Below are 72,089 nucleotides of genomic sequence, written 5' to 3' on the forward strand. Positions count from 1 at the left end.
TTTTACAAGCGAAGCGGCCCGGGCAACTAACGTATCTGGTAAAAAAAAATCATACACGTCACCGGGCCAGGAATAGAAAATGGGTTGCCATCAGTATGTGGTGGTACGGTGGAAGTCACGGACTTGAAACTAGTGGGACCTTTAGTTCTGCTTTCCAATTATAAGAAAAGCGATAATGGAGAGCACGATACCACTGGAAGACTAAAACGAGGCTGAATAAAAAGGAACAAGATGGTTTCCACCTTAAAGTTTGGTTCCAGTAAGACGAAGTCGGTATAGAAACAGTCAGGCAGCGGGGTATTACACGCTGCTCTTAAAAGCCGAGGACTCTTTCTTGGATTTGCCAGAAGGGCTCTGAAAGGCTTCATTCCTTTTTTGGTTGTTTTGAAATACCAGCTACAAGAAGCTGTACACTTGGCCTCTAGCCCTTTGAGCTTGTTTTTGCTCAAGGCAGCTACTAGAGGAGTGTGGGCCAGACAAGTCCTGTTATGGTTCAGTTGGGACCTTCCAACAGTGTTTGAAGTTGGGTTTAGAGATCAGTACATCAGTGAAAGTAAAAATTTCGGGACATTCTTTGCTTCAACCACTAATTGTCTGTAATACTGCGATACTCTTGATTGTAACTGTAGCATTTCCAAAATTTCGGGACTTAGATATTCTTTGCTTCAACCACTAATTGTCTGTAATACTGCGATACTCTTGATTGTAACTGTAGCATTTCCAAAATTTCAGGACTAACAGATATTCTTTGCTTCAACCACTAATTGTCTGTAATACTGTGGTACTCTTGATTGTAGCATTTCCAAGTCTTAGTTAAACTTATTAAAAAGAATTAAGAAGTCTTTAAAACACGCCCATCCAGCATGTGGCCTAATGGCCAAGGTATTGTCCCCCTAAGCCAAGGGTTGTGGGTTCGAGGCCCACCTGGAGTGGACTGACGTTTCAGCGCTTAGAACAGTGCTTGGCACAAAGTAAGCGCTTAACAAATGCCATTATCTTCTAGACCGTGAGCCCACTGTTGGGTAGGGACCGTCTCTATATGTTGCCAACTTGTACTTCCCAAGCGCTTAGTCCAGTGCTCTGCACACAGTAAGCGCTCAATAAATACGATTGAATGAATGAATTAAAAAGAGTACATTATTGTTTTTATTTCTACGTATGCTTAGGCACCGAAAACAGGAATAAAAAGATATTTGAAAAACCAGGGGTTAGTACAAATTATTTCTCTCCCCCCACCCCCCTAAAAAAGGAGGGGGGGGGGAACCAGTTTTCCTGAGCATCAAAAATTGGTTTCCAAATGACCAGGAAGAGAAAATTGTTGTAAAGTTCCTAGCTATTAAAGTTTAGAAATAGCCTTTTGGTGGTATATTAATAGATTTTTTTAATACTCCATGCTGAAGTTTTTACAGTAGCATTACTGTGCCTTTTTAATCTTTATATTATCATCCATATTTAATATTTACATATCATGTCCTAGGTGAATATCTGAGCACAACTACCAAGTCGGTCCCTTAGTAACAAACTTCGAAATAAGAGAGATATTCTTTGTTGGGGAGGGGGAGGGAAAGGTGGCTAGTCTCCCCTATTAACTGGTAAGGTCTTTGAGGGCAGGGACCATCTCTTTTTTTCTCCTACTGTATAGTCCCCAAGCGCCTAGTCCAATGCTCTGTACAGAAATACTGGGGGTCAGTGATGATCATCAGTATTCTCCATCCCCCATCTTACCTCCTTCCCTTCCCCACAGCACCTGTATATATGTATATATGGTTGTACATATTTATTACTCTATTTATTTGTTTTACTTGTACATATCTATCCTATTCATTTTATTTTGTTGGTATGTTTGGTTTTGTTCTCTGTCTCCCCCTTTTAGACTGTGAGCCCACTGTTGGGTAGGGACTGTCTCTATGTGTTGCCAATTTGTACTTCCCAAGCGCTTAGTACAGTGCTCTGCACATAGTAAGCGCTCAATAAATACGATTGATGATGATGATGATGATGGAGTGCCCTCTGTGAGCAGAGTGCTGTACTAGGTTCTACAAGAAAAGTAGAAAACTTAAAATCATATCTCCTCTAAGCTTGACGACTCTTCCCCCACCTATTCACCTTCCCTTCTGTCACCTACGAACTTGGATCTGTAACCCTTAATTACTTTGACACACCCCATTCATTCAATTGTATTTATTGAGCGCTTACTGTGTGCAAAGCACTGTACTAAGCGCTTACCCCATACAGCACTTCTATACATCTGCTACTTCCCCTGGCTGCAACTGATTTTAACGTCCGTCTTCCCCTACAAGATGGTAAACTCCCTGAGGGCAGGGATGTCTCCTAACTCTCTGGTACTGTACCCTCCCAAGAATTCAGTCCGGTGCCCTGAATGCTCAATCATCAATCATCATCATCAATCGTATTTATGGAGCGCTTACTATGTGCAGAGCACTGTACTAAGTGCTTGGGAAGTACAAATTGGCAACAAATAGAGACAGTCCCTACCTGACAGTGGGCTCACAGTCTAAAAGGGGGAGACAGAGAACAAAACCAAACATACTAACAAAATAAAATAAATAGAATAGATATGTACAAATAAAATAAATAAATAGAGTAAAAAATATGTAAGCATTCAATAAGCGCTCAATAAATACCATCGATTGAATGAAGACATGGATCCTGCCTTCTAGGAGCTAGGTATTAGTTGGGAAAATGTCTCCTGGAGGCAGTGACTTTTTCCTGAGGATGATTTAGGAGGGAGGCTACAGAAGTGGATGGACCCGTTCGCTTTTATAAGGGTCTGCTTCATGAAGGAAGTGAAATATTGAGAAAACGGAGGCTGTTAAAGGATGGCCGTTTCAAGAGAGGAGAATACCATGGGAGAAGGTGTATTGTCAGATATGGCAGCAGAGGAAGGAATGAGAGAAGGTCGGCTTGACAAGAGCAAAGAAGCTAAGACACAGAGATCTGATTCATTCATTCATTCATTCAATCGTATTTATTGAGCGCTTACTGTGTGTGGAGCACTGTACTAAGCGCTTGGGAAGTACAAGCTGGCAACATCTAGAGACGGTCCCTACCCAACAGCAGGCTCACAGCCTTGAAGGGGGAGACAGACGACAAAGCAAAACATATTAACAAAATAAATAGAATAAATATGTACAAGTAAAATAGAGTAATAAATATGTACAAACATATATACATATACACAGGTGCTGTGGGGAGGGGAAGGAGGGGGAGAGGAAGGAGGGGGCTCAGTCTGGGAAGGCCTCCTGGAGGAGGTGAGCTGCCAAGTGGGCTCCCGCCCCTCCGGCCCGTGCCCCCTGTTTCATTCATTCAGTTGCATTTCTCGAGGGCTTACTGGGTGCAGAGCACTGTACTAAGCGCTTGGGAAGTCCAAGTTGGCAACATCTAGAGACGGTCCCTACCCAACAGCGGGCTCATTCATTCATTCAATCGTATTTATTGAGCGCTTACTGTGTGCGGAGCACTGTACTAAGCGCTTGGAAAGTACAAGTTGGCAACATATAGAGACGGTCCCTACCCAACAGCGGGCTCACAGTCTAGAAGGGGGAGACAGACCACAAAACAAAACACATTAACAAAATAAAATAAATGGAATAGTAAATATGTACAAGTAGAATAAACAGAGTAAAAAATCTGTATTCATTCATTCATGTATCTGGTAGCTCAGTGGAAAGAGCCCGGGCTTTGGAGTCAGAGGTCATGGGTTCGAATCCCGACCCTACCAATTGTCAGCTGTGTGACTTTCGGCAAGTCACTTCTCTGAAGTGCCAACTTGTACTTCCCAAGCGCTTAGTACAGTGCTCTGCACACAGTAAGCGCTCAGTAAATACGATTGATAGTTGGGGGGGGGGGCAGGTGGCGGGGTGGGGGTTGGGTGGCCCCTTGATACCAAGCCTAGACAACTTCAAAGTGAGGTTCATGAGAAACTAGAGTTTTCAAGATGCATCGTGGTTTAGTGGAAAGAGCTCCTAGGAGTTGGAGGACCTGGGTTCTAATTCCACCTTTGCCAGTTGCCGACTGTGTTACCTTCGGCAAGTCATTTACTTTCTCTGTGCCTGTTTCCTCACCTGTAAAATGGGGGTTAAATACCTGTTTTTCCTCCTACTTAGACTGAGAGTCCTCATGTGAGACAGGGACTTTGTCGACCTGACTATTTTGTATCCGCCCCAGAGCTTAGTACAGTGCTTGGCACGTCGGTCACTCTGTACAGATACAATTACTATTATCATTATTATGTGATCTTTGCAAACGGGAGAAAGATGAAGACAACTATCAAACTCGAGGTGGAATGGGTATTGACTGGCTCCAAATGACCACACATTCGACTCAAAATATGACATTTCAGGCAAATAGAAAACACATTTTATTACTATCATTATTATGGTATTTTGTTAGGTGCTTACTATGCCTCAAGCACTATTCTAAGTACTGGGGCTCACAGTCTAAACAGGAAGGAGAACAGACTAATTGAATCTCCATTTTACAGATGAGGGATACTGAGGCCCGGAGAAGTGGGATGACTTGCCCAAGGTCACGCAGCAAGCAACTGGAAGAAGGAGGATTAGAACCCAGATCCTCTGACTAACAGGCCACAGCTCTTCCCACTAGGCTCCACTGCTCCTCCTCATATTTCCTATCCATACTTGCAGCGTAAGGCCTGGGGGCAAGACGTCTGTAGACGATGAAAACCATCTGGTGAAAGAACACCTCCCCGGCGGGCAACACGGGTATCTGTCAGTGGTATTTATTGAGCGCTTTCTGTGTGCAGGTCACTGTACTAAACACTTGGGAGAGTACAACATAACAAAGTTGCTAGACGTGTTCCCTGCCCACGAGGAGCTGACAGTCTAGAGGGGGAGACGGACACTAATAGAAATAAATTAGGGATGTTTGTAGAAGTTTTGTGGGGCTGTGGGAGGGGTGAAGGGAGCCAATCCTAATAATAATAATAATGACGCTTACTATATATCAATAATAACACAACAATAATATTATATTATAATATTAATATCGTATGATAATATTATTAATATTAACAATTAATATTATTATAATATAATATTATATATGATAATATAACATATAATATAATATATAATATAATATAATATAAATAATAATATTAAGCGCTTACTATGTGCAAAGCACTGTTCTAAGCACTGGGGAGGTTACAAGGTGATCAGGTTGTCCCAAGTGGGGCTCACAGTCTTAATCCCCATTTTACAGATGAGGTAACAGGCACAGAGAAGTTAAGTGACTTGCCCAAAGTCACACAGCTGACAAGCGGCAGAGCCGGAATTTGAACCCATGACCTCTGAATCCAAAGCCCGCGCTCTTTCCACTGAGCGGAGCTGAGGGCGTAGGGGAAATGAGAGCCTAGTTGGGGCATTAACTATATATAATGATGATGGCATTTGTTAAGCGCTTATTATGTGCTAAGCACTGTTCTAAGTGCTGGGGTAGACACAGGCTAACCAGGTTGTCCCAAGTGGGGCTCACAGTCTTAATTCCCATTTTACAGATGAGGGAACAGAGAAGTTAAGCAGCTTGCCCAAGGTCACACAGCAGACAAGTGGCAAAGCTGGCATTAGAACCCGCGGCTTCTGACTTCCAAGTCCGTGCTCTTGCCGCTGCGCCAAGCCGCTTCTCTATCAATCAGTGGTATTTATTGGGTGTTTACTAGGTGCAGAGCACTGTTCTAAGCGCCTGGGAGGGTATTCAATCGTATTTACTGAGCGCTTACTGTGTGCGGAGCACTGCACTAAGCGCCTGGGAAAGTCCAATACAGCAAAATAAAGAGTGACAATCCCTGCCCTCACCGAGCTCACAGTGTACAGTACAAAACGAGAGAATGAGACGACACGTTCCCTGCCACTTTGTGCTGGGCGAAAACAGGCCACGGAGCCTGTGGGAAGAAAGGGGGGGGGGGGGGTGTAGAAGTAGCCCGGCCTAGTGGATAGAGCACGGGCCTGGGTTCTAATCCCACCTCCGCCATTCGTCTGCTGTGTGACCTTGAGCAGGTCGTTTCACTTCTCTGGGCCTCAGTTCCCACATGTGGAAAATGGGGATGGAGACTGCAAGCCCCAAGTGGGACGACCTGACTACCTTGTATCTCCAGCTCTCAGAACGGTGCTTCTTTCATTCATTCAGTTGTATTTATTGAGCACTTACTGTGGGCACAGCACTGTACTAAGCGCTTGGAAAGTACAATTCGGCAACAGATAGAGACAATCCCTACCCACCAACGGGTTCACAGTCTAGTGCTTGCCTCCTCCAGGAGGCCTTCCCGGACTGAGCCCCCCCTTTTCCTCTGCTCCTCCTCTTCTCCCCATCACCCCCTCCCCACCCCACAGCACTTGTGTATATATGTACGTATTTATCGTTCTATTAATTTTATTAATAATGTGTACATATCTATAATTCTATTTATCTATTTTAATGGTATTGATGCCTGTCTACTCGTTTTGTTTTGTTGTCTGTCTCCCCCTTCTAGACTGTGAGCCCGTTGTTGGGTGGGGATTGTCTTTATCTGTGGCCGAACTGTACTCACCAAATGCTTAGCACAGTGCTCCGCCCACTGTAAGCGCTCAATAAATACGGTTGAATGAATGAATATTATCATTAGAGAAGCAGCGTGGCTCAGTGGAAAGAGCACAGGCTTGGGAGTCAGAAGTCGTGGGTTCTAATTCCGACTCCGCCACTTCTCAGCTGTGTGACCTTGGGCAAGTCGCTTCACTTCTGTGCTTAGCCCAGTGCTCCGCATACAGTAAGCACTCAATAATAATAATAATAATCATTATTATCATTGCCCTCCCTCCGCACATCCGGCAAGCTAGCTCTCTTCCTCCCTTCAAGGCCCTACTGAGAGGTCACCTCCTCCAGGAGGCCCTCCCAGACTGAGCCCCCTCCTTCCTCTCCCCCTGCCTTACCTCCTTCCCCTCCCCACAGCACCTATATATATATGTTTGTACGAATTTATTACTCTATTTTATTTGTGCATATTTATTCTACTTATTTTATTTTGTTAACATGTTTTGTTCTCTGTCTCCCCGTTCTAGACTGTGAGCCCACTGTTGGGTAGGGACCGTCTCTATATGTTGCCAACTTGTACTTCCCAAGCGCTTAGTAATAATAACGATGTCATTTATTAAGCGCTTACTATGTGCAAAGCACTGTTCTAAGCACTGGGGAGGTTACAAGGTGATCAGGATGTCCCAAAGGGGGCTCACAGTCTTCATCCCCATTTTACAGATGAGGAAACCGAGGCACGGAGAAGGGAAGTGACTTGCCCAAAGTCACCCAGCTGACAATTGGCAGAGCTGGGATTCGAACCCATGACCTCTGACTCCAAAGCCCGGGCTCTTTCCACTGAGCCGTGCTCTGCACACAGTAAGCGCTCAATAAATACGAATGAATGAATAATGATGGCATTTGTTAGGCGCTTACTATGTGCCAAGCGCTGTTCTAAGCGCTGGGGGGGATACGAGGTGATCAGGTTGTCCCACGTGCGGCTCACAGTCTTCACCCCCATTTTCAATCAATCAATCAATCAATCGTATTTATTGAGCACTTACTGTGTGCAGAGCACTGGACTAAGTGCTTGGGAAGTACAAATTGGCAACATATAGAGACAGTCCCTACCCAACAGTGGGCTCACAGTCTAGAAGGGGGAGACAGAGAACAGAACCAAACATTCTAACAAAATAAAATAAATAGAATAGATATGTACAAGTAAAATAAATAAATAGAGTAATAAATATGTACAAACATATTAGCGCGGAGGAGAAGCAGCGTGGCTCAGTGGAAAGAGCCTGGGCTTTGGAGTCAGAGGTCATGGGTTCAAATCCCAGCTCTGCCAGTTGTCAGCTGTGTGACTTTGGGCAAGTCCCTTCACTTCTCCGGGCCTCAGTTCCCTCATCTGTAAAATGGGGATGAAGCCTGTGAGCCCCCCGTGGGACAACCTGATCACCTTGTATCCCCCCAGCACTTAGAACAGTGCTTTGCACGTAGTAAGTGCTTAATAAATGCCATTATTATTATTATTATTATATACATATATACAGGTGCTGTGAGGAAGGGACAGTCCCCACCCAACAGTGGGCTCACAGTCTAAAAGGGGGGAGATGAGGTAGCTGAGGTCCAGGGAAGTGACGAGACTTGCCCAGAGTCACCCAGCTGACAAGTGGCGGGGGCGGGATTCGAACCCATGATCTCTGGACTCCCAAGCCCGGGCTGCCCACGTCATCCCCCGGGCCTGGAATGCCCTCCCTCTGCCCATCCGCCAAGCTAGCTCTCTTCCTCCCTTCAAGGCCCTGCTGAGCGCTCACCTCCTCCAGGAGGCCTTCCCAGCCTGAGCCCCTTCCTTCCTCTCCCCCTCGTCCCCCTCTCCATCCCCATCTTACCTCCTTCCCTTCCCCACAGCACCTGTATATATGTATCTATGTTTGTACATATTTCTTACTCTATTTATTTTACTTGTACATATCTATTCTATTTATTTTATTTTGTTAGTATGTTTGGTTTTGTTCTCTGTCTCCCCCTTTTAGACTGTGAGCCCACTGTTGGGTAGGGACTGTCTCTATAGGTTGCCAATTTGTACTTCCCAAGCGCTTAGTCCAGTGCTCTGCACATAGTAAGTGCTCAATAAATACGATTGATGATGATGATATTTATTTATTTTACTTGTACATATCTATTCTATTTATTTTATTTTGTTAGTATGTTTGGTTTTGTTCTCTGTCTCCCCCTTTTAGACTGTGAGCCCACTGTTGGGTAGGGACTGTCTCTATAGGTTGCCAATTTGTACTTCCCAAGCGCTTAGTCCAGTGCTCTGCACATAGTAAGCGCTCAATAAATACGATTGATGATGATGATATTTATTTATTTTACTTGTACATATCTATTCTATTTATTTTATTTTGTTAGTATGTTTGGTTTTGTTCTCTGTCTCCCCCTTCTAGACTGTGAGCCCACTATTGGGTAGGGACTGTCTCTATAGGTTGCCAATTTGTACTTCCCAAGCGCTTAGTCCAGTGCTCCGCACATAGTAAGCGCTCAATAAATACGATTGATGATGATGATATTTATTTATTTTACTTGTACATATCTATTCTATTTATTTTATTTTGTTAGTATGTTTGGTTCTGTTCTCTGTCTCCCCCCTTTTAGACTGTGAGCCCACTGTTGGGTAGGGACTGTCTCTCTATGTTGCCAATTTGTACTTCCCAAGCGCTTAGTCCAGTGCTCTGCACATAGTCAGCGCTCAATAAATACGATTGATGATGATGATATTTATTTATTTTACTTCTACATATCTATTCTATTTATTTTATTTTGTTAGTATGTTTGGTTTTGTTCTCTGTCTCCCCCTTTTAGACTGTGAGCCCACTGTTGGGTAGGGACCGCCTCTATATGTTGCCAATTTGTACTTCCCAAGCGCTTAGTCCAGTGCTCTGCACATAGTCAGCGCTCAATAAGTACGATTGATGATGATGATATTTATTAATTTTACTTGTACATATCTATTCTATTTACTTTATTTTGTTAGTATGTTTGGTTTTGTTCTCTGTCTCCCCCCTTTTAGACTGTGAGCCCACTGTTGGGTAGGGACTGTCTCTATATGTTGCCAACTTGTACTTCCCAAGCGCTTAGTCCAGTGCTCTGCACATAGTCAGCGCTCAATAAATACGATTGATGATGATGATATTTATTTATTTTACTTGTACATATCTATTCTATTTATTTTATTTTGTTAGTATGTTTGGTTTTGTTCTCTGTCTCCCCCTTTTAGACTGTGAGCCCACTGTTGGGTAGGGACTGTCTCTATATGTTGCCAACTTGTTCTTCCCAAGCGCTTAGTCCAGTGCTCTGCACATAGTCAGCGCTCAATAAATACGATTGATGATGATGATATTTATTTATTTTACTTGTACCTATCTATTCTATTTATTTTATTTTGTTAGTATGTTTGGTCTTGTTCTCTGTCTCCCCCTTTTAGACTGTGAGCCCACTGTTGGGTAGGGACTGTCTCTATATGTTGCCAATTTGTACTTCCCAAGCGCTTAGTACAGTGCTCTGCACATAGTAAGCGCCCAATAAATACGATTGATGATGATGATATTTATTTATTTTACTTGTACATATCTATTCTATTTTATTTTGTTAGTATGTTTGGTTCTGTTCTCTGTCTCCCCCCTTTTAGACCGTGAGCCCACTGTTGGGTAGGGACTGAACGAGTTGTCTACACGCGCTGCCTAGAATTCCTCAACAACAACTCTCTCCTCGACCCCCTCCAGTCTGGCTTCCGTCCCCTTCATTCCACGGAAACTGCGCTCTCAAAGGTCACCAATGACCTCCTGCTTGCCAAATCCAACGGCTCATACTCTGTCCTAATCCTCCTCGACCTCTCAGCTGCCTTTGACACTGTGGACCACCCCCTTCTCCTCAACACGTTATCTGACCTTGGCTTCACAGACTCTGTCCTCTCCTGGTTCTCCTCTTATCTCTCCGGTCGTTCTTTCTCAGTCTCTTTTGCAGGCTCCTCCTCCCCCTCCCATCCTCTTACTGTGGGAGTTCCCCAAGGTTCAGTGCTTGGTCCCCTTCTGTTCTCAATCTACACTCACTCCCTTGGTGACCTCATTCGCTCCCACGGCTTCAACTATCACCTCTACGCTGATGACACCCAGATCTACATCTCTGCCCCTGCTCTCTCCCCCTCCCTCCAGGCTCGCATCTCCTCCTGCCTTCAGGACATCTCCATCTGGATGTCCGCCCGCCACCTAAAGCTCAACATGTCGAAGACTGAGCTCCTTGTCTTCCCTCCCAAACCTTGTCCTCTCCCTGACTTTCCCATCTCTGTTGACGGCACTACCATCCTTCCCGTCTCACAAGCCCGCAACCTTGGTGTCATCCTCGACTCCGCTCTCTCATTCACCCCTCACATCCAAGCCGTCACCAAAACCTGCCGGTCTCAGCTCCGCAACATTGCCAAGTTCCGCCCTTTCCTCTCCATCCAAACCGCTACCCTGCTAATTCAAGCTCTCATCCTATCCCGTCTGGACTACTGCACTAGCCTTCTCTCTGATCTCCCATCCTCGTGTCTCTCTCCACTTCAATCCATACTTCATGCTGCTGCCCGGATTATCTTTGTCCAGAAACGCTCTGGACATATCACTCCCCTCCTCAAAAACCTCCAATGGCTACCGATCAATCTGCGCATCAGGCAGAAACTCCTCACCCTGGGCTTCAAGGCTGTCCATCACCTCGTCCCCTCCTACCTCACCTCCCTTCTCTCCTTCTACTGCCCAGCCCGCACCCTCCGCTCCTCCACCACTAATCTCCTCACTGTACCTCGCTCTCGCCTGTCCCGCCATCGACCCCCGGCCCACGTCATCCCCCGGGCCTGGAATGCCCTCCCTCTGCCCATCCGCCAAGCTAGCTCTCTTCCTCCCTTCAAGGCCCTGCTGAGAGCTCACCTCCTCCAGGAGGCCTTCCCAGATTGAGCCCCTTCTTTCCTCTCCCCCTCGTCCCCCTCTCCATCCCCCCGCCTTACCGCCTTCCCCTCCCCACAGCACCTGTATATATGTATATATGGTTGTACATATTTATTACTCTGTTTATTTATTTATTTATTTATTTTACTTGTACATTTCTATCCTACTTATTTTATTTTGTTGGTATGTTTGGTTCTGTTCTCTGTCTCCCCCTTTTAGACTGTGAGCCCACTATCGGGTAGGGACTGTCTCTATGTGATGCCAATTTGTACTTCCCAAGCGCTTAGTACAGTGCTCTGCACATAGTAAGCGCTCAATAAATACGATTGATTGATTGATTGATTGACTGTCTCTATATGTTGCCAATTTGTACTTCCCAAGCGCTTAGTCCAGTGCTCTGCACACAGTAAGCGCTCAATAAATGCAGACGAGCCACGCTGCTTCTCTGTAAGCGCCCAATAAATCCGACTGAATGAACCATCATCATCATCAATCGTATTTCTTGAGCGCTGACTATGTGCAGAGCACGCTTGGGAAGTCCAAGTTGGCAACGTCTAGACAGTCCCTACCCAACAGTGGGCTCACGGTCTAAAAGGGGGAGACGGAGAACAAAACCAAACATACTAACAAAATAAATAGAATAGATATGTACAAATAAAATAAATCAATCAATAAATAAATAAATGCAGATGATGATGCGGGGGTCCCCGCTTGGCTAGTGAGGCCTACCTGGAGCGGGCCCAAGTCCTGCTGCTGCTGCCCATGCGGCCCCAGGCCGACGGGGAGATTCTCGGAGCCACGGCTAACGTCCCCCCCTCCGGCCGCCGCCATTCCCTGCAGGCCGCCCGGGGGCGCCCGAGGCCCCCCTCCACGCCGGAACATGGCCGCTCCCCTCGCCCCCCCCCCCCCCCCCCCCCAAAGCCTCATGGGAAATGTAGTCCTTCCTCGCCACGCCGGCCTTCCGCCCGGCCTAAAAGCACTTTCAATCATCATCAATCGTATTTATTGAGCGCTTACTGTGTGCAGAGCACTGTACTAAGCGCTTGGGAAGTACAAGATAGAGACAGTCCCTACCCAACAGTGGGCTCACAGTCTAAACAATCAGTCAATCGTATTTATGGAGCGCTTACTGTGTGCAGAGCACTGGACTAAGCGCTTGGGAAGGACAAGTTGGCCACAGAATTTATTTATTTATAAATTTATTTATTTATTTTACTTGTACATCATCATCAATCGTATTTATTGAGCACTTACTGTGTGCAGAGCACTGGACTAAGCGCTTGGGAAGTACAAATTGGCAACATATAGAGACAGTCCCTACCCAACAGTGGGCTCACAGTCTAAACAATCAATCAGTCAATCGTATTTATGGAGCGCTTACTGTGTGCGGAGCACTGGACTAAGCGCTTGGGAAGGACAAGTTGGCCACAGAATTTACTTATTTATAAATTTATTTATTTATTTATTTTACTTGTACATCATCATCAATCGTATTTATTGAGCGCTTACTATGTGCAGAGCACTGTAACTAAGCGCTTGGGAAGTACAAATTGGCAACATATAGAGACAGTCCCTACCCAACAGTGGGCTCACAGTCTAAACAATGAATCAATCAGTCAATCAGTCAGTCAATCGTATTTATGGAGCACTTACTGTGTGCAGAGCACTGGACTAAGCACTTGGGAAGGACAAGTTGGCGACAGAATTTATTCATTTATAAATTTGTTTATTTATTTATTTTACTTATACATCATCAATCGTATTTATGCAGCGCTTACAGTGTGCAGAGCACTGGACTAAGCGCTTGGGAAGGACAAGTTGGCCACAGAATTTATTTATTTATAAATTTGTTTATTTATTTATTTTACTTGTACATCATCATCAATCGTATTTATTGAGCGCTTACTATGTGCAGAGCACTGTACTAAGCGCTTGGAAAGTACAAGTTGGCAACATATAGAGACAGTCCCTACCCAACAGTGGGCTCACAGTCTAAACAATCAATCAATCAATCGTATTTATGGAGCGCTTACTGTGTGCAGAGCACTGGACTAAGCGCTTGGGAAGGACAAGTTGGCGACAGAATTTATTTATTTATAAATGTATTTATTTATTTTACTTGTACATCATCATCAATCGTATTTATTGAGCGCTTACTATGTGCGGAGCACTGGACTAAGCGCTTGGGAAGTACAAATTGGCAACATATGGAGACAGTCCCTACCCAACAGTGGGCTCACAGTCTAAACAATCAATCAATCAGTCAATCGTATTTATGGAGCGCTTACTGTGTGCAGAGCACTGGACTAAGCGCTTGGGAAGGACAAGTTGGCCACAGAATTTACTTATTTATAAATTTATTTATTTATTTATTTAACTTGTACATCATCATCAATCGTATTTATTGAGCACTTACTATGTGCGGAGCACTGGACTAAGCGCTTGGGAAGTACAAATTGGCGACATATAGAGACAGTCCCTACCCAACAGTGGGCTCCCAGTCTAAACAATCAATCAATCAATCAGTCAATCGTATTTATGGAGCGCTTACTGTGTGCAGAGCACTGGACTAAGCGCTTGGGAAGGACAAGTTGGCGACAGAATTTATTTATTTATAAATTTGTTTATTTATTTATTTTACTTGTACATCATCATCAATCGTATTTATGGAGCGCTTACTATGTGCAGAGCACTGGACTAAGCATTTGGGAAGTACAAATTGGCAACATATAGAGACAGTCCCTACCCAACAGTGGGCTCACAGTCTAGAAGGGGGAGACGGAGAACAAAACCAAACATACGAACAAAATAAAATAAATAGAATGGATATGGACGAGGAAAATAAATAAATAAATAAATAGAGTGGTAAATATGTACAAACAATCCCGGCTCCGCCACATGTCTGCTGTGTGACCTTGGGCAAGTCGCTTCACTTCTCTGAGCCTCAGTTACCGCATCTGGAAAATGGGGATTAAGACTGTGAGCCCCCCGTGGGGCAACCTGATCACTTTGTATCCCCCTCCAGCGCTTAGAACAGTGCTTTGCACATAGTAAGCGCTTAACAAATGCCAACATTATTATTATTGTTATATGGAGACAGTCCCTACCCAACACTTTCACGTGGGGGGGCGAGTTTCTGAAGGGTATTTCATTCACTCGTATTTACTGAGCGCTTACTGTGTGCAAAGCCCTGGACTGAGCACTTGGAAAGTCCAATTCGGCGACAGGGAGAGACAGTCCCTACCCAGAAGCAGCGTGGCTCAGTGGAAAGAGCCCGGGCTTTGGAGTCAGAGATCATGGGTTCAAATCCCGGCTCCTCCAACTGTCAGCTGTGTGACTTTGGGCAAGTCACTTCACTTCTCTGGGCCTCAGTTACCTCATCTGTAAAATGGGGATTAAAACTGTGAGCCCCCCGTGGGACAACTTGATCACCTTGTAACCTCCCCCAGCGTTTAGAACAGTGCTATGCACATAGTAAGCGCTTAACAAATGCCATCATCATCAACAACGGGCTGTTAAGCGCTCGCTACGGGCCGGGCAATCAATCAATCGTATTTACTGAGCGCTTACTGTGTGCAGAGCACTGTACTGAGCGCTTGGGAAGTACAGGTTGGCAACATAGAGAGACGGTCCCTACCCAACAGTGGGATCACAGTCTAGAAGGGGGAGACAGAGAACAAATCAATCAATCAATCGTATTTATTGAGCGCTTACTGTGTGCAGAGCACTGTACTAAGCGCTTGGGAAGTACAGGTTGGCAACATAGAGAGACGGTCCCTACCCAACAGTGGGCTCACAGTCTAGAAGGGGGCAAAACCAAACATATTAACAAAATAAAATTAATAGAATAGATATGTACAAGTAGAATAAATAAATAGAGTAATAAATACAAACAAACATATATACATATATACAGGTGCTGTGGGAAAGGGAAGGAGGTAAGGCGGAGGGGGACGAGGAGGAGAGGAAGGAAGGGGCTCAGTCTGGGAAGGCCTCCTGGAGGAGGTGAGCTCTCAGTAGGGCCTTGAAGGGGGGAAGAGAGCTAGCTTGGCGGATGGGCAGAGGGAGGGCATTCCAGGCCAGGGGGATGATGTGGGCACTGGACTAAGCGCTGGGGTAGATATAAACTGATCAGGTGGGACCCTAAATTGCGGAAGCAGTGTAGCTGAGTGGAAAGAGCACGGGTTTGGGGGTCAGAGATTGTAATAATAATAATAATAACCTTGGTATTTAAGCACAAGTACAGTACCAAGCACTGTTCTAAGCGCTGGGGTAGATACAAGGTAATCAGGTTGTCCCACATGGGGCTCACAGTCTTCATCCCCATTTTTACAGGTGAGGTAACTGAGGCCCAGAGAAGTTAAGTGACTTGCCCAAGGTCACACAGCCGACAAGTGGCAGAGCTGGGATTAGAACCCATGACCTCTGACTCCCAAGCCCCGGCTCTTTCCACCGAGCCACGCTGCTTCTTAGTAAACTGATCAGGTGGGACCCTAAATTGCGGAAGCAGGTGGCTGAGTGGAAAGAGCACGGGTTTAGGAGTCAGAGATCGTGGGTTCTAATAATACTAATAATTTTGGTATTTGTTAAGTGCTTACTATGTGCCAAGCACTGTTCTAAGCGCTGGGGGAGATACAAGGTCATCAGGTTGTCCCATGGGGGGCTCACAGCCTTAAACCCCCATTTTACAGATGAGGTAACTGAGGCCCAGAGAAGTTAAGTGACCTGCCCCAAGTCACACAGCTGATAGGTGGCGGAGCTGGGATTAGAACCCATGACCTCTGACTCGCAAGCATGTGCTCTTTCCACTGAGCCACACCGCTTCTCTAATCTCTAATCCCGGCTCTGTCGCTCGTCAGCCGTGTGACTTTGGACAAGTCACTTAACTTCTCTGGGCCTCAGTTACCTCATCTGGAAAATGGGGATTAAGACTGTGAGTGCCACGTGGGACAGAGACTGAGTCCGACCTGACTATCTTGTATCTACCCTAGTGCTTTGAACAGTGCTTGGCACATAAAAAGCGCTTAACAAGTACCATTATTATTGTTTAGTCACCCCCGGGTTGATTTCTCTTTAGTGCATGACTCCAACCATCTACAGCTCAGCCATATTGTCGAAGGAGTTGCTCCACTGCATCATTAAAATGTCTCTTTTGGTCTCCTGAATTTGGGGTAAAACCCTTCACTTCTCTGGGCCTCAGTTACCTCAACCGTAAAATGGGGATTCAGACTGTGAGCCCCACGTGGGACAACCTGATTACCTTGTATCTACCCCAGCGCTTAGTACAGGGCTTGGCACATAGTAAGCGCTTTACAAATACCATCATCATTATTATTACTATTAATCCCTGTTTTACAGATGAGGGAACTGAGTCACAGAGAAGTGAAAGGTTTTACCCCAAATTCACTCATCATTCATATCTATTAAGTGTTTATTGTGTGCAGAGCACTGTACTAAGCACTTGGGAAAGTGCAATACAACAAGAGACAGTGACGATCCCTGTCCAATCCCACAGCAGACGCGGCAGAGCCGGGAATAGAAGCAGCGTGGCCTTATGGATAGAGCATAGAGTGGGAGTCGGAATCGGAATTATATAGCTATAATTCTATTTGTTCTGACGATTTTTTTCATTCATTCATTCATTCAATCGTATTTATTGAGCGCTTACTGTGTGCAGAGCACTGTACTAAGCGCTTGGGAAGTACAAGTTGGCAACATATAGAGACGGTCCCTACCCAACAGCGGGCTCACGGTCTAGAAGGGGGAGACGGACAACAGAACAAAACATATTAACAAAATAAAATAAATAAAATAAATATGTACAAATTAAATAAATAAATAGAGTAATAAATACGTACAAACATATATACAGGTGCTGTGGGGAGGGAAAGGAGGTAAGATGAGGGGATGGGGAGGGGGAGGAGGGGGAGAGGAAGGAAGGGGCTCAGTCTGGGAAGGCCTCCTCAACCTCTCAGCTGCCTTCGACACTGTGGACCACCCCCTTCTCCTCAACACGCTATCTGACCTTGGCTTCACTCCGTCCTCTCCTGGTTCTCCTCTTATCTCTCCGGTTGTTCTTTCTCAGTTTCTTTTACAGGCTCCTCCTCCCCCTCCCATCCCCTTACTGTGGGGGTTCCTCAAGGTTCAGTGCTTGGTCCCCTTCTGTTCTCAATCTACACTCACTCCCTTGGTGACCTCATTCGCTCCCACGGCTTCAACTATCATCTCTACGCTGATGACACCCAGATCTACATCTCTGCCCCTGCTCTCTCCCCCTCTCTCCAGGCTCGCATCTCCTCCTGCCTTCAGGACATCGCCATCTGGATGTCTGCCCGCCACCTAAAGCTCAACATGTCCAAGACTGAACTCCTTGTCTTCCCTCCCAAACCTTGTCCTCTCCCTGACTTTCCCATCTCTGTTGACAGCACTACCATCCTTCCCGTCTCACAAGCCTGCAACCTTGGTGTCATCCTCGACTCCGCTCTCTCATTCACCCCTCACATCCAAGCCGTCACCAAAACCTGCCGGTCTCAGCTCCGCAACATTGCCAAGATCCGCCCTTTCCTCTCCATCCATACCGCTACCCTGCTCGTTCAAACTCTCATCCTATCCCGTCTGGACTACTGCATCAGCCTTCTCTCTGATCTCCCATCCTCGTGTCTCTCTCCACTTCAATCCATACTTCATGCTGCTGCCCGGATTATCTTTGTCCAGAAACACTCTGGGCATATCACTCCCCTCCTCAAAAATCTCCAGTGGCTACCAATCAATCTGCGCATCAGGCAGAAACTCTTCACCCTGGGCTTCAAGGCTGTCCATCACCTCGCCCCCTCCTACCTCACCTCCCTTCTCTCCTTCTCCAGCCCAGCCCGCACCCTCCGTTCCTCCACCGCTAATCTCTTCACCGTACCTCGTTCTCGCCTGTCCCGCCATCGACCCCCAGCCCACGTCATCCCCCGGGCCTGGAATGCCCTCCCTCTGCCCATCCGCCAAGCTAGCTCTCTTCCTCCCTTCAAGGCCCTGCTGAGAGCTCACCTCTTCCAGGAGGCCTTCCCAGACTGAGCCCCTTCCTTCCTCTCCCCCTCGTCCCCCCTCCATCCCTCCATCTTACCTCCTTCCCTTCCCCACAGCACCTGTATATATGTATATATGTTTGTACATATTTATTACTCTATTTATTTATTTATTTTACTTGTACATATCTATTCTATTTATTTTATTTTGTTAGTATGTTTGGTTTTGTTCTCTGTCTCCCCCTTCTAGACTGTGAGCCCACTGTTGGGTAGGGACCGTCTCTATATGTTGCCAATTTGTACTTCCCAAGCGCTTAGTACAGTGCTCTGCACATAGTCAGTGCTCAATAAATATGATTGATGATGACGATGATGAGGTGAGCTCTCAGTAGGGCTTTGAAGGGAGGAAGAGAGCTAGCTTGGCGGATGTGGGGAGGGAGGGCATTCCAGGCCAGGGGGATGACGTGGGCCGGGGGTCGACGGCGGGACAGGTGGGAACAAGGCACGGTGAGGAGATTAGCGGCAGAGGAGCGGAGGGTGCGGGCTGGGCTGTAGGAGAGAATGGAGGTGAGGGAGGAGGGGGCGAGGAGATGGACAGCCTTGAAGCCGAGGGTGAGGAGTTTTTGCCTGATGTGTAGGTTTTGACACCTGTCTACATGTTTTGTTTTGTTGTCTGTCTCCCCCTTCTAGGCTGTGAGCCAGTCGATGGGTAGGGACCGTCTCTATTTGTTGCCGAATTATACTTCCCAAGAGCTTAGTACAGTGCTCTGCAAACAGTAAGCACTCAATAAATACGATTGAACGAATGAATGAAAAGTCAGTGTGGTACACAGTCAGTGTTCAATAAATACCACTGATGGGCTCCTCACTCTCTTCCAACTCCCACATTCACCCTGTCGCTTCTGCCACCGCAACCTGCCCTTTTTCCTCCAAGCAGGTTGCAGAACTTGTCATCCTCCAACTTGACCGGAATAGCCTTTTGCTGATCTCCCCATCTCCAGTCTCTTCCCTCTCCAGTCCATACTTCCCTCGGCGGCTCGGATCGTATTTCCAAAGCACCGTTCTGCAATCAATCAGTCAATCAGTCAATCGGATTTATTGAGCGCTTACTGTGTGCAGAGCACTGCACTAGGCGCTTGGGAAGTACAAGTTGGCAACATATAGAGACGGTCCCTACCCAACAGGGGGCTCACAGTCTAGAAGGGGGAGACAGAGAACGAAACAAAACATATTAACAAAATAAAATTAGTAGAATAAATATGTACAATAAATAAAGTAGTAAATACGTGCAAACATATATACAGGTGCTGTGGGGAAGGGAAGGAGGTAAGGCAGGGGGGATGGAGAACGGGAGGAGGGGGAGAGGGAGAGACATCTTCCCCCTCCTCAAAAATCTCCTAGGAGCTCCTAGGAATTCGCTCCAAGGCACTCTCTCCCTCTTTCTTATCCACTCTCCTCTCCCCCTCCACCCCAGCTCACGTTCTTCGTTCCTCTCAAGCTGACCTACTCACTGTGCCTCCTCCTCTCTCGCCTCGCTGACCTCTTGCTCACGCCCATCCTCCCCCGCTCGGGTCTTCCTCCTCCTCCATATCCAACAGACCACAGCGGCGCGAGGAGCAGCATGACCTAGTGGAAAGAGCACGGGCCCAGGAGTCAGAGGACCTGGGTTCCAATCCCGGCTTCGCCACTTGTCTGCCGTGTGACCTCAGGTAAGTCACTTCACATCTCTGGGCCTCAGTTCCCTCATCTGGAAAATGGGGATTTAAGACTGTGGGCCCGATGTGGGACAGGGACTGTGTCCAACCGAATTTGCTTGGATCCTCCCACAGTGCTTAGTAGAATGCCTGGCACAGAGTAAGTGTGTACCAAGTACCATTATCATCATTATTATTATTATCATCAATCAATCAATCAATCAATCGTATTTATTGAGCGCTTACTATGTGCAGAGCACTGGACTAAGCGCTTGGGAAGTACAAATTGGCAACATATAGAGACAGTCCCTACCCAACAGTGGGCTCACAGTCTAAAAGGGGGAGACGGAGAACAAAACCAGACATACTAACAAAATAAAATAAATAGGATAGATATGTACAAGCAAAATAAATAAATAAATAGAGTAATAAATATGTACAAACATATATACATATTTACAGGTGCTGTGGGGAAGGGAAGGCGGTAAGATGGGGGGGATGGAGAGGGGGACGAGGGGGGATGAGGGGAGCTCATCATCATCATTATTGTCTGGAGTGGAAGCTGCTGAAGTAGGTAACCCCTGGCTAATTTCCCAATAGACCCTTTAAGCCCTACCCTATAGCAGCACATTTTTGTGGGACTCAGGGGCGGCACTGTTTTGGGAAAAACAATCGAAAACCTAAGAACTTTATATACAGATTACAAAGTTCCTGGATGTAGTTTTTTTAAATTTTTTTGAAAATGCAATTTGTGCCTTGCCAACTCCGCAAGCATATTTCGCACAACAGTAGCCACTGTGGCCAGATTCTTTGAACGACTGCAGCCGCTTGCAATTGAGTTCACCCCAGAAACAGTCAATCCTATTTATTGAGCATTTACTGTGTGCAGAGCACTCTACTAAGCGCTTGGGAGAGTACAGTGTAACGATAAACAGACACATTCCCTGTCCACAATGGGCTTACAGTCTAGAGGGGGATACGGATGTTAATATAAATGAATACATTGCATAAATAATATAATATAAATAAATAAGTGCATTTGTGTATATGAGAGAATGTTGTGTTTTAAAAAAAAGCACTAAAGCGTTTAGGGCTCCTGGCAGTAAAATGCCAAATCTACCTCTAATGGCAAATCTATTTGAAGCTCCATGCTTGGTATTTTGGCTGCTGTGGCTTAAAATAGAGGTCTTGCAGATTGAAGATACTTTCCAGGACTCAGTGAGGCCAGATTTGTTGTTATTTCCGCTCTGGGATGGCATTACTGCCGGGGCTGCAGGCCAGGAGTTTGGCTTGGTGTAATGTCTCCCCCTCTCCCTGTTTTCCATAAATCCATGGCAGGCAACGTTGTTTTCAAATGGTATTCCTTAAGCATTTACTATGTGCGGGGCACTCTTCTAAGCGCTGGGTGTAGATGCAAGATAATCAGGTTAGACACAATCCCTGTCTCACACGGGGCTTGCAGTCTTAATCCCCATTTCGCAGATGAGCGAATTGAGGCAGAGAGAAGTTAAGTGACTGGCCCAAGGTCACCCAGCGGACGAGTGGCAAAGCTGGGATTAGAACCCAAGTCCTCTGGCCCCGAGACCTGTGTTCTGTCCACTAGGACATGCTACTTCTCGATCGAAATTAGTCCCCCCAGAGAGTACCTGCCCATCACCAAACCTCAAGAACAGCTCTTGACCTGTCTCCAGCCTCCGCCCCCATCTCCACCTGGCCTCCTTCAGTCCATACTCCGTGCTGCTGCCCAGAAGCAGCGTGGCTCGGTGGAAAGAGCCCGGGGGTCATGGGTTCTAATCCCGGCTCTGCCGCTTGTCTGCTGAGTGACCTTGGGCCAGTCACTTCACTTCTCTGTGCCTCAGTTCCCTCATCTGTAAAATAGGGATGAAGACTGGGAGCCCCACTTGGGACAACCCGATTACCTTGGTTCTACCCCAGTGCTTAGAACAGTGCTTGGCACATGGTAAGCGCTTAACAAATAGCAACGTTATTATTATTTGATCACCTTGTAACCTCCCCAGTGCTTAGAACAGTGCTTTGCACCTAGTAAGCGCTTAATAAATGCCCTTATTATTATGATTATTATTATTATTATCATTCTTCTGATGCGTCAAGAACCGCATGGGGTAGTAGATAGAGCACGGGCCTGGGGGTCAGAAGGTCATGGGTCCCAATCCCGGCTCTGCCACTTGTCTGCTGTGTGACCTTGGGCAAGTCACTTCACTTCTCTGGGCCTCAGTTACCTCATCTGTAAAATGGGGATTAAGACTGTGAGCCCCACGTGGGATAACCTGATTACCTTGTACCTAGAAGCAGCGTGGCTCACTGGAAAGAGCACAAGCTTGGGAGTCAGAGGTCATGGGTTCTAATCCGGGCTCTGCCACTTGTCAGCTGTGTGACTTTGGGCAAGTCACTTAACTTCTCTGTGCCTCAATTCCCTCATCTGGAAAATGGGGATTAAGACTGTAAACCCCATGTGGGACAACCTGATCACCTTGTATCCCCCCCAGCGCTTAGAACACATAGTAAGTGCTTAACAAATGCCATCATTATTATTATTGTTATCAATCAATCAATCAATCGTATTTATTGAGCGCTTACTGCGTGCAGAGCACTGTACTAAGCGCTTGGGAAGTACAAGCTGACAACATCTAGAGACAGTCCCTACCCAACAGTGGGCTCACAGTCTAGAAGGGGGTGACAGAGAACAAAACCAAACATACTAACAAAATAAAATAAATAGAATAGGTAGGTACAAGTAAAATAAATAAATAGAGTAATAAATATGTACAAACATATATACAGATGCTGTGGGGAAGGGAAGGAGGTAAGATGGGGGATGGAGAGGGGGACGAGGGGGAGAGGAAGGAAAGGGCTCAATCTGGGAAGGCCTCCTGGAGGAGGTGAGCTCTCAGCAGGGCCTTGAAGGGAGGAAGAGAGCTAGCTTGGCGGATGGGCAGAGGGAGGACATTCAAGGCCCGGGGGAGGACGTGGGCCGGGGGTCGATGGCGGGACAGGAGGGCTGAGTAGGTGCGAATGAGGTTGTCGTTAATGTAACTTGGTGCTAACAAGGGCCTTTTTCCCGGGGTGGGGGGCGAGTCATTCGGGACCGGACCGGGAAGGGGGGTTGGGGGGCACTAGAAGGAAGGTCGCTTAAGTCGGGGGGTGGGGGGTGGAAGCAGGGGGCGTCTATGGCGGCGCTCGGAGGAAGAGGAGCCTTCAGGGAGCAGCGAGGGCCACGCGGTGTGATGGCGGGCGGGCGGGCGGGCCTCAAGGGAACGGAGTCTCGGGCGTCTATGGCGGCGCTCTGAGGAGAGGAGCCTTCCTGGAGCAGCGGGGGCCATGCGATGTGAGGGTGGGCGGGCGCGCCTCTCTTATCCCAGTGCTTAGAATAGTGCTTGACACATAGTAAGCGTTTAAAAAATACCATCATTTTTATTATTATTCTCTGGGCCTCAGTTACCTCCTGAGAGCTCACCTCCTCCAGGAGGCCTTCCCAGACTGAGCCCCCTCCTTCCTCCCCCCCCTCCACCTTCCCTCCTTCCCTTCCCCACAGCACCTGTATATATGTATATATGTTTGTTCGTATTTATTACTCTATTTATTCTACTTGCACATACCAATTCTATTTATTTTATTTTGTTGATATGTTTTGTTTTGTTCTCTGGCTCCCCCTTCTAGACTGTGAGCCCACTGTTGGGTAGGGACTGTCTCTATGTGTTGCCAACTTGTACTTCCCAAGCGCTTAGTACAGTGCCCTGCACACAGTAAGCGCTCAATAAATACGATTGATTGATTGATTGATTGATTACCTCATCTGTAAAACGGGGATTGAGACTGCGAGCCCAGGTGGGACGGGGACTGTGTCCAACCCCAGTTTGCAGGTATCCACCCCAGTGCTTAATACAGTGCCTGGCACACTGTAAGCGCTTAACAAATACCATAATTATGATTATTATTATCACACATCTCCCTTTTCTTCAAAACCCTCATATAGTTGCCCATCTCACTCCGTATCAAGCAAAAACTCCTTGCCATTGTCTTCAAGACCCTCCACCAGCTTTCTCCACATCATTTATTAGCCAGTATAGAAACCCATCTCCTGGCTGTGCCCTGTTCTTGTCCTGCCTGCCTCTGAACCCTGTCTCACTTTGTCACCAGCGCCCAGAACTCTCTTCCCTAGCTAAATCTCCTCACCTTCAAAGCTCTCCTAAAATTCCCACCTCTTCCAATAAGCTTTTCCCAACTACTTAGCAGTTTATCGAATCGTATCTGATCATTTTGGCATCTTAGACAATGCCAAATCTACATCTCCTCCCCTGTTCTCCCTCTCTCCCTCCAGGCTCGTATCTCCTCCTGCCTTCAGGGTATCTCCATGTGGATGTCCCCGGGCCACCTAAAACTCAACATGTCCAAGACTGAGCTCCTTATCTTCCCTCCCAAACCCTGTCCTCTCCCTGACTTTCCCATCACTGTGGACGGCACTACCAACCTTCCCGTCTCACAAGCCCACACCCTTGGCGTCATCCTTGACTCCGCTCTCTCATTCACCCCACACATCCAGTCCGTCACCAAAACCTGCCGGTCTCACCTTCACAACTTCACCAAGATCCGCCCTTTCCTCTCCATCCAAACCGCTACCTTGTTGTTTCAATCTCTCATCCTATCCCGACTGGATTACTGCATCAGCCTCCTTTCTGATCTCCCATCCTCCTGTCTCTCCCCCCTTCGGTCTATATATCACTCTGCTGCCCGGATTATCTTTCTACAGAAACACTCTGAGCATGTCACCCGCCTCCTCAAAAATCTCCAGTGGTTGCCTATCAACCTTCAAATCAAGCAAAAACTCCTCACTATTGGCTTCAAAGCTCTCCATCACCTCACCCGCTCCTGCCTCACCTCCCTTCTCTCCTTCTCCAGCCCAGCCTGCACACTCCACTCCTCTGCCGCCGCTAACCTCCTCACCGGGCCTCATTCTCGCCTGTCCCGCCATCGACCCCTGGCCCACGTCCTACCTCTGGCCTCGAATGCCCTCCCTCTACACATCCACCAAACTAGCTCTCTTCCTCCCTTCAAAACCCTACTGAGAGCTCACCTCCTCCAGGAGGCCTTCCAAGACAGAGCCCCCACTTTTTACTCTGCTCCTCCTCCTCTCCCCACCGCCCCCACTCCCTCCCTCTACACTTCCCCCTTCCCCTCCCCACAGCACGTTGTATATTTGTACACATTTATTACTCTATTTATTTTATTAATGATGTGTCTATATCTACAATTCTATTTATCCATTTTGATGGGATTGATACCTGTCTACTTGTTTTGTTTTGTTCTCTGTCTCCCCCCTTGAGACTGTGAGCCCGTTTTTGGATAGGGACTGTTTCTATTGTTGCCATATTGTACTTTCCAAGCGCTTAGTACAGTGCTCTGCACACAGTAAGTGCTCAATAAATACGATTGAATGAATGAATGAATGAATGAATACCAGAAATGAATGTTTTATTTATCCATGTCCACCCTTAGCACTAGTAAAGCAGCATGGCCTAGTAGAAAGAGCAGGGCCCTGGGAGTCAGAGGCCCTGAGTTCTAGCCCCAGCTCGGCTAATTGCTTGCTGGGTGACCTTGGGCAAGTCACTTCACTTCTCTCGGCCTCAGTATTCGCATCTGTAAAATGGGGATTCAACACTGTTCTCCCTCCTACTCAGACTGCGAGCCCCATGTGGGACAGCGACTGTATCCAACCTGATTAACCTCTTTAAGACTGTGAGCCCACTATTGGGTAGGGACTGTCTCTATATGTTGCCAACTTGTACTTCCCAAGCGCTTAGTACAGTGCTCTGCACACAGTAAGCGCTCAATAAATATGATTGATGATTAACCCCAGCACTTAGAACAGTGCTTGACACACAATAAATGCCTAAACTGAAATGAAAATGTCACATATTAAAATATATTATTGCATTAAGGAGGTGCTCAATAGATTTCATTACTATTTCTACTATTTCTAGGATCCAAATTATTGCAGCTAGAATATGGTTGGCGCTTCTATAATGTCATTACACCAGATACCTCAAAACTGTAGCCAAGTAGTAACCCAAGTAGTCAAAAAGCAGAAAAAGACCGAATGACCTGGACATATCTACTGCAGGCAAGAAAAATGCTCCTTTAATTTTTGAAAAGAGGAGAAAGTCTCCAATTTTTGTCAGCTATTATGGCATTTGGATTACTTTACAATAAGTGTGACAATTGATTAAAACTATTTTGGGGTGATATTTTATGAGGATGTTAAAATTCTGATTCAACGCAGTTCATGCTTTTTAGGGGACTATCTTTAAGCTGGCAGTAAATAAATGATTTCGCCAAGGATAAAATGACTCATCTTGCATCGATTTTAAATCATCATTGTCCCTTAATGAAATACATAATCTTTTCTTATTGGTTTGATAACAAAAACGACATAAAATTACAAGCAAAATAGCATTACTGTTAAAGTTCTGACCATAAAGTCAACCTTTAGAATTGATTGCTGAATAATACCTCAATTTGGCATGCAAACTGGGACTATTTTGATAATCAATCTTATTTATTTAGTTAGTGCTTACTGTGTGCAGAGCACTGTACAAAGCACTTGGGAGAGTACAGAGTTGGTAGGCAAGTTCCCTGCCCACAGTGAGTTTTCAATCTAGGGAAGCAGCCTGGCTTAGTGGAAAGGGAGTCAGAGGCCCTGGGTTCTAACCCCAGCTCTGCCAATTGCTTGCTGTGTGATCTTGGGCAAGTCACTTAACTTCTCTGTGCCTCAGTTCCCTCATCTGCAAAATGGGGATTCAGTACCTGTTCTCCCTCAGCCTCATGTGGGACCTGATGATCTTGTATCTACCACAGCACTTGGTACAGTGCTTGGCATATAGTAAGTGCTTAACAAATACCACAATTATTAGAGGATGAGCTAACCGTCTGGAGGGAGAGATAACAGGATAACAGGAGAGAGTTATGATTTTATTCATCATAAGGTGTCACTAACCAAAAGTTAATTTGTTCATTAAAGATGGATGAACAAGTTTATTACTGAGTAAATTTGAAGGGTAGCTTAGCTAATATGCAGCCTCATATGGGAATGTTTGCTTCATGTGCACTGCAACCTTGAAAGAAACCTTTAATGTCCATTTATATTCGTTTTTTCAAATATTTTTCAGATCTCATTTCCTTGCAAGAGTAATCTCATTCTTTTGTTAGCACTGTGAGACTTTTGTTAACACCAAGGTAGTAGGGGGTTAGCACTGTAAAATGGCTTTTTAAAGTCCTTTATATGAATATCTCACACCATCAGCAGATTCGTGTCTTGTCTTGTCTTACGCTGTCGAGTCGTCTCTGACCCATAGAGATGCCATGAACACATCTCTCCCATTTGCAATCGTTCTGGTAGTGTATCCATAGAGTTTCTTGGTAAAAATACAGAACTAGTTTACCACTGCCTCCTTCCACGCGGTAAACTTGAATCTCTACCCTCGACTCTTTCCCATGCCGCTGCTGCCCGGCACAGGTGAGTTTTGACTTGTAGCAGATTGCCTTCCATTCGCTAGCCACTGCCCAAGCTAGAATTGGAATGGACAGGCCTCTGCTTGACTCTCCCTCCTGTAGTCGAGACTGGTAAAGTACTGGAAACTCTCCAGGTGTGACCCTGAGAGGGGAATCAGTAGATTCAGGCCCTGGCAATTTCTTAGTAAACGTGATTGCCCTGAGAAGTTTATCAGTATTCCGAAATTCAATCTGTCACTAAATCCAGTCGGCTCAACCTTCACAACATCGCTAAAATCCACCCTTTCCTCTCCATCCAAACTGCTACCACTTTAATCCAAGCACTTATCCTATCCCGCCTTGATTACCGCTTCAGCCTCCTTGGTGACCTCCCTGCCTCCTGTCTCTCCCCACCCCGGTACCTACTTCGCTCTGCTGCCAGATCATTTTTCTACAAAAACATTCAGTCCAGATTTCCCCTCTCCTCAAGGACCTCCAGTGGTTGTCCATCCGCCTCCACATCAAACAGAAACACCTCACAATTGGCTTTAAAGCCCTCAATCACCTTGCCCCCTCCTACCTTACCTCACTGCTCTCCTATTACAACCCAGTCCACACACTTTGCTTCTCTAATGTCAACCTACTCACTGTACCTCGATCTCGTCTATCTCACCACTGACCACTCACCCACGTCCTGCCTCTGGCCTGGAATGCCCTCCCCTTCATATCCAACGATCACTCTCCTCACTTTCAAAGCCTTATCGAAGGCACATCTCCTTCAAGAGGCCTTCCCTCACTAGGCCCTCGTTTCTACTTCCCCCCCCACTACCTTCTTTTTTTTTTTTAATGGTACTTGTGGCACTTACTATGTACCAGGCACTGTACTAATTGCTAAGAATTGGGGCAGACAATTTTAATCCCCATTTTACAGATGATCTATCTCAGCATCATCACGAGGTAATCACTCAGTGGTATTTTTTCAGCACTTACTGTGTGCAGAACACTGAATGAAATGCTTGGGAAAGTACAATACAGCAGAGTAGGCTGGATGGAAGTGTTAGGATATAGTGTGAGCTGCCTGCCTTGGGCAAACACTGATTTCACTTGAGAGGCTGCTGTTGGTGCAAGCGACTCTAACAAACTCGGCTAAGGCCAGTGACTGATCCCCGTCTGGGGAATTGGTCTCCGTCCACCCTCCTCCGTCCGTGGAGCGGACTCATCATCTGAAGCCCGGATACTACCATCCCGTGCCACAGGGTCCCAGTCTGGGTGAGCGCTTTATTGAGCGCTTACTGTGTGCAGAGCACTGTACTAATCACTTGAAAAGTACAATTTGGCAATAAAGAGAGACAATCCCTGCCCACACCTTCAGCGGGCGATTGGTTGCACTTTTAGGTCTTCTTCTCACTTGTTCGATCCTTGTTCCATTATCTCTTTCATTCCCTGTAGATCTTGCAGTACAGTTAAAAATATCCATCCTGCTTCCCTGGCTTATCACGGTCTAGGATTCTATCCTAAGCTCCCAAAGCCCTTTTTTCAGTGGTGGGGCAGGGGAGAGGAAGGGATTCTCCCTCCTGAAATGCCTGCCTATTTACAAGGAGAGCATTGGGGCCAAATTGGAATTCACATCCTTTGCTTGGTAAGCAGCATGGCTCAGTGGAAAGAGAGTCATGGGTTCTAATCCCGGCTCCACCACTTGTCAGCTGTGTGACTTTGGGAAAGTCACTTAACTTCTCTTGGCCTCAGTTCCCTCATCTGTAAAATGGGGATTAAGACTGTGAGCCCCATGTAGGACAACCTGATTACCTTGTATCCCCCCTAGCGCTTAGAACAGTGCTTGGCACATAGTAAGCACTTAACAAATGCCATTATTATTATTATTATTCCACACAATGTGTGACCCAAGACGCTGCTCTCTGTGCCAAATGTTCTCAACTAGATGGGGGGGAATTCAGGTTGCTTAAGCAGAAGGAAGGAAGACGCTCCAACGTGGGTTACCAAAGTTTATTTCAGGGGCTGATAGCTCTTCTCTACTGGCCCACAATCCCATCCAGTGAACAGTAACCTACATCCCAAGACAATTCCTAATAGCCCAGCTGCCAGGGATGCTATCGTCACTGCATCCTTTGGACCGTCGGAGACTCTGGATGACGAGGGGGACAGCCTCTGAGCACTGGCAGTCCAATGGTGGGGGGAAGGGTGGGGGTTTCTCAGCTTGATAGTTCAGAGCCCAAGTACGAGCCCCGCTTCATCTCAAGTTGCTAGTTGAGTTTCTATCTCCTGATGAGCTGTTTCTTTTTTCCTGCCGAGCTACAGGGTCAAGGCTGCAAAGCAACAAATGGTACAAAGCAACAAATGGTATTCTTGGTATGCAGCTGTGGCCTTGGCTATGGAAGCCTAGTTGAGCAATGCCTCCTCTTTGGGATTACTCATCAGCCATGTTAAAGATGTTTTAAGGATGTAATAAAGCAAAACCTTCAGCTGCTGTTTTGGGATCGAAAAAGATCCTCCCAAATCATGGGGCAGAGACATGTCACCACTGCCACCATCGGTGGCATTTCTGGGCATTTTAGAGATCAGATGTCAACTTTTTAGCCCAAGGATTCTAGTGCCCAAATGGGCATTTACAGTTCTGGTAGAGACACTCTTACCCAATCAGGGTCCCATCTCATCATCATCAATCGTATTTATTGAGCGCTTACTATGTGCAGAGCACTGTACTAAGCGCTTGGGAAGTACAAATTGGCAACATATAGAGACAGTCCCTACCCAACAGTGGGCTCACAGTCTAAAAGGGGGAGACAGAGAACAAAACCAAACATACTAACAAAATAAAATAAATAGAATAGATATGTACCAGTCTCGATTACTAGAGGGGGAGTCAAGCAGAGGCTATTCTATTCCTAGTTTGGGCAGCAGCTAGCCCAAAATCAAATGCATTTCCCTTCCCATAGAAATTAATGTGGGAGGAGATGGAAAGATTGCAGGGAGGTTGGGATTGTATAGGAGAAAGTGAGAGAATGTTTTTCTCTGAGGGCGATGCCCTTGGACTTTGAAGGAATGAACATTTGTATTAGTTTGCTCAAGAAGAAACACTGAGTTCTCTCCCATGCTGCCAAGACTTTGAACCGGACCATTTGAAAAGGACAAGTTATCCTAGGGGGTTTTCTGCTTAGGCGTGTTCATTTGGTCTTCTCACAGACTTGCAAATTGTTAAGGGAGCCAGGTAAATAGAAACCGATTGACTGTCAACATAAAATCAAGTTTTTGTCATCGGTAGGGACAATGAACCTAGTGACTTGAAATGGGATAAGCATGGTGCTAATATATGAAAAAAGATTTTTTCCTCTGCTCTTTACGTTCTGTATGTTTTGACAATTCTGGAACAGTCTACATGATAGGCATTATCGGTCTCCTCTCCCATGATAACCCAGCCCTTGCATCTCGCTCTTCTAATACCAGCCTACTCAGGGTACCTTGCTCTCATCTCTCTCACAGACCACCGCTGTCAAACCCTTGCCTACAACCCTCTTCCTCTTCATTCATTCATTCATTCATTCATTCATTCGTATGTATTGAGCGTTTACTGTGTGCAGAGCACTGTACTAAGCGCTTGGGAGAGTGTACAATAAACTGACCAGTCCCTGCCCACAGCGAGCTCATAGTCTAGAAGGGGGGAGACAGACATGAATACAAATCAACTAAATGGCAGATATGTACATAAGTGATGTGGGGCTGGGAGGGGGGAAGAGCAAAGAGAGCAAGTCAGGGAGACGCAGAGGGAGTGGGAGATGAGGAAAGATGGGGCTTTGTCTGGGAAGGCCTCTTGGAGGATAAGAGCCTTCAATAAGGCTTTGAAGGGGGAAGAGTAATTGTCTGTAATTGTTTTTAATTTAATTTTATGTATTTGTATTGCTGTCTCTCCCACCTGCCCACCCCTCCAGACTGTAAGCAGGGAATGTGACTGTTTATTGTTGTAATGCCCTCTCCCAAGCGCTTAGTACAGCGCTCTGCACACAGTAAGCACTCTATAATTATGATTGAGTGAACGAATGAATGTCTGTCTGTCAGATTTGAGGAGGGAGGGCGTTCCAGGCCAGAGGCAGGACGTGGGTTAGGGGTCGGCGGCGAGATCGAGGAGATCGAGTTAGAGTGAGAAGGTTAGCATTAGAGGAGTGAAGTGCACGGGCTGGGTTGTAGAAGCAGAGAAGCGAGGTGAGGTAGGAGGGGGCAAGTTGCTGAACGTTTTTGTAGAAAAATGATCTGGGCAGCACAGTGGAGTACGGACTGGAGTGGAGAGAGACAGGTGGCTGGGAGGTCGGCAAGGACGCAGATGCAATAATCCAGGCGGGATAGGATGAGTGATTTTATTAACATGGTAGCAGTTTGGATGGAGAGGAAAGAGCAGATTTTAGCCATGTTGTGAAGGCGGAACCGACAGTGATGGATTGAATATGTGGGTTGAATGATAGAGAGGAGTCAAGGATAATGCCAAGGCTGCCTTCGGAGCTGACAGAGCACCACTCTCCCCAACTTCAAAGCCTGTCTGCAAAAAATCACTTCTCCCCCAGGAAGCCTTCCTTGACTAATCCCTCATCTCCTCATCATATTTTTTCTCCTTCCTGCATCACCTAGGAACTTGACTCTTTTTTTTTAAATGGTATTTGTTAGGCACTTACTAAATGTCAAGCACTGTTCTAAGTGCTGGGGTAGACAATAATAATAATAATGACGATAGCATTTATTAAGCACTTACCATGTGCAAAGCACTGTTCGAAGCACTGGGGAGGTTACAAGGTGATGAGGTTATCCCACCGGGGGCTCACAGTCTTAATCCCCATTTTACAGATGAGAGAACTGAGGCCCAGAGAAGTGAAGTGACTTGCCCAAAGTCACACAGCTGACAAGTGGCGGAGCGGGATTTGAACCCATGACCTCTGACCCCAAAGCCCGGGCTCTTTCCACTGAGCCACGCTCTTCTTTGATACGAGTTCATCAGGTGGGACACGGTCCCTGTCTGACATACAGAGAACAGTCTTAAGTCGGAGGGAGAACAGGTATTGAATCACCATTTTACAGTTGAGGAAACTGAGCCGCAGAGAAGCTAAGCGAGGTTTCATGGCAGATTAGAGAACTCAGGTCCTCTGGCTCTCAGATGGGGTTTTTATCCACTAGGCCACACTTCTTCCCTATATCCCTATACTGTGTAAGCCCTCAGATATTCAACACCCCTCATCCACAGCCTTTATGTACATGCCAACTTGTACTTCTCAAGCGCTTAGTACAGTGCTCTGAACACAGTTAGCGCTCAATAAATACGATTGAATGAATGAGACAAGGTTGCCTCCCCTACTTGTAATGTATTTAATGTCCATCTCCCCTGCTAGAATGTTAGCTCCTTGAGGGCAGGGATCTTGTCTACTTTATTACACTCTCCTGGGCACTTAGCACAGTGGTCTGCACACAGTAAGTGCTCAATAAATGCCACCGATTGACCGATTGGCCTAATATATTTTAAATAGTCCTATACCCAGATAATGATATGCAGAAAAGTAGGCGACCCAATATATTTCACCAGCTCTTTTCCCATCTAGAAGGGAATAGCAGAGCCTGTGTGGCGAGCACTGCGCTAAGCACTTGGGAGTGTACAATAGCCCGTTGTTGGGTAGGGACGATCTCTATATGTTGCTGACTTGTACTTCCCAAGCACTTAGTACAGTGCTCTGTACATGGTAAGCGCTCAATACGATCGGATGAATGAATAGAACAGAGTTGGTAGACACGGTCCCTGCCTGCAACGAGTTTACAGGCTAGAGGGGGAGACAGACAGTAATATAAAGAAATTACAGATATGTACGTAAGTGCTCCGGGGCTGAGAGAGGGGTGAAAAAAGGGAGCAAATCCAAGTGCAAGGATGATGCGGAAGCCAATGGGAGAAGAGGAAATGAAGGCTTAATCAGGGAAGGCCTCTTGGAGGAGACGCGCCTTCAATAAGGCTTTGAGGTTGGGAGAGTAATCAATCAATCAATCAATCAATCGTATTTATTGAGCGCTACAGAGCCCACTGTTGGGTAGGGACCGTCTCTATATGTTGCCAACTTGTACTTCCCAAGCGCTTAGTACAGTGCTCTGCACACAGTAAGTGCTCAATAAATGCGATTGAAAGGAAAAGCACTCCGATAACCGCTGCCTTCCCTCCCACCACCAAAAGTCCCTGTTCCCAGCAGTCTACATTTGTGCTGGGCCAGGGATAAAAGCTGTTCTCCCACGCTCTCGTCCTCCTCCATCACCGCTGACTTTGAGCCTTTTTGTTTCTGAATGATATTTGTTAAGCACTTACTGTGTTGTACGCACAGTTCTAAGCACTGCCGTAGATATGAGGTAACCGGGTTGGACACAGTCCATGACCCACATCGGGCTCAGTCTTAATCCCCACTTTACAGATGAGGTGACTGAGGCCCAGAGAAGTGAAGAGGCTTAGCAGATGAGTGGCAGAGCCGGGATTAGAACCCAGGTCCTTCTGACTCTCAGGCCTGTGGTCTATCTACTAGGCCACACTGCTTCTATTTTGTCTGTTTGTGTGGCGTATCGATGTTTCATCACTCCCGATGTGTCTGTCTCTACTCCCGTCACCCATTTAAGCTTTTAGATTGTGAGCCCCTCGAAGGACGCATTCCCACCTGCATATCCTCTCCCATTGCTTGAGACTTGTACTATATTGTACAGTGCTCTGCACATAGTAAGCGCTCAATAAATACGATTGATGATGATTGCTTACTGCGGTGCTCTACGTACGATAAGTGCTTAATTAATACCATCACCATTATGCACACGATTTGCTATTCGTAGAAATGAAATAGAGGTGGCAATTCTCTTCCAATGGCTACCTTTACAGGTACCTGGAACCTCGACATTTACTCATTTTTGTGCCTTGGATGATTTTCCAGTCTTTTATCAAATAGGTTTTCCTGAGAGAATTCTCAGTATGGGGAGGTTAAGTCCTATTCCCTGGAATACACCAGTGAGCCAAGATCACTAGGATCTTGTCTTTCTAGAAAAGGGATGGGGGACCGACGGCTCGGGCACATAATCACGCCTCCAAGGCGGCCATCTTGGGCACAGCTATAACACCACTCGGGCACATAATCACGCCTCTAAGGCGGCCATCTTGGGCACAGCTATAACACCATCAGGGCACCTAATCGCGCCTCTAGGGCGGCCATCTTGGGCACAGATATAACACCATCAGGATGACGATGCATATCTGGTCTTCAAAATTTTGAACCGGAAGTAGCTGAGCAGTCCCCCCCTCGGCCCCTCCCAAGCCGGAGCCTAGCCACGCCTCTGTAGAAGTCATCATCCTCACAGATTCGCCAACTCGACTGTTCTTCATAATTTTTGAACCGGAAGGAGCTCGCCAACCGCCCTTCCCAATCCTCCCGCCTCCCCTCACGGGAGAAGGGAGCTGAGGGGAGAGCGAGGAGGTGGTGTGCGCTGTGCTCCTCTCTTGCGGCCGTTGGCCCTGCCCTATGTGGGGGCCGGTGGGCTAGCCGTCGGACAAGGGGGCAACCTGGAGTGGCTTTTGCCCCTTCCTCCTTGCCTCGCAACTTTCCCAAACCCCCTTCCATTAGGGGGGCGGCAGGGACCCCCTTTTTTTTCCCCAATGGCTGCCTCCCTTCCCCCAACCGTCTTTTCCTCACCACCCGCTCCGGCGTTGGGCCCGCCCAGATGGGCATCGAGGGGCCCCCCGGTTGCACCCCAGCAGCAGGCAGAGTCGCCTGGTGGCTTGCCTTCCCCTCGGGGCCCGAAGAGAAGGCCATGAGGGTGAGTGATAACGACTTAATGGCTTCCCTCACGGTGGGGTGGGGTGGGGAGGAGGGGCGCCTTAATGGCCGCTGGTGGGCGGGAATCGCACGGGCCCCTTTGGCTCGCCCTCTGAGGGGAAGGTGGGCGCCCCCCTCCATTTACACCTCAACAGGAGTTTTTCCTCCTCAGCCAAACCTTCACCTTCGCCTTAATTCACGGCCTTGGATTTAAACGGCCACTTAACACCCATTAAAAGTCTTTTTCATGTGCAAACGCGGTGTTCTGCCACATCATCGCCCCGCCCTGTCGCCTTCCCAACTTCACTCTTCCTCTCCCCTTTTTTCTTCCCCCCCTTTTTTTATTATTCTCGAAGTAAATCACGGCGAGATTGATTTCATGGGGGTTTAAAATTTATGATAGGCTGGCGAAAAATTTCATTGTCTTTGGCTCTCCTACACGGAAAGGTTTAAAGATGGCCGCCATGAGGGAACGCCTAGTGTTTAAAGATGGCCGCCGTGAGGGAACGAGAAAAAACTGACAAGATGGCCGCCATCTTGTTTCAGTTGCGCGTGCTCCCCGGGCAGTTGAAATGGCCGTTAGGGCTCTGGAGTGCCAGACTCGAGAATATTTTCCCGACGGGGAGGGGATTTACACCCAAAACACAGATTTTAATTTTTTTCCCCCCAATTCTCATTTGAAGGCCCCGAAGTTTGCCTCTGGCGATCTCGGCAATACTCTATTCGACAGCCAATTTTTATCTCAGCCGTGTGACCTTGGGCAAGTCGCTTCAGTTCTCTGTGCCATCTGGAAAATGGGGATCGAGACTCAGAGCCCCACGTTGGACAACCCGATTTGTTTGTACCCAGCCCAGCGCTTAGCACAGTGCTTGGCACATAATCAGCGCTCAACAATTATTATTAGCAGTACTATTTTCCTTGGTTCTGGCCCCAGTTGAGCCATAGAGAAGCAGCGTGGTTCAGTGGAAGGAGCCCGGGCTTTGGAGTCGGTCGTGCGTTCTAATCCCGGCCCTGCCATTTGTCAGTTGTGTGACTTTGGGCAAGTCACTTCACTTCTCTGGGTCTCAGTTACCTCATCTGTAAAATGGGGATGAAGACTGTGAGCCCCTCGTGGGACAACCTGATCACCTTGGAACCTCCCCAGCGCTTAGAACAGTGCTTTGCACATAGTAAGTGCTTAATAAATGCCATTATTATTATTATTATTGTTATTATTATTATTATCTGCTAGCGTTTTGGTTTTCAAGCATCGAGGGAAAGTTCAAAACTTAGCTGTCCTGGAGGCGAGGCTGGTCGAGTCATTGGCGGGGGGGGACTCATGGTGTGCCATTTTTCTTTGGAAACAGGTGGAGAGCAGAGCCAAGAGGACTTTACACCTTACCTGTCACCCACCCTTAGGTAAGCTGCTCTTCCATTTTGATTAACTCACTTTTTATTTTTATCATTTAGTTGTATTTATTGAGGGCTTACTGTGTGCAGAGCACTGTGCTAAGCATTTAGCACTGTACCATATCAGACTGTAGTCCTTCCAGCCTGTTAACTCTGTCTAAAATAATGACAGATAATGCAAGCATTGCCACCCATTCTCACAGTTATGGAGGTACCAGTATACATCCCCAGGTTTTCTTTTACTATCCCATTGTAAACACTGCATTAATCATACTTATTGAACACTTATAGTGTGTAGAGTACTGTGTTAAGTGCTTGGGAGAATGCAGTATGAAGGAGTTGGTGGACACATTACCCGTCCACAAGGGGCTTACAGAACAAATGACTTTACACTTTGCATCCTCGAATTTGTCTAAAGAAGCTGCACACTTTCCTGTGGGGGAAAATGACAGGTGATTATCACCCTTTTCTTGAAAACAATTTTCCTTTTGTTGATTTTGAACTCCTTTCAATCCTCTTCAGGTGTCCCCAGTGCTGGTGTTGTGGGACTTCACGGCAGTTCCACGTTCCCGCTGCCCACGTGCTTCAGTCATACTTCCTCTCGGTCTGTGTTCTTCTCCATTGACCAGTCCTAATCCATTCAGTCTCTCCTTGTACGGAATTTACTTCATCTGCCTGATCATCTCAATTTTCCTCTCAGAACCGTCTACGGCCCCGTGATGTCATTCCCGAAACGTGGCATCGAGAGCTACATGGAGAGAGTTGTTCTTCGGTTCTGAGATGACTCGACATGGTGAGACTGCATCGGTGAGTGTGAACACCTCTGAGAGAGGATCTTATGCATGCGTACACACTTTATCCATTGCTGGCCACAGGGTGTACTTATCCCGCTCGTGACCGAATGCAATATTCCAAGTGTGGTTCCTCCAAAGATTTTAACGGGGTAGAAATGTGCAGTTGTTCAGTTTTCTCTCCTTGTCCAGATGATGCCCAGAATTTTACTGCTCTTTGCAGCACGTCAGCCTGATGATTTGAGTCAACACTTACGTACTCCAAGATCTTTTTTTCTGAGTTGGAACAGATAAGTCAGAGCCATCACTATGGTAGTTTTCCTCTGGGGGCATTACCTTGTCCCGGCTCTTTAAGTTCACTGGCCATTTTTATGTCCTCTCACTAGGCTTTCTGAGATCTTCCTTGTGCTTACTCCCATCAGCAAGGTTTTTAACTTCCAAAAAGAGTTTGCATCACTGGAAAACTCAGACGTTACATGGAGCGCTCCCCCTTTTAGATCATTTATAAAGATGTTGAATAAAACTGCTCTTAGATTCAGTCCTTTGAGGCCCATACGAAGCGGTTTTTTATTCCTACCCTCTGTTTTCTAGCTGTTATCCAGCTTTTAATCCATAAAAGAACATTCCAAGGATTATGCCATAAAGTATATGGTGTGAAACTGTCAGAAGTGACTTTCTTGATCATTTTTATAGCCCTCTTCTTTGAGAGGGAGGGCTCTAATCACTACCCTAAGGGTTACGTTTCTTCCAGAGTAGATCTGTCCTCACTTTTATCCAGATTCTTGTGCCCTGGCTAGTTGCTGGGAATCCTTGCCAGACCAACTGCTTATAAGCATGTGGTAAAGATGGTGTATTCAATCTTATTAATAATAATAGTAATAACAAGAATTGTGGTACTAAATGCTACACGCCAGGCACTGAACTAAATGCCGGGGTGGATACAAGCAACTCGGGTTGGACACAGTCCCTGTCCCACATGGGGATCACAGTCTCAATCCCCATTTTCCAGATGAGGTAACTGAGGCCCAGAGAAGTGAAGCAATAATAATAATAATGATGGTATTTGTTAAGCACGAATGTGCCAAGCACTGTTCTAAGCGCTGGAAATAATATTAATGATGATGGTATTTGTTAAGTGCTTACTATGTGCCAAGCACTGTCCTATGCACTGGGGTAGATACATGTGAGGGCTCAGTCTTTAATCCCCACTTTCCAGTGACTTGTCTGAGATCACACAGCAGACATGTGGCAGAGCAGGGATTAGAACCCAAGACCTGACGCCCTGGCCCTTGTGCTATCCACTACGCCGTGCTGCTTCTGCAGGACCGCTAGGGCTGATTCTTAATTCCTCAGGCAAAATCAGTTGGGTTAAATTACCCTTTAAAGTCTCTGGAAGAAGGGCCACCTTGCAGCTGCTGACAGTTTTGGCCCGAAACTACAGTTTCTGGGGGAGAGCGACATCTCGGAGTCCTCTATCCAAACCAAACCCCGCCCCCTCCCCTTCCTGTCACCTGGATGACATTTATGACACAAACAACTTTCCAAAATCTTTCTAGCCCTTGTGAGCGTTAGGATGTTCCCCATTTTCTCCTCCGATTTTTTGTTTACCACATTCTGGAATTGCAGGCACACGGCCAGTATTAGGCTGTCGCCTCCCCGCTGCACCAGGAAATGTCATCCATCTGACTGACAGGCCTTCTTGGGTTAGTCACCAGCCCCTGCAGAGGGAGCAGGTCTCTCTTAGTTGCACTGATTCAAAGTTACAGTCCCACTAGGATGGGCGATCATCTGCTCTTATATCATGCTGCCCAGTTTCCAGCTATCACCCCTTTGGCCAGTTCTCAGATGGTATTGAATACATGTATATCTGTGTTTTGACTTTTGGCTCTGAAATTCCCCCCACTGTGGCTCCTGCCATTGAGTCCCAAGGATGGACTACTGCATGGATCTGGGAGGGGTACATAATAATAATCATAATCATAATAGTGATGGTATTGGTTGAGTGCTTGCTATGAATAAGTTTTACCTTCACAGGAAATACTTTAGCTTAATGTCATCCTGTATCATCTCCAAGCCTCTAACAGTAAGTAAAATAATATATTTTCATGTATACATGGTAGAAACAGATGATGGGATTGGTTTGATTTGTCCTACCCCAGAAAGATGTATTTGCTAATGTTTTCTATCTACCGTTGCCGAGCTCTTACGTCCGTTGTTTGCCTCTCATCTTTTGTTATCCGCGTGACCGGATCGGACCCGGGCATTTACTCCCCGTTTTACAGATGTGAAAACCTGAGACACAGAGAAGTCAAGTGACTTTCCCAAGGACACCCATCAGGGTTTAGAACCCAGGTCTAAGAAGCAGTGTGGCTCAGTGGAAAGAACGCAGGCTGGAGAGTCAGAGGTCATGGGTTCTAATCCCGGCTACGCCACTTATCAGCTGTGTGACCTGGGGCAAGTCACTTAACTTCTCTGTGCCTCAGTTACCTCATCTCTAAAATGGAGATTAAGACGAGGAGCCCCGTGTGGGACAACCTGATCACCCTGTATCTCCCCCAGCGCTTAGAACAGTGCTTGGCACATAGTAAGCGCTTAACAAATACCAAAATTATTATTATTATTATTATCTGACTCATAGGCCCGTGTTCATTCCATCAGGCCACACTGCTTCAAAGGTCTGCAGCAAGTCAAGGGTTCGGGTGTCCTTCCTGGAGAAATGTCCGAGGATCCCAGGAAATGGGCAGAGTTCCCCCAAATGGGTTCTGGGTTGTCCTCACAGCCGCGGGTCCGTCGTAACTTGTGACACATTGTGCGTGACCCGTCTGGTGCCCGCCCTGAATATCGCTACCGCGCCACTCTTCCGGAAGGTTCCGGCTAGCGCCGTGCTGGGTTGTCCCTCTTTCCAAGACCTTGCTCAGGTCCATTCCTGACCTTTGCCAATCGGATTAGTATTCTCTCTTCCCAGTGGGTCTCGCCTAGGCAATAACAGTAATTGTGACATTTATTAAACGTTTATTATGTGTTAAGTGCTGGAAGAGATTGGCTGGACACAGTCCCTGTCCCAAGTGGGGCTTACGTGCTTCTCAGTGCTTACATTGAGAAGCAGCGTGGCTCAGTGGAAAGAGCACGGGCTTTGGAGTCAGAGGTCATGGGTTCAAATCCCGGCTCCGCCAATTGTCAGCTGGGTGACTTTGGGCAAGTCACTTCACTTCTCTGGGCCTCAGTTCCCTCAGCTGTAAAACGGGGGTGAAGACTGTGAGCCCCCTGTGGGACAACCTGATCACCTTGTAACCTCCCCAGCGCTTAGAACAGTGCTTTGCACATAGTAAGCGCTTAATAAATGCCATTATTATTATTATCATCATCATCATCATTATTATTATTACAGTCTGAGGAAAGGAGGAGAGAGGTACTTTATCCCCAATTTACCAGATGAGGAAGCTAGCATGCAGGTCTACATTCTTTCCAGTAGGCGGTGCTGTCCCCACTGGTTCTAATTTAGAATACTATAATAAATAATGATAATGGTAGTATTTGTTAAGCGCTTACTATGTGCCAAGCACTATGTGCAGAGCACTGTTCTAAGTGCTGGGGGGGATACTAGGTGATCAGGTTGTCTCACGTGGGGCTCACAGTCTTAATCCCCGTTTTCCAGATGAGGGAACTGAGGCCCAGAGAAGTGAAGTGACTTGCCCAAAGTCACACAGCTGACAAGTGGCAGAGCCGGGATGAGAACCCATGACCTCGGCCTCCCAAGCTCTTTCCATGGAGCCATCTAGTTGGATAGCTAGATAGGTATCAGTAATAATAATGATAATAATAATAATAATAATAATGGCATTTATTAAGTGCTTACTATGTGCAAAGCACTGTTCTAAGCGCTGGGGATGTTACAAGGTGATCAGGTTATCCCACGTGGGGCTCACAGTCTCAATCCCCATTTTACAGATGAGGGAACTGAGGCCCAGAGAAGTGAAGTGACTTGCCCAAAGTCACACAGCTGACAGGTGGCAGAGCCGGGATTAGAACCCATGACCTCGGCCTCCCAAGCTCTTTCCACGGAGCCATCTAGTTGGATAGCTAGATAGGTATCAGTAGGGCTTCGTGCTTCACTGGTGGTGAAATTCATCTATGGCCGCGTTTGTGATTGAAAAGATCAACATGGGACCTGCTGTCCTTACTTTTATTGTGGGTCCAGTGGCCAACCTGAGTGTGTCTGGAACATCTGCCTTATTAACACAAGAACTTTGCTTTCCAGAATCCTTAGGGCCCTTTCTATCTTATGCCCACCCCCTCCCCGCCTCCCACCTCTGCACCTCATTGGTAATAGCCCTGAGCCTGGTTGGGACAGAGTATCTGGGTGAAAGGGGCATGTTGTTCGTTGTGTCTTCTGGAGCTTCAAAGACTGATAAAGGCTAATTATGCAGAGCTCTACAAGCACATCAGTGCCATTATTAGGGGTAAAAAAAGTTTCACCCTTACAGGAAGTAATTTAGCTCAGTGTCACCCTGTATCATCTCCAAACCTCTAACAGTAAGTAAAATAATATTTTTCATGGATACATGGTAGAAACAGATGATGGGATTGGTTTGATTTGTCCTACCACCGAGAGATGTATTTTCTAATGTTTCCTATCGACTGTCGCTGAGATCTTACGTCAATCGTTCGCCTCTTGTCTCCGGCACTTAGAACGGTGCTCAACGTTTAGAACAGGGCTTGGCACATAGTAAGCGCTTAACAAATGCCATGATCATCATGTTCACCACATGACTGCCTTTGAGGGCATTTTCCCTCAGCAGAAGGGAAACTAAAGTAAAATGTCATTTCTAGACTGTGAGCCCATTGTTGGGTAGGGACCGTCTCTATATGTTGTCAACTTGTACTTCCCAAGCGGCTAGTACGGTGCTTTGCACACAGTAAGCACACAGTAAATATGATTGAATGAATGAATGAATGAATGAATTTCAATGAAACCACTTAGGTTGTTTGAAAAACCTAAAATAAAGCTGGGTGCTAGTTTCAAAATGAACTTCTAGTTCCAAACCCCCCACCGAAAGGGGAAAAAAAATCAGGCAAGCATAATGCACAGTACATGATGTACAAACCTGATACATTTTCAGTTTTCATTGTAAGTTTGGAGGCCATGTAATAGAATACTGACTCTTTTGAGCAGTTAAAATGAATGTATTCCAGAAAAAATGGACACATATTGCTAGGGTGTTTTTAGTCCATAAGAACATAGAAACATTTTTTAAAAAAGCCTTACTGGCTCAGACCACTAATCTGTCCTACACAGTAGTCTCTCTCCAACAGTGGAAGCGAAGAATGGCCAGAAACACCAAATGAATGAATGATGGATTGCGCTTCTTGACATCCATCACATCAGTGTGCCGTTTAGCTTTGTTCACCTTTCCCTTTGATTAGTAGCGTGGACCTAATTTTGTTGGGTAGGGACTGTCTCTATATGTTGCCAACCTGTACTTCCCAAGCGCTTAGTACAGTGCTCTGCACACAGTAAACGCTCAATAAATACGATTGATTGATTGATTAATAGCCCTAACTTTTCCCTCTCATCTCCTTTACTTTCCATTTTAAAAGTCCTTGATGGACATATATATTTTCTGCCAGAATAACTTGTGGTAACAAATACCATGTGCTTACCACCCCTTTGTAGAGTGAGTTTTTGTTTCTGTTGAAACTCCAGACCTCAAGTTTCAAAGATCCCCACTGTGTCCTAGTGTTGTGGAATCTAGTCTGCAAAATTCCGGGTTCTTTCTGCCCACATCAGTGTTTAGAATCGCAAAAGAAGACAGAAGGAAAATGCTCTTTAACATACATGGGAAAGCATTTAAACCCCCCAAATCTAAGCGAAGCCTTAGGTGTGAGTTTGGGAACTGATGGGTTCATTTCCCCAGGGTGATAGCTTTTGTTCTAACTTCCTTTATCTCGTCAGAATGTGGAAACTCTGCTAGTTCCATAAATATGACTTAATCTTTCGACTAAAAGGCTAAAGTAAAGATTGGGTTTTTTGCACCTACCTGTCTTCTGATGTCTTGACATATTTGTTTCTGCTCACTGAAAGGCTGTTTGCTTTGGTATCACAGAGGAACCTTAAACTATACCTTTTTTGGAAAATCACCTTCTCTGTCCTGCAGATGAGGTCGTCAAAGCCCTATGTGAAAATCACTACAAAAACACATCAGACAAAATTCTATTTCCTGTGAATCCTGATTTCAATCCAGATTTAAATAGCAGGACTTCACTGTATGCCATTGTTTACCAGCGGTTCTTACTGCCCGTTTTTGTGGCGTTTGTTAAGCGCTTACTACGGGCCAGGCACTGTACTAAGCACTGTGGTAGATAACAATAGTAATGATAATGGCATTTGTTAAGTGCTTACTATGTGCGAAGCACTGTTTTAAGCACTGAGGGGGATCCAAGGAGATCAGGTTGTCCCACGTGGGGCTTCCAGTTTTAATCCCCATTTTACAGATGAGGTAACTGGAGCACAGAGAAGGCAAGTGACTTGCCCAAAGTCACACAGCTGACCAGTGGCGGAGTCGGGATTAGAACCCATGACCTCTGACTCCAAAGCCCATGCTCTTTCCACTGAGCCACACTGCTTCTAGGTACACGGTAATCAGGTTGGACACAGTCCCTATCCCACATAAGACCCAGAGTCCTAACCCCCACTTTACAGATAAGATAACTGAAGCACAGAGAAGTAACTTGCTCAAGGTCACGCACGCAGCAGACGAGTGGCAGAGCCAGGAATAGAGCCCAGATCCACTGACGCCCAGGCCACTAGGCCACACTGCTTCTCTTTGTCTGATGCCGTTTGAAATGCATCGATTGAGTGCCCGCAGTCCTATCAGCAAAACACTGGATTAAACATTGCAGAGTAGTATAATGGCCTCAGGCATATACTGTTCAGAAAGAAATAAAAATTCACTTAAGGCTTAATAAACAGCATTCTCTCTGCATTTATGGTGTACCTAATTCTCCGAAAATGCAAAGTCCCACATTAAGGAAACACCATAATGTAGTACCCCTGGTGTCTAATGCCGCACGCTCGTGCACAAGTCATCTCTTTGGACACCGCGGAGTCGGGTATCCAGTAGGCTCATTTCGACGACGATCGTAATAATGGTGGTATTTGTTATGCATTGAACATCGTATTAAGCCCTTGCCTAAGTTCCCACAGCAAGCAAATGGCAGAGCCGGGATTAGAATTCAGATCCCCCGACTCCCGGGCATGCGGTCTATTCCACAAGGCCACGCTGCCTCGGACCAACGGTCCCTAATCCCCTAACACCATTGTGCCCAAAACCTAAAGTGAAAGCATGGGCTCAGGCAAAACTGGGTGTATTTCTGTTAGACATTAAAGTTTTGGATATTTGTCAATTTCTGTGTATTTGTCTTCCCCATTACATAGTAAGATCCTCAAGAGCAGGGTCATGATATATACTTTTTTGTGTGCTCTCCAAGCATCCAGTGCAGTGTGCTGTACACCAAGTAGGCAGTTACTGAAGATGGTTGATAACGCTTCTTTCTTCTCAACAGTTATGTAAATAGAAAGATCCCAAATTGTAATAGTGTCTAAAGACCCAGAATGTGCCCCTAACGTCATTCAGTGCCTTTTTCCAAAGTACTGAAATGGCAGGTGGAAACAGTGGAATATTATTTTTTAACCTCACTATGATCCGCAACTGATATTGAGGCTTGCAGTCCGTCCGTCGGTCCGTCCCCCCGCCCCGACCCCAAGATGGAAACTACGGTATATAAAGTAGTAAGCAATGTAATCTTAGCTGGGTTGGGAGCAGGGGTTTGCAGAGTATTGTGGTTTCCAAATGTACACAATTATTTTGTTAAGGCTCTTAAACATTATTGTAGTTCATAAAATAGTTTTGCTTAACAACTACTAATAAGATGCATACATTGGGGCAATCAGTAGGCGAAGACATAAAACTACAGGTCATAAAATAACAGTCACGGAATCCATCCGTTACTGACAGAAAGCATATGAAGCTGTATTCCAGAGATAGGGGGAGGGAAAAAAAGAGAGAGGGCACTTAATTATAGTCAATTAAGGATCTGGTCCCTGTCCCAAGTGGGGCTCACAGGTTAAGGGAACAGGTATTTAATCCCCATTTTACAGATGAGGAAACTGAGGCACAGAGAAGTTAAGTGACTTTCCTAAGGTCACACAGCAGCAAGCAGGTGACAGAAACAGGATTAGAACCCAGATCGCTGACTCCCAGGCCTTCAAGTGCTTAGTGCAGTGCTCTGCACACAGTAAGCGCTCAATAAATACGATTGATGATTGATGATGCTGTTTCCATTAGGCCACCCTGCTTCTCAAGATGCCCAGTGCTTCCCCTCGGTAGCCGTGTTTTAGTTGTTTCTACATACATAGGGAAATGCATTTTCAGAACCTCAAGAGAACCAGCACAGGAGACTTTTTAGGCATGTAAAATCTGTTATTTTGTAGGGAACAGTATCCTATCCCTATTACGTGCTGCCAAGTGCGATGTGGGAAGGCAGTTTTGAAAAAGATGACATTCTATTAGCCAAATTCCCTAACTACCATGACCTTTCAAATATTCAGTGTCTAAGCTGACTTGCTGGTAATAATAATAATAATGATGGCATTTGTTCATTCATTCATTCATTCATTCAATCATATTTATTCATTCATTCAATCGTATTTATTCATTCATTCATTCATTCATTCGGTCATATTTATTGAGCGCTTACTGTGTGCAGAGCACTGTACTAAGCGCTTGGGAAGTACAAGTCGGCAACATAGAGAAACAGTCCCTACCCAGCAGCGGGCTCACAGTCTAGAAGGGGGGGACAGACAACAAAACATATTAACAAGATAAAATAAATAGAATAGCAAATTCATTCATTCATTCATTCATTCATTCATTCAATCGTATTTATTGAGTGCTTACTGTGTGCAGAGCACTGTACTAAGCGCTTGGGAAGTACAAGTTGGCGACACATAGAGACGGTCCCTACCCAACAGCGGGCTCACAGTCTAGAAGGGGGAGACAGACAACAAAACATATTAACAAGATAAAATAAATAGAATAGTAAATTCATTCATTCATTCATTCATTCAATCAATCGTATTTATTGAGCGCTTACTGTGTGCAGAGCACTATACTAAGTGCTTGGGAAGTACAAGTTGGCAACATATAGAGACGGTCCCTACCCAACAGCGGGCTCACAGTCTAGAAGCACTAACTATGTGCAGAGCACTGTTCTAAGCGCTGGGGAGGATACAAGGTGATCAGGTTGTCCCACGTGGGGCTCACAGTCTTAGTCCCCATTTTACAGATGAGGGAACTGAGGCCCAGAGAAGTGAAGTGACTTCCTCAAAGTCACACAGCTGACAAGTGGTGGAGCCAGGATTAGAACCCATAGCCTCTGACTCCCAAGCCCGTGCTCTTTCCACTGAGCCACGCTCCTTAGGTGTATGCCCTGACCAAACCCACCTTTCCTTTTCTTCCACGCTCTTCTGCGTTGCCCTGACTTGCTCCCTTTATTTGCCCCCCCTCCGCCCCCCAACTGCAGGCCCACATCACTTATGTACATATCGTAGAAGCAGCATGCTCAGTGGAAAGAGCACAGGCTTGGGAGTCAGAGGTTGTGGGTTCTAATCCCGGCTCCGCCATTTGTCAGCTGTGTGACTTTGGGCAAGTCATTTAACTTCTCTGGGCCTCAGTTACCTCATCTGTAAAATGGGGGTGAAGACTGTGAGCCCCATGTGGGAAAAGCTGATTACCTTGTATCTATACCAGTGCTTTAGAACAGTGCTTGGCACATAGTAAGCACATAACAAATACCATTATTATCATTATTATATCCGTAATTTGTTTATTTTAATAAGTTTTTTCTCTAGACTGTAAACTTGTTGTGGGCAATCAATCAATCAATCAATCGTATTTATTGAGTGCTTACTGTGTGCAGAGCACTGTACTAAGCGCTTGGGAAGGACAAATTGGCAACATATAGAGACAGTCCCTACCCAACAGTGGGCTCACAGTCTAGAAGGGGGAGACAGAGAACAAAACCAAACATATTAACAAAATAAAATAGATATGTACAAGTGAAATAAAGTGTGTCTGTTATATTGTTGTGTTGTCCTCTCCCAAGTGCTTAGTACAGGGCCTGGCATACAGTAAGCACTCAATAAATATGATTGACTGATTGATAAGGGCTTAGCCATTTTCAGCGCTGGAAGGGCGGGCTGGGCACTACCAGGAAGATTTTTTTTTTAGTGGTATTTTGATGTCTGCCTCCCCCCCCCCCCCCCCCCCGCCCCCGACTGTGAGCCCATTGTGGGCAGGGATCGTTTCTATGTGTTGCTGAATAGTACTTTCCAAGCACTTAGTACAGTGCTCTGCACACAGTAAGCGCTCAATAAATACGAGTGAATGAATGAATGAATGAATTTGTTAAGTGCTTACCATGTGCCGGACACTGTTCTAAGTGCTGGGGTAGATACAGACTAATTGAGTTGGACCCAATCTGTGTGCCAACACGGGTCTCACGGTCTTAACCCCCATTTTACAGATGAGGAAATTGAGGCCCAGAGAAGTTATGCAACTTGCCCAAGGTCACCCAGCAGACAGATGTCAGGGCGGGGATTAGAACCCAGGTCATCCGTGCTCTTTCCACTAGGCCATGCTGCTTCCCGATACCAGTTGCAAGTTACCAGGCCCCATCGTTCCCCTGATTCCTGAGGTGCAGAAGTGGTGGGGATGTGAGGGACAGAACAGGGAGGAGCAGCGAAGGGTTTTTAAGAAAAAATGGAGCGAGCCGACAGTTGATTACATAGTTGGGTAGAAAAGGGGCCTTTTCCAAGAGTATGGACGTAACTGTGACAGTGGCTCACTCGCTTACGTACCGTTGGTCTGACCGGTGTCCGGGAGGACCTTTGATTGTGCTTTGGCTTCATGGCCTAATGGATAGAGCTTGGGAGTCCGAAGCACCTGGGTTCTACTCCCAGCTGTGACCTCGAGTGAGGCATGTCACTTTTCTGTGCCTCAGTTACCCATTCTGTGAAATGAGGAGGAAGACTGTGAGCCCCAAGGGAGACAGGGCCCGTGTCCAACCTGATTAGCTCGTATCCACCCCAGTGCTTAGAACAATGCTGGACACACAGTAAGCGCTTAACAGATACCATCACCGTCATTATTCTTGCGGTTTAGTAAAACCACTGCCCCTGTTGTATAGCCGGAGAAGCAGGATATTCTCTTTAAGCCTAATGTGATATTCTCATCTCTATGTAGAAGAGACAGGGCCCGTGTCCAACCTGATTGATTAGCTCGTATCCACCCCAGTGCTTAGAACAATGCTGGACACACAGTAAGCACTTAACGGATATCATCACCATCATTATTCTTGCGGTTTAGTAAAACCACTGCCCCTGTTGTATAGCCGGAGAAGCAGGATATTCTCTTTAAGCCTAATGCGATATTCTCATCTCTATGTAGAAGAGACAGGGCCCATGTCCAACCTGATTGATTAGCTCATACCCACCCGAGTGCTTAGAACAATGCTGGACGCACAGTAAGCGCTTAACGGATATCATCCCGGTCATTATTCTTGTGGTTTAGTAAAACCACTGCCCCTGTTGTATAGCCGGAGAAGCAGGATATTCTCTTTAAGCCTAATGCGATATTCTCGTCTCTATGTAGAAGAGACAGGGCCCGTGTCCAACCTGATTGATTAGCTCGTATCCACCCCAGTGCCTCGAATAATGCTGGACACACAGTAAGCGCTTAACAGATATCATCCCGGTCATAATTCTTGCGGTTTAGTAAAACCACTGCCCCTGTTGTATAGCCGGAGAAGCAGGATATTCTCTTTAAGCCTAATGCGATATTCTCATCTCTATGTAGAAGTAAATGGTTGCTATTTGAGTTTCTGCCACGAGGTGGCAGTGAAATGCTGTCATGCAAGCACGTATGGAGTCTTTAGGAAGGAAAATTCCGTTGGCTTGTTCTCTTGGGAACACTTTTTGGTGGCTCTTTCTTTTTCGACCAGAGGCGTTCAGGAATTGTCTTCCTAGCGCATATTCTCTGGGAATGGAAAGTCGAACCACCATCCCAAACAACGCCAACCCAGAGAAGATTGCAGCATCGGACTCTGAGTGCCACCATGTGAAAGGCACAACGAAGTCACCTTTGTCGAATGATGTGATTGCCGATCGCATTATATCATGAATTATAGCTATAATTCTATTTGCTCTGACGGTTTTGACACCTGTCGACATGTTTTGTTGTCTGTCTCCCCCTTCTAGACTGTGAGCCCGTTGTTGGGTAGGGACCGACTCCATATTTTGTGCCGACTTGTACTTCCCAAGCGCTTGGTACAGTGCTCTGCACACAGTAAGCGCTCAATAAATACAATTGAATGAATGAATGGATAAAAGGTCCCTCGACATCCAAATATTTTAAAATATTTGTTTCACTGTGGTATTTAAAACTGAGATAGGTATATTAAAGAGTCCCAGGTGAAAGGCAAGGCAAAAAATGAAAACGAAAACTCAGTCTTGACACCTCTTTGGAGATGGCGATTATTAATACCGAGTACCCTGAAGTTATCGTTCAGAGATTTGACCGCCGGTGGACGGGTCGACTCTCGGACTGTGTCTTCGTACTGTCCGTTCCCTGCCGTCTTTGTCAGCGATGCTGCCGACACTCTCAGTGATTGATGGTCGTTTTCCATTCATGTTTCACGTCCATTTTGCTCAGTTGGAACCATTTTCCTTGGCCCAGACTGGTTCGTTTCGGATGCCGTTAGATTACGGTTTTAAACAGTTCAGTAGAGTGTCTACGTCATGAAAAAACACAAAACCCCACAGTGGCTTTATTTCAAAGTCAATTCTCTGAAATCTCTGTTTGATAGTGTATCTTTAAAGCCGGTCCTATTTTGAGACAGTCCCCGAACGACTGATGTTTTAACAGTCCCTTTGTTGTTCCAATCAGAATCAAAATTCAGTGGCATTTCTTTTTGTGATGACCTTCATTGCATTGTGAACGAATAATTCCCCTTACACTCCGTTCTTTGCGTCTCCGTGAACTCGCACCCTGGAGTCTGCAGATCACTCAGGAAGTAGTAATAGTGGCAAACATATTGAAAAGGGACCAAATGATTTAGTGGAAGATTCATCTGTTAAGAAAAACAACCCTCCCCCATCCTCTATTTCCCCCCGCCCCAGGTCAGATGCTTTTCCTCACCATTTGCCGGGGACTAGGCTGTACACTTTCCAGAGAAGAAATCTGGGTGTGTTTCTTAACAATTGCAAAGCGTTGCATACAGGGGTAGATAAGAAATTATTATTATTATGATACGTATTAAGCGCTTGCTATGTGCCAAGCTCCGTACTGGGAGAGGAAAGCTGATCGGGTCAGGCACCCACCCTGTCCCACGTGGGGCTCACAGACTAAGTAGGAGAGAGTAGGATTTGATCCCCAATTTACACGAGGACACCGAGGCATAGAGAAGTCTGTCCCAAGGTCAAGGGATGGAGCCGGGAGGAGAACCCAGGTCCTCTCCCTTCCAGGCCCGTGCACCTCCCACTGAGCCATGCTGCTTCCCTGTCGATGCAGAAGTGGTTCCAGACCCACAGTGAAACAAATCACTATCTGGGAATCCAAGCTCACCCAAGTGGGAATATTCTTTTCAAGGACCATTCAGCAATAGGGGATCCGTGACGTAGTAGAACTGCATTTTTGCACAAAGAACCTGCACCTCCTAGACTGTAAAGCTCGTTGTGGGTAGGGGACCGTGACTGCCAACTCTGTTCGAGTGTACTCTCCCAAGCGCTTAGTACAGGGCTCTGCACACAGTAAGTGCTCAGTAAATTGATTGATCAACTGCCCTGTGAGAGGGTGATACGTTCAAAGTCAGTGGTAGACAGTAGGCTCGTTGTGGGCAGGGAACGTGTCTGTTATATTGTGTTGTACTCTTCCAAGCGCTCAGTACAGTGCTCTGCACAGAGTAAGAGCTCAATAAGTAAAATTGATTGATTGATCGTCTCTAGTCCTTTCGTCATCCTCCCCCCGTCATCACCATCGTGACCAATTGCCTGCTAAGTTACAATTCTGCTGGGTGTGAAGTTTTTCACGGGTTGTACCTCACTGTCGGATCCTCAGAGTAGCCCCACGTGGCTTTGGAGCACAGCAGATAGGTTTGAGGAACTTGGCGGCTGCAGATTTTCAGTACCGGCGTCCATACGTTGAGGGTTCATCCCGACAGAGCCATCTGATGGCCATGGGAAGGTTTCCTGCTGGAAGTTCTAATTTCCGTTTTTCGTCTTGCAATTATCTTTTATTATTATTGATTGAGTTCCTCCATGATCTAAATGCTGGGCATGGTGGGTCTTTGTAAACAAAATAGAACATAGTTTAAGCGCTTAGTACAGTGCCGGGCCCACAGCAAGCGCTCACTCAATACCTTGGATTGATTTACAGTCCGGTTCCTGGCCAAATGGGTTCGACAGACACGTCATATCAAAGAAGGCCATGTCACTGTGCTCTTGGGGCTTTTTGGTCGGGGTGTTTCTTGTTGAGCTTTAGGGCAGCACAGAGGGAAGAATGAACCTGGGTCTTCACTGTTAGGAGGGGTGACAGCAAAAGGATGTGACAAGTTCATGGGAGGTGAAGAGATGATCCGGCTTCCCCGGGAGTATCGGTTCTGTGTCGTGCCAATAGGGTCAGCGTTTTGGGGTCGTTGACGTATGAGCTCGATAGAAAGAAAGCGACTTGATTTCAGGGGAATCGGGGCTCGCTGGCTTCCTCCCTCAGGAGAGGGCAAGGTGGAGGCAACGGTCAGTCGGGCTCTTGTCCGAAGCAGGACTCCTCTAGGTCTGACCCCTCGAGACTAGAAGCTCGTGGCGGGCAGGAACCGTGTCTCCCAACTCTGTTGTACTGTCCTCTCCCAAGCACTCAGTGCGGTGCTTCGCACACAGTGAAGCGCTCAATAAATGCCACTGGTTGATCAATTGATTGATATTGTTCCTTTCAGACCCCACTTGGGAGCTCAGCAAGAGCTTAGCAGGTCATGCTGACCCCCCAAGCCTGTGCTGTTGCCACTAGGCCATGCTGCTTCCAAATTATTGGAACACTGGGCTCCCAGCAGAAATGGGCGGGAGCTGCCTGCTGCCAATGAAGCAATCAGTCAGGGGGGATGTATTGAACGCCTACTGTCTACAGTGCTCTGTACTCAACGCTTGGGAGAGTACAGCACAGCAGAGTTGGGGGCCATGTTCCCTGCCCAAAAGAAGCTTAGAGTCTAGAGGGTGAGACAGAGAGTAATAGAAATAAATGAATTATGGATATGTACGTAAGTGCTGGGGGGCTGAGGTGAATACAAGTTATTATTGTTATTACTATTAAAGTGCAAGTGCAGCCAACATTTTGAGTGTGGGCCTAGCCTTGCAGGCCAATTGGTGGAAGCCTGGGACCTCAGGAGACATAGAGCAGGCGGCGATAATCCTACATGCGGCCCTCTGCAGTTGTGTTATATGCAACATGGCGAGATGACCAAATTGCAGAGTGCGGCACCTCCCCAACCATGGTTACCTCTGTGACGGTTGAGAGCTGCGGCTGCCTCAGTTTAAGGCGTGTTGCCCGGTCTGGTGTGTGAATGAAGGGGCTGCTCGATTCCTGGGAAATATACAGGGCACGGTGATGGCCACCTAGTTTTGTGACATCATCACCCAGCACCGCTCGTATTCACCCAGAACTGGGGGGAAGATGGAGTGGCGATAGTAGCCACCTCGGTTGTCTGCGCGGACCCGGCCCGGGGGATGGCTGACCCCCGGGGGAAAAGTGGGGGTGTCACGCACATTGCAGGTAGATGTTACCACGTGCCACCTTGGGTGGTCCGGGCACGGTGCGATGGGGTCACACGCCGGTCGGCGGGGGGGACGGTGAGATGTGCCGTCTGCAGTGTGACTTCATGACACAGCACCGTGACTCTCCGGCCAGAGATCCGGCAGAGATGGGAGGGTCTGCCCGATATTTCTGCTCAGGGCTGGCCTTGCTGCCAGAGTAATTGGACGCCCGAGCCCCAAGGGGTCAGTGAAATAGAATGACGATGCCCCAAGTGGTGTGCCATGTTCTGGGGTCATATGTGGCATGGACAGCGATTTTAGGCAGCGTCAGTTTTTCACTTGTGTCCAGCATGGGATGCGAATTAACGGGTGCTCACATTTCAGGTGAGACATAGTACAGCACGATGATGTCATGTGCAGTGCTGTGTGATGACTTCATGTGCTTTCCGCTGCGTTGACATCCTGACTCATCGTGCCATTTCTTTGGCAAACACTCGCAAAGTGATGCCACACTGAGTGACATCAGTTCCCACGTGCCTCCAGGCCCGGACATGAGGGAGGGGCTCCGCAGGACCCCAGGTGACGTACAGCAGGCTGTGAGGAGGCTGTATGTCCTGCAGAGCAGTGGCGGAATATGCTGCATAGTGTGCGACCTCCCTACGTGGCGCTGAGTCTTTCCATCCAGAGGTACGCCAGAGATGGGAGGGAGGCCATTGCTTCTTGCAGGGACCCAGCCTGGCCACCATTGAAAAGACTTGTGCCCACAGATGTAACACAGTGTGGTTTGAGGGTGCCGCACATATCCCTGCGTGGAACTGTCAAGTGCAGAAGGGGTTTGATGGGCACATTCTAGACTGCCATCCCTCCCTGCCCAGGGCTGCCGCACTGAAGGAGGGGAGCTGTGGCTGCCTCAGTTTTACACGTGGGCCTGGCCTGGTGTGAGAGTGAAGGGATGCCCGAGCCCCAGGTGATATGCGGGGCCCAGTGACAGTACCACATTTACTGCTGAGAGATGATGTCGTTAAATGCTTGGATTTGTGACAGCTGCCGGAAAGATGGAAAGGAGTTGTGAACTGCCTTAGTTTTCCACATGGGCCCTGCCCAATAGATGGAGGGTGTTCTAGGGTTTCAGCCAATCTATTGCACGGTATGAGCCGGTCACATGAGGTGCAGTGTGATACCGCGTGACCCCGCGTACCGTGTGACCTCCCTTCAAGGTGCTGTGTCCCTCTTTCTGGAGATTGGGCAGAGACAGTATGGCCACCTCGGTTTCCGGCACAGGCCAAACCTGGCAGCATGGAAGCCCGAGTCCACAGGCAGCGTACTGTATGGTGCGAAGGTGCCACACACAGTCCTCTGCGGTTGGGTCAAATGCAGCGTGGTGAGGAGACGGGAGGGCTGCCTGAGATTCCCACGTAGGGCCAATCTAGCGGCCACAGTAACAGACGCCCGGGCCCCAGGGGGCCAACGACACAGTGTGAGGATGCCCCTTGCAGTGCTGTGGGTTAGGGTTATGTGCAGTGTGGACTTCTGGCCGCATTCCCGTGCGCTGCCCATCCCCATCCAGAACTGCAGCACTGATATTACAGAGTTGCCGGCACCCTCGATTTCCCGTGTGTGTCCAGCCTCGTACCCGAATCAAGGGAAGGTGTGATTGCTGGTGGCATACCGCGCATCATCTCAGTGTCACATGCCGTGCTGTGTGTTGGTATCATGTGCTGCCTATTGTATCAACATCGTGACCCATCAGGCCATCTCTTCTTTGAGAGCTCTGGCCATAAGTAAATACCATTGTGAGCGGCATCAGTACTCCTCCCAGACCCTGCCGCAGGCATTAAAAGGAACAACCAGGTGACATACAGCACGGTGTGAGGAGGCCGTACATTGTGCAGAGTGATGGCAGATATACTGCATAGTGTGCGACCTCCTTACACAGCGCCGGGTCTCTCTGGCCAGAGATACGGCAGAGATGGGAAGGGAGGCCGCCACTTCCTGCAGGGGCCCAGCCTGGCAGCCATTGAATGGACACCTGGGTCTGCAGGTGAAACACAGTGTGTTGTGAGGGAGCTACACACAGTCCTGTGTAGTTGTGTCTAATGTAGCATGGTTCGATGGTCGCAATCTGCTTTGCCACCCTTCCCCGGTCAGGAGTTACTCACTGATGGATGGGATATGCCGCTGCCCCAGTTTTACATGTCAGCCTGGCTTGGTATGACAGTGAAGGGTTACCCAAGCCCCGGGTGTTATACGGGTCACAGTGATGGTGCCACATTTAGTTCTGAGGGATGTTGTCGTTGAGTGCCTGCATTTGTGAAAGCTCCTGGAAAGATGGAATGGAGTTTGGAGCTGCCTTAGTTTTCCACGTGGGCCCTGCCCTGTAGGTGGAGGGAGGGAGTTCCGGGATCCCAGCTGACCTACAACACAGTGTGAGCAGGTCACAGGTGGTGCAGTGAGATTGTGAAATATGCTGCATCACGCGTGACCTCCCTACACTGTGCTGTGTCTGTCTGGAGATTGGGTAGAGACTATCTGGCAGCCCTTGTTTCTGGACAGGGTAAGTCTGTCAGCGAGGTAACAGAAGCCTGAGTCCACAGGTGGCATACTATGTGGAATGAGGGCACCACACACAATCCGGCACAATTGTGTTAAATGTGGCGTCAGATTGAATGGCACAGTGAGAGCCCCCCCCCCCCCCCCCCCCCCCCCCCCCCCCCCGGCAGCCACGGCTGCCTCACTGATGGGTGGAAGCTGTGGCCACTTCAGTTTTATGCATGTGCCTGACCTGATGTGAGAATGAAGTGATGCCTGAATGCCAGGTGAAATACGGGGCACGGTGATTGTCCCAAATTTAGCGCTGAGAGATGGTGTCATTGAATGCCTTCATTTGCGAGAGCTGCAGGAAAGATGGAGTGGAGTTGGGAGCTGCCTTAGTTTTCCACGTGGGCTCTGCCCGATAGATGGAGCGGGGCGTTCCGGGATCCCGGCTGTCCCACGGCACGGTGTGAGGAGGACACAGGTGGTGCAGTGTGGTAGTGGAATATGCTACATCATGTGTGATCTCCCTACACAGTGCCGTATCTGTCTGGAGGTTGGGTAGAGACAGTATAGTGGCACTTGTTTCTGGACGGGGAAAGCCTGTCAGCAAGTTAACAGAAGCCCGAGGCCACGGGTGGCATATTACGTGACGTGAGGGCACCACCCACAATCCTGCACAGTTGTGTCAAATGTGGCATAGTTTGATTGGCACAGTGAGAGCTCCTCCCATCCACGGCTGCCTCACTGATGGGTGGAAGCTGTGGCCGCCTCAGTTTTATGCATGTGCCCGGCCTGGTGTGAAGGTGAAATATCGGGAGCAGTGATTGTGCCAAATTTAGTGCTGAGAGATGGGGTCTTTGGATGCCTTTGTTTTCAAGAGCTGCAGGAAAGATGGAGTGGAGTTGGGAGCTGCCTTAGTTTTCCACGTGGGCCCTGCCTGATAGATGGAGGGAGGGAGTTCCAGGATTCATTCATTCATTCAATCGTATTTTCTGAGTGCTTACTGTGTGCAGAGCACTGTACTAAACACTTGGGAAGTACAAGGCGGCAACATATAGAGACAGTCCCTACCCAACAGTGGGCTCACAGTTTAGAAGGGGGAGACTGACAACAAAACAAAACACGTAGATAGGTGTCAAAATCGTCAGAACAAATAGAATTATAGCTCTATGCACATCATTAACAAAATAAATATAGTAAATATGTACAAGTAAAATAAATACAGTAATAAATCTGTACAAATATATACAAGTGCTGCGGGGAGGGGAATGAGGTCGGGCGGGGAGGATGGGGAGGAAGAGAGGAAAAGGGGCTCAGTCTGGGAAGGCCTCAATCAATCAATCAATCAATCGTATTTATTGAGCGCTTACTGTGTGCAGAGCACTGTACTAAGCGCTTGGGAAGTACAAGTTGGCAACATATAGAGACAGTCCCTACCCAACAGTGGGCTCACAGTCTAAAAGGAGGTGAGCTCTCAGTAGGGCTTTGAAGGGAGGAAGAGAGCTAGCTTGGTGGATGTGCGGAGGGAGGGCATTCCAGGCCAGGGGGAAGATGTGGGCCAGGGGTCGACGGTGGGACGGGCGAGAACGAGGTACAGTGAGGAGGTCAGCGGCAGAGCAGCAGAGGGTGTGGGCTGAGGTAAGAGGAGATGCGACTGCCGGTGATGTAGTGCACCTCATCTTGGTGTCACATGCAGTGCTGTGTGATGGTGTCCAGTGCCACCTGGAGTGTGTTCATCTTGAGCCATCATAGCATCTCTTTGGTGAGAGCTCTAGTGGCATAGTACTTGGTTTGAGCGTGGCACACACAGTCCTGCATAGTTGTCAAGTGCAGTGTGGTTAGATGGCCATGTTCCGGAATGCTGCCCATCCTCGGCCAGAAGTGCAGCATTGAGAGGAGGGAGTTGGTGGGCAGCCTCAGTTTTTCACATGTGACCTCCCGACGGTCCCACTGTCTTACTCTGACCTGAGATACGGCAGAGGTCGGAGGGATGCATCGGTTACTTTGGCGGGCCTAGCCTGGCAAGCGATGAACAGACACCCAGATCTAGAGTCATACCCCATAGTGTAACGGTTGCCACATGCAGTCTTGTGCAATAGTGTGAAATGCAGCCTGGTGCAATGGCCACACACTAGAGTGCCACGCCTCTCTGCCCAGGCCTGACGAACCATTGCATGGGAACTGCGTCTGCCTCAGGTTTGCAGGTGGGCCTGGCGTGGTGTGCGAATGAAGGGATGCCGGAGCTGTGGGTGTTATCTGGGGTACAGTGATGGTGTCATATTTGATGCTGAGAAATGCTGTTGTTGAATGCCTGCATTTATGAGAGCTGCAGGAAAGGTGGAATGGAGTTGGCAGCTGCCTTAGTTTTCCACAAGGGACCTGCCCGAAAGATGGATGGAGTTCTAGGATTCCGGCTGACCTACTGCACAGTGTGAGCTGGTTACCTGAGGCTCAGTGTGATAGTGGAACACACTGAATCCCGGGTGACCTCCCTACACGGTGTTGTGTCTTTCTGTCAGGAGATTGGGAAGAGACGGTAGGGCCCCTTCCGTTTCTAGAGTAGGCCAACTCTTGCAGCATGTTAAGGAAAGCCCGAGGCCTCAGGTGGCATACTACGTGGTGTGAGGGTGCCGCACACAGTCCTGCGTGGTTGTCAAATGCCCTATGGTGAGGATATGGGAAGGCCTCCTGAGATTGCTGCACAGCTCAGGCTAGTAGACATAGTAATGGACACCCCAGCCCCGGGGAGGCCAAAGCCACAGTGTGAGGATGCCACATACAATGCTTTGCATTGGGGTTATGTGCAGTGTGGACTCCTGGCCATATTCCAGTATGCTGCCCATTCTCATCCAGAGATGCAGCACTGATGTTACAGAGTTGTAGGCTTCCTCAGATTCCCTCACGTGTCTAGCCTCGTACCCGATGCAAGCCGAGGTGTGATTGCCGGTGGCGTACTGCGAATAACCTTGGTATCACATGCAGTGCTGCGTGACGGTGTCATGTACCAGCCTGGTTGATATCCTGAGCCATTAAGGCATTTCTTTGGCGAGAACTCTCTCAAAGAGAGGATGCCGGTGTGAGCGGCATCAGTTCTCCACATGGATCCTGCCCTGGACATGAGGGAAGGGACATCCAGGGCTCCAGGTGACATACGACATGGTTTGAGGTGGTCATCCGTCATGCAGAGTGCTGGTGGAATATGCTACATAGCGTGTGACCTCCCCACACAGTTCTGGCTCTTTCTAGCCAGAGATATGGTGTAGATGGAAGGGAGGCTTCCATTTTCTGCATGGACCCGGTCTGGTAGCATTGTACAGTCACTTGGGTCTGCAGTATAGCACCGTGTTTGTGAGGGTGCTGCACACAGTTCTGTGTGGATCTGTTTAATGCAGCATGGTTCGATGACCACATTTTAGAATACCACCCCTCCCTGGCTGGGGCTGCCACACCGAAGGAAAGAAACTGGGGGCTGCCTCAGTTTTACACGTGAATCCGGACTGGTGTGAGAATGAAGGCATGGCAGAGTCGTGGGTGATATCTGGGGAACACTGATGGTGCCACATTGGTTGCTGAGAGGTGCTGTTGTTGACTGTCTGCATTTATGAGAGCTGCAGGAAAGATGGAATGGATTTGGAAGCTGCCTGAGTTTTCCATAACTGATTGATGGGGAGGGAGTTCTAGGGTTCCGACCGACTTGCTGCGTGGTGTGAGCTGGTAACCCGTGGTGCAGTGTGATAGTGGATCACACTGAATCCCGTGTGACCTCCCTGCACGGCGCTGTGTCTCTCTGTCAGGAGATTGGGAAGAGATGGTATGGCCTCTTCAGTTTCCTGAGTAGGCCAAGTCTTGCAGCATGTTAAAGGGAGCCTGAGCCCTCAGGTGGCATACGACGTGGTGTGAGGGCGCCACAGTCCTGCGGGGTTGTGTCAAAAGCTGCATGGTGAGTAGATGAGAGGGCTTCCTGAGATTGCTGCACAGTTCTAGCCTAGTAAAGTAATGCACGCCCCAGCTCCAGGGGGCCAACGATGCAGTGTGAGGATGCCACATGCAATGCTGTGTGTTGGGGTTATGTGCAGCGTGGACTCCTGGCTACATTTCAGTGCCCTGCCCATCCCCATTCAGAGCTGCAGCACTGATATTACAGAGTTGCTGGCACCCTCAGTGTCCCTCATGTGTCTAGCCTCGTACCTGATGCAGGAGGAGACGTGATTGCCGGCGGCGTACCGTGCATCTTCTTGGTGTCACATGCAGTGCTGTGTGATGGTGTCATGTGCCATCTGGCATTCTGACATCTTGGGTCATCATCAATCGTATTTATTGAGCGCTTACTATGTGCAGAGCACTGTACTAAGCGCTTGGGAAGTACAAATTGGCAACATATAGAGACAGTCCCTACCCAACAGTGGGCTCACAGTCTAAAAGGGGGAGACAGAGAACAAAACCAAACATACTAGTCATGGCATTTCTTTGGTGAGAGCTTTTGCAAAGAGGATGCTGTTCTGAGTGGCATCAGTTCTCCGCATGGCTCCTGCCCCTGACACAAGTGAAGGGACACCCAGGGCTCCAGGTGACATACGGCACGGTGTGAGGAGGCTGTACGTCATGCAGAGATATGGCAGAACATGCTGCAAAGCGTGTGACCTCCCTACACGGCGCTGGCTCTCTCCATCCAGTGATCCGGCGGAGATGGGAGGGAGGCCTCCGTTTCCTACAGGGGCCCGGCCTGGCAGCACTGAACGGACACCTGCGTTCGCAGGTGTAACACCGTGTGGTGTGAGGGTGCTACACGCAGTCCTGCATGAATCTGTTTAATGCAGCTTGTTTCGATGGCCACATTCTAGACTGTCACCCTTCCCTGGCCAAGGCTTGAAGCAGAGTGGCTTAGTGGAAAGAGAGCCAAGGCTTGGGAGTTAGAGGACGTGGGTTCTAATCCCGGCTTCACTACTCGTCTTCTGTGTGACCTTGGGCAAGCTGCTTAACTTCTCTGTGATGATGATGATGATGATGGCATTTGTTAAGCACTTACTATGTGCCAAGCACTGTTGTAAGCCCTGAGGGGGATACAAGTTATCAGGTTGTCCCACATGGGGCTCACAGTCTCAATCCCCATTTTACAGATGAGGGAACTGAGTCCCAGAGAAGTGTAGTGACTTGCCCAAAGTCACACAGCTGAAGTGGCAGAGCTGGGATTAGAACCGATGACCTGTGACTCCCAAGCCTGTGCTCTTTCCACCGAGCCACGCTCCTACAGGGGCCCAGCCTGGCAGCCGTTGAACAGACGTGCACCCGCAGGTGTAACACGGTGTGGTGTGAGGGTGCTACGCACAGTTCTGCGTGGTTGTGTCTAATGCTGCCTGGTTCGATGGCCAAAGTCTAGGCTGCCATTCCTCCTTGGTGTGGGCTGCAGCAAAGATGGTTGGGAGCTACAGCTGCTTCAGTTTTGCATTTGAGCCTGGCCTGTTAGGCGAACGAAGGGATTCCCGAGCCCCAGGTGATAGGCGGAGCACGGTGATGGTGTCATGCACCATGCCGGGAGATGACATCACGTGCTACCTCGTTCCATGATGTCATCCCCCAGCACCGCGCGTGTCCATCGAGAGCCGCGAGAAAACGGAATGGCGATGCCAGCTGCCGCAGTCTTTTTACGGGCCCCGCTGCGTAATCGATAAACGGAAGCAGGTGATCTAAGGCACATGGCAATGGGGTCACATGCCGGGTGGCAGGATGGTGAGATGTGCTGTCTGTAGTGCGACTTCATGATACTGTGCCCTGACTCTCTGGCCAGAGATACTGCAGAGACGGGAGGGCTCCCTGAGTTTCCTGCACAGGGCCGGTCTAGCAGCCAGAGTATCGGATGCCCAAGCCCCAAGGGCCAACGACACAATGTGAGGTTTCCACAAGTGACGTGCTGTGTTTCGGGGTTATGTGCAGTGTGGTTTGACAGCCACATTGCAAGCTGCTGCGCCTCCCCATCCGGAGCTGCAACAGCGACAGTTGCGAGTCGCGCGCAGCTTTGGTTTTTCACGTGTGCCCAGCCTCGCCTCCAAATCAGTGGAAGGTCAGACCCCAGGGGAGTGAATGGGCAGCTTGTTGAGGTCAAGTGTAGTCCCGGGCCGTGGCGTCGGAATGCCATTCTCTCATCTACTGGGCAGGGTCCATGTGGAGAACCTGACACCGCTCATGGCTGTCTGTACTCTGTCTTTGCTGGGGATCACAGTGTCACAAGACTAGGAAGCACCCAAGAACTCTGGTCACATGCAGCAGGGTGTATGGAAGTCGCGCGTCGTGTCGTGTGATGGTGGAACACACTGCATAGCGTGTGCCCTCCCTACGCAGCGCTGTGGCTAACCAAGCCGGACATTCGGCAGAGACAAGTGGCCGCCTCTCTTTCCTGCGCCGGCCCAACTTTACAGCTTCTTAATGGTTGCCCGGGCCCACAGGTGTCACACTGCTAATAATGAATAATTGTGGTATTTTTTAAGAGCTTACTATGTGCCAGGCACTATACTAAGCACTGGGGAGGACACAAGCAAATGGGGTTGGATGCAGTTCTTGTCCCACATGGGACTCGCAGTCTCAATTGCCATTTTACTGATGAGGTAACTGAGGCACAGAGAAGTAAAGTGACATGCCCAAGGTGACACAGCAGACACGTGGCGGAGCCGGGATTAGAATCAATGACCTTCTGACCACCAGGCCTGTGCTCTATCCATTACACCATGCTGCTTCCCACGTTTTCCATGTGGGCCCTGCCCGATAGGTGGAGGGAGGGAGTTCTGGGATCCCGGCTGTCCCATGACACGGTGTGAGTTGGACACATGTGATGCAGTGTGGTAGAGGAATGTGCTGCATCACGTGTGACCTCCCTACACCATGCTGTGTCTCTCCATCCAGGGATTAGGCAGAGATAGAATGGCTGCCTCAGATTCTGGGGACGCCAAGCCTGTCACCAAGTTAGTGGAAACCTGAGGCCACGGGTGGCATATTATATGATGTGGGTGCGGCACTCGCAGCCCTGCACAATTGTGTCAAATGCAGCATGGTGAGTTGACGGGAGGGCCGCCTGAGATTCCTGTGCAGGACCAGTGTAGCAGCCATGGTAACAGAGCTCGAGCCCCAGAAGGCCAACTACATGATGTGAGGATCCCACATGCATTTTTGTGTGTTGGGATTATGTGCAGCTTGGACCGCTGGCCACATTCCAGTGCATTGGCCATCCCCATCCAGAGCTGCAGCACTGAGATTACAGAGTTGCCCGCAGCCTAGGTTTCGCGCATGCATCCAGCCTCATACCCGAATCCCGGGGAGGTGTGATTAGTGGTGGCACACCGCACATCGTCTTGGTGTCACATGCTGTGCTGTGTGATGTTGTCACGTGCCGCCTGGTGTGCTGACATCCTGACCCACGAGGGCATTCGTTTGGCGAGAGCTCTCTCAAAGAGAGGATGCCGGTGTGAGCAGCAACAGTTCTCCACACGGCTCCTGCCCCGAACACGAATGAAGGGGCATCCAGATCCCGGGTTGACGTACGGCACGGTGTGAGGGGGCCGTATGTCATGCGGAGTGATGGCGGAATATGCTGCATTGCATGCGGCCTCCTTACACAGTGCTGGCCCTTTCTGGCCAGAGGTACTGGCAGAGTTGGGAGGGAGGCCTCCATTCCCTGCATTGGAACAGACAGCTGCCCCCACAGGTGTCCCACCATGTGGTTTGAGAGTGCCACACACAGTACCGCATGGCCGTGTCTAATTCAGTGTGGCTCAATGGCCCCAGTCTAGATTGCCAGCCTTCCTCTACCAGGGCTGCCACACTGAGGAGGGGAGCTGCGGCTCCCTAAGGTTTACACATGTGCCTGGTCTGGTGGGAGAATGAAGGGATGCCCGAGCCCCGGGTGATACGCGGAGCACGGTGATGGCGTCACGCACAATGCCGGGAGTGGACATCATGTGCTACCTCGTTCCATGATGTCATCCCCCAGCACCGCGCGTGTCCATCGAGCGCCGTGGGAAAGATGGAATGGCGATGCTGGCTGCTAAAGTCTCCTTATGGCCCCTTATCCTCGGAGACTTCAACATCCACATGGATATCCCTGATGACTCCTCTGTCGCCCGCCTTCTATCTCTCCTCGACACTGCCAGCCTCTTGCTCCACCCCACCTCACCCACTCACCAACCTGGTCATACCCTCGACCTCATCATCTCCTATCGCTGCACTGTGTCCACCCTCACCAACTCTGAAATCCCTCTTTCTGATCATAATCTTCTCACCTGCCTCCTCACTCACACTCCTTTCCCCTGTAAATCCATATTACTCGCTCACAGAGATCTCCGCTCTCTTGACTCCATCCATCTTTCTGAGCACCTCACACCCCACCTCGCCTCCCTTTCCTCTCTACCCAGTCTTGATGATCAGATTACTGCTCTCAACTCTACCCTTTCTACTCAGCTAGACTCACTCGCTCCCCTTTCCCTTCGCCGCTCTCGTACCACTAACCCACAGCCCTGGATCACTGCCACTGTCTGCCTCTTTCGCTCTTATGCTCGAGCTGCTGAATGCTGCTGGCGAAAGTCTAAACACCATGCCAACCTCGTTCACTTCAAGTTTATCCTTTCCTGCCTTAACTCAGCCCTTTCCTCTGCCAGACAAAACTATTTCTCCTCCCTCATTGACACCCATGCCCATCACCCCCGCCAGCTCTTCCATACATTCAACTCCCTTCTCAGACCCCCGGTTCCTCCCCCTCCTCCTTCCCTCACGCCCAACGATCTGGCCTCCTACTTCATTAACAAAATTAAATCCATCAGGTCCGACCTCCCAAAAGTCACTTCCCCCCCTTCTCCAACCCCCCGGATCTCAACGCTCTCCTCTACTCTCCCATCCTTCCCAGCAGTATCCTCAGAGGAGCTCTCCTCCCTCCTCTCAAGTGCTACTCTGGCCACCTGTGCTTCTGACCCCATTCCCTCTCATCTCATGAAATCTCTCGCTCCATCCCTTCTCCCCTCCTTAACTTCCATCTTCAACCGCTCGCTCTCCACTGGTTCCTTCCTCTCTGCCTTCAAACATGCCCTTGTCTCTCCCATCCTAAAAAAACCCTCTCTTGACCCCACCTCACCTTCTAGTTATCGCCCCATCTCCCTCCTACCATTCCTTTCCAAACTCCTTGAACGAGTCGTCTACACGCGCTGCCTCGAATTCCTCAACACCAACTCTCTCCTCGACCCCCTCCAGTCTGGCTTCCATCCCCTACATTCCACAGAAACTGCCCTCTCAAAGGTCACCAATGACCTCCTGCTTGCCAAATCCAACGGCTCATACTCCATCCTAATCCTCCTCGACCTCTCAGCTGCCTTCGACACTGTGGACCACCCCCTTCTCCTCAACACGCTATCCGACCTTGGCTTCACAGACTCCATCCTCTCCTGGTTCTCCTCTTATCTCTCCGGTCGCTCATTCTCAGTCTCTTTTGCAGGCTCCTCCTCCCCCTCCCATCCCTTTACTGTGGGGGTTCCCCAAGGTTCAGTGCTTGGTCCCCTTCTGTTCTCGATCTACACGCACTCCCTTGGTGACCTCATTCGCTCCCACGGCTTCAACTATCATCTCTACGCTGATGACATCCAGATCTACATCTCTGCCCCTGCTCTCTCCCCCTCTCTCCAGGCTCTCATCTCCTCCTGCCTTCAGGACATCTCCATCTGGATGTCTGCCCACCACCTAAAACTCAACAGGTCCAAGACTGAACTCCTTGTCTTCCCTCCCAAACCCTGCCCTCTCCCTGACTTTCCCATCTCCGTTGATGGCACTACCATCCTTCCCGTCTCACAAGCCTGCAACCTTGGTGTCATCCTCGACTCCGCTCTCTCATTCACCCCTCACATCCGAGCCGTCACCAAAACCTGCCGGTCTCAGCTCCGCAACATTGCCAAGATCTGCCCTTTCCTCTCCATCCAAACCGCTACCCTGCTCGTTCAAGCTCTCATCCTATCCCGTCTGGACTACTGCATCAGCCTTCTCTCTGATCTCCCATCCTCATGTCTCTCCCCACTTCAATCCATACTTCATGCTGCTGCCCGGATTGTCTTTGTCCAGAAACGCTCTGAGCATGTTACTCCCCTCCTCAAAAATCTCCAATGGCTACCAATCAATCTGCGCATCAGGCAGAAACTCCTCACCCTGGGCTTCAAGGCTGTCCATCACCTCGCCCCCTCCTACCTCACCTCCCTTCTCTCCTTCTCCAGCCCAGCCCGCACCCTCCGCTCCTCTGCTGCTAATCTCCTCACCGTGCCTCGTTCTCGCCTGTCCCGCCATCGACCCCCGGCCCACGTCATCCCCCTGGCTTGGAATGCCCTCCCTCTGCCCATCCGCCAAGCTAGCTCTCTTCCTCCCTTCAAGTCCCTACTGAGAGCTCACCTCCTCCAGGAGGCCTTCCCAGACTGAGCCCCTTCCTTCCTCTCCCCCTTGTCCCCCTCTCCGTCCCCCCATCTTACCTCCTTCCCTTCCCCACAGCACCTGTATATATGTATATATGTTTGTACATATTTATTACTCTATTTATTTATTTATTTATTTATTTATTTATTTATTTATTTATTTTACTTGTACATATCTATTCTATTTATTTTATTTCGTTAGTATGTTTGGTTTTGTTCTCTGTCTCCCCCTTTTAGACTGTGAGCCCACTGTTGGATAGGGACTGTTTCTATATGTTGCCAACTTGTACTTCCCAAGCGCTTAGTACAGTGCTCTGCACACAGTAAGTGCTCAATAAATACTATTGATTGATTGATTGATTGATTGATTGAATGGCTGCCTCACTTTCCAGTGCCGGCCAAACTTTACAGCCTCTGAATGTTGCCCGGGCCCACAGGTGTTGTTGTAGTACTAATAATGAATGATTGTGGTATTTGTTACGTGCCAGACACCATACTAAGCGCTGGGGTGGATACAAGCAGATTGGGTTGGGCACAGTCCCTGTCCCACGTGGGGCTCGCATTCTTAATCGCCACTTTACAGATGAGGTAACTGAGGCCCAGAGAAGTGAAGTGACATGCCCAAGGTGGCACAGCCGACACATGGCGGAGCCGGGATTAGAATCCATGAGCTTCTGACTCCAAGGCCCGTGCTCTATCCATTATGCCGTACTTCTGGGTGGAGGGATGACACGAGCAGTCCTGTGAGATGGTGTCAAATGCAGCATGGTTCAGCGGGCACAATGTAGAGCCCGCTCCTCCCCAGCTCAGGGTTGCCTCAGTTTTATGTGTGTGCCCAGTCTTGTATGAGAAATGAAGGGAGGCCCGAGCACCAGATGATGTCCCGGACACGCTGATGGTGCCACATTCAGCACTGAGAGATGATGTCATTGAATGTCTGCATGTGTGAGACCCAAAGGAAAGAGGGAATGGAGTTGCGTTCTGCCTTAGTTTTGCACGTGGGCCCTGCCCGACAGGTGGAGGGAGGGAGGTCCGGGATCCCGGCTGTCCCACGGCACGGTGTGAGGTGGACACGTGATGCAGCTTGATAGAGGAATATGCTGCATCACGTGTGACCTCCCTACACCATGTTGTGTCTCTCCGTCCAGAAATTAGGCAGAGATAGCGTATGGCTGCCTCAGATTCTGGCGACGCCAAGCCTGTCACCAAATTAATGGAAACTCGAGGCCCCGGGTGGCATACTAGATGGCGTAGGTGCGGCACACGCAGCCCTGCCCAATTGTGTTGAATGCAGCATGGTGAGGAGAAGGAGGGCCGCCTGAGATTCCTGCGCAGGGCCGTTCTGGCAACCATGGTAACAGATGCTTGAGCCCCAGGAGGCCAAGTACATGATGTGAGCATCCCACATACAGGTTTGCATGTTGGGTTTACGTGCAGCGTGCACTGCTGGCCACATTGCAGTGCACTGCCCATCCCTATCCAGAGCTGCAGCACTGATTTTACAGAGTTGCCAGCAGCCTCAGTTTCCCATACGCGTCCAGCCTCATACCCGAATCCCGGGAAGGTGTGATTAGTGGTGGCACACCGTGCATCGTCTTGGTGTCACATGCTGTGTCACGTGCCGCCTGGTGTGCTGACATCCTGACCCACGAGGGCATTTGTTTGGTGAGAGCGCTCTCAAAGAGAGGATGCCGGTGTGAGCGGCATCAGTTCTCCACACAGCTCCTTCCCTGAACACGAATGAAGGGGCATCCAGGGCCCCATGTGATGTACAGCACAGTGTGAGGCGGCAGTGCGTCATGCAGAGTGATGGCAGAATACACTGCATTGCGTGCGACCACCCTACACGGTGCTGGCCCTTTCTGACCAGAGGTATTGGCGGAGATGGGAGGGAGGCCTGTATTCCCTGCGTGGGCCCAGCCTGGCACCCACTGAACAGACACCTGCCCCCACAGGTGTCCCACCATGTGGTGTGAGGGGGCCACATACAGTACCGCATGGCCATGTCAAATTCAGTGTGGCTCAATGGCCCCAGTCTAGAGTGCCCACCTTCCTCAGCCAGGACTGCCACACAATTCAATGGGCACATTCTAGCGCACTGCCTCGCCCCTGGCCGGGACTGTCACACCGATGTGCGGGAGCTGTGGCCGCCTCCGTCCTACATGCGGGTCCCGCCTTGTACGTGAACGAAGTGATGCCCGAGCCCCAGGCGATGTCCGGGGCACAGTGATGGTGCCACGCGCAGTGCCGGGAGAAGTCGTCATGTCCTACCTCGTTCTGTGACGTCCTCACCTGGTACTGCGCGTGTCCATCTGGAGCTCCGGGAAAGATGGAGTGGCGATATCAGCTGCCTCAGTCTTCTCATGCGCCCCGCCGGGTAATTGAATGATGGAAGCTGTGGCCTCCAGGTGGTCCACGGCCCCGTGTGATGGGGTCACATGCTGGGTGTGGGGATGGTGAAATGTGCCGTCTGCAGTTTGACTCGATGGCACAGCCCCGTGACTCTCGGGTCAGAGATACGGCAGGGATGGGAGGGCTGTCTGAGGTTCCTGCGCAGGGCCGGCCTAGCCGTCGGCGTGAAGGGTGCCCCGATCCCCAAGGGGTCTGTGCCGTAGTGTGAGGATGTCACAAACGGAGTGCTGTGTGTTGGGGTTATGTACAGCCTGGAGAGCCAATATAGGTAGCCTCAGTTTTCTAGGTGTGTCCAGGTTGGGATGCCAATCGTCGGGAGCTCACATGGCAAGGGACAAGTAGTGGTGTCACATGAGAAGCAGTATGGTGTGGTGGACGCTGCCTGGGATTGGGAATCAGAAGGTCATGGGTTCTAATCTTGGCCCTGCCACAGTTCTGCTGTGTGTTGGGCAAGTCACTTCACTTACCTGTGCCTCAGTTACATCAGCTGTAAAATGAGGACTGAGACTCTGAGCCCCATGTGGGACAGGGATGATGTCCAACCTGATTTATTTGTGTCCACCCCAATGCTTAGTACAGTTCCTGGCACATAGTAAGCACTTAACAAATACTATAATTATTATTGATGATTATCATTATATTGTAGCGCGATGATGTTGCGTGCAGTGCTATGTAATGTTGTCACGTGCTGCCGGCTGTGTTGACATCCTGACCCATCATGGCATTTCTTTGGCGAGAGCTCTCGCAAAGAGAGAATGCTGTTGGGAGTGGCATCAGTTCTCCTCATGGCTCCTGTCTCAGACATGAGCAGAGGCCCCCCCCCGCCCCAGGCCCCGGGTGGCATACAGCACGGTGTGAAGAGGTCGTACATCATGCAGAGCGATGGTGGGATATGCTGCATTGGACCTCCTGACCCAGCACCGGTGCTCTCCGGCCAGTGATCCTGCAGAAACGGGAGGGAGGCCATCGCTTCATGCGTGGGCCCAGCCTGGCAGCCACTGAACAGATGCCTGGGTCCGCAGGTGAAGCACTTTGTGTGGTGAGGGGGCTCCGCACAGTTCTGCGTTGTTATTTATCGGGCAGCCTGGTGCCATGGTCTCATTCTAGAGTGCCACGTCTCTCTGCCCAGGGCTGCCGAAGTGTTGGGTGGGAGCCGCGGCTGCCTCAGGTTGACAGGTTGGCCTGGCCTGGTGCCATGGGTGATATCTGGGGCACATCATCATCATCAATCGTATTTATTGAGCGCTTACTATGTGCAGAGCACTGTACTAAGCGCTTGGGAAGTACAAATTGGCAACATATAGAGACAGTCCCTACCCAACAGTGGGCTCACAGTCTAAAAGGGGGAGACAGAGAACAAAACCAAACATACCAACAAAATAAAATAAATAGAATAGATATGTACAAATAAAATAAATAAAGAGTAATAAATATGTACAAACATATATACATATATACAGATGCTATGGGGAAGGGAAGGAGGTAAGATGGGGGGATGGAGAGGGGGACGAGGGGGAGAGGAAGGAAGGGGCTCAGTCTGGGAAGGCCTCCTGGAGGAGGTGAGCTCTCACCAGGGCCTTGAAGGGAGGAAGAGAGCTAGCTTGGCGGATGGGCAGAGGGAGGGCATTCCAGGCCCGGGGGAGGACGTGGGCCGGGGGTCGATGGCGGGACAGGCGAGAGCAAAGTACGGTGAGGAGATTAGCGGTGGAGGAGCGGAGGGTGCGGGCTGGGCTGGAGAAGGAGAGAAGGGAGGTGAGGTAGGAGGGGGCGAGGTGATGGACAGCCTTGAAGCCCAGGGTGATGTGAGCATCCCGCATACAGGTTTGCACGTTGGGGTTACGTGCCACGTGGACCACTGGCCACATTCCAGTGCACTGCTGATCCCCCTCCAGAGCTGCAGCACTGATGGTACAGAGTTGCCGGCAGCCTCGGTTTCCCACGCGCATCCAGCCTCGTACCCGAATCCCAGGGAGGTGTGATTAGTGACGGCACACCACGCATCGTCTTGGTGTCACATTCTGTGCTGTGTGACGTTGTCACGTGCCACCTGGTGTGCCGACACCCTGACCCACGAGGGCATTTGTTTGGTGATAGTGCTCTCAAAGAGAGGATGCTGGTGTGAGCGGCATCAGTTCTCCACACGGCTCCTTCCCCGAACACGAATGAAGGGGCATCCAGGGCCCCAGGTGACATACGGCACGGTGTGAGGTGGCTGTACGTCATGCAGAGTGATGGCAGAATACACTGCATTGCGTGCAACCTCCCTACACAGCGCTGGCCCTTTCTGACCAGAGGTATTGGCGGAGATGGGAGGGAGGCCTCCATTCGCTGCGTGGGCCCAGCCCGGCACCCACTGAACAGACACCTGCCCCCACAGGTGTCCCACCATGTGGTGTGAGGGGGCCACACACGGTACCAAGTGGCCGTGTCTACTTCAGCGTGGCTCAATGGCCCCAGTCTAGATTGCCCGCCTTCTTCAGCCAGGACTGCCGCACAATTCAATGGGCACATTCTAGCGCGCTGCCTCGCCCCTTGCTGGAGCGGCCACACCGATGGGCAGGAGCTGCGGCCACCTCCGTCCTACACGTGGTGCCCGCCTTGTATGTGAACGAAGAGATGCCCAAGCCCCGAGTGGTGTCTGGGGCACAGTGATGGTGCCACGCACAGTGCCAGGAGAAGTCGTCACGTCCTACCTCGTTCTGTGACGTCCTCACCTGGTACTGTGCGTGTCCGTCTGGAGCTCCGGGAAAGATGGAATGGTGATATCAACTGCCTCAATCTTCTCACAGGCCCCGCCGGGTAATTGAACGATTGAAGCTGCGGCCTTCAGGTGGTCCACGGCCCTGTGTGATGGAGTCACATGCCTGGCGGGGGGGATTGTGTGATGTGCCGTCTGCAGTTTGACTCGATGGCACAGCGCCGTGACTCTCGGGCCAGAGATATGGCAGGGATGGGAGGCCAGACTGATGTTCCTGCGCCGGGCCGGCGTAGCTGTCGGCGTGACGGGTGCCCCGATCCCCAAGGGGTCAGCGCCGTAATGTGAGGATGCCACAAATGGAGTGCTGTGTGTTGGGGTTATGTACAGCCTGCAGAGCCAATATAGGTAGCCTCAGTTTTCTAGGTGTGTCCAGGT

General features: G+C 48.7%; 1 protein-coding gene and 1 non-coding gene across 2 annotated transcripts in view; both read right to left on the minus strand.

Annotated features, from left to right (window-relative positions):
- The window catches only part of LOC119949894 (histone-lysine N-methyltransferase SETMAR), a 26,409-nt gene extending 14,017 nt beyond the window's left edge, over positions 1-12,392 (minus strand). The window contains exon 1 of the mRNA XM_038771740.1: positions 12,240-12,392. Coding sequence (XP_038627668.1) covers positions 12,240-12,392 — 153 coding nt within the window. The remainder of the gene's footprint in view (positions 1-12,239) is intronic.
- A 15,366-nt stretch (positions 12,393-27,758) lies between these two features.
- On the minus strand, positions 27,759-27,896 carry LOC119920380. The gene has a single exon (XR_005448130.1). It is a non-coding gene; the product is annotated as a small nucleolar RNA SNORA7 (small nucleolar RNA).
- Between the last annotated feature and the right edge of the window lie 44,193 nt (positions 27,897-72,089).

This window comes from Tachyglossus aculeatus, chromosome X1 (assembly GCF_015852505.1).
Source record: "Tachyglossus aculeatus isolate mTacAcu1 chromosome X1, mTacAcu1.pri, whole genome shotgun sequence".
Classification (NCBI taxonomy): domain Eukaryota; kingdom Metazoa; phylum Chordata; class Mammalia; order Monotremata; family Tachyglossidae; genus Tachyglossus; species Tachyglossus aculeatus.